Source organism: Humulus lupulus, chromosome 5 (assembly GCF_963169125.1).
Source record: "Humulus lupulus chromosome 5, drHumLupu1.1, whole genome shotgun sequence".
NCBI classification, from domain to species: domain Eukaryota; kingdom Viridiplantae; phylum Streptophyta; class Magnoliopsida; order Rosales; family Cannabaceae; genus Humulus; species Humulus lupulus.
This window is the reverse complement of record NC_084797.1, coordinates 216602211-216674299: the sequence shown is the minus strand read 5'-3', so window position 1 is coordinate 216674299 and position 72089 is coordinate 216602211. Positions and strand designations below refer to the sequence as shown.

Sequence of the window (72089 nt, the reverse complement as noted above, 5' to 3'; positions counted from 1 at the left end):
GGTCTTAACCTAAGCACCACTCTCAGGACCTCAAAACATGCCCACACGGTGAGTAGATTCGATCCCGGGCCTTAAGGATTGAAACCCCAAGTCAAAAACCCTTAAAAACACTCAAAACGGGGCTTAGAAGGAACAGGGTAGCGCTATAGCACTCAACCCCTAGCGCCCTAGCGCTATACTCAGAACCACCAATATGTCAAAAAGCCCCCTGAGGAGGAAGTGAACTCTTTACATGTTTGTAACTCTTTACAGCTTCTTGAATCGTGGGAGGAAGTGAACGAAGGTGGCTTAAAGCTTAGAGTTGGGAACGGAGCGTTCATTGCGGTCCAAGCTAGAGGAAGAGCTCGTCTGAAGTTCGGAAATAAATTTTTAATTTTAAAAGATGTATTTTTTATTCCGGATTTTAGTAGAAATTTAATTTTAGTTTCCATGTTGCAATTAGAACGATTTGTTATGACTTTCACAAGTTTTAATATATCTATTTCTATCAATGGATCACAATTGTGTATTGCATGTTTGGAAAACGGGCTTTATATTCTGCGACCTAACGAACCCCTCGCTCTTAACAATGATTTATTCAAAGTAGCTAAACCTAGGACCAATAAACGTCAAAAGACCGATAACAATAATATGACGTATTTATGGCACTTGAGACTAGGTCACATTGGCTATGATAGGATTCAAAGACTTACAAAGGACGGACCTTTGAGGGAACTCACCTTAGGTGAATTAACTGTCTGTGAATCTTGTCTAGAAGGCAAACTGACCAAGCGTCCATTCTCTGCAAAGGTTGATAGGGCCAAAGAACCACTTGGTCTTGTGCATTCAGATGTTTGTGGACCTTTGAATATACAAGCCAGGGGTGGTTTTGAGTATTTCGTCACTTTCATTGATGATTACTCTAGATACTCATGTCTTTACCTAATGCATAGGAAATCAGAAACATTTTCAAAGTTTCAGGAATTCTTAGCAATGGCTCAGAACCAATTAGGTAAAAGGTTAAAGATCTTGCGATCTGATAGGGGTGGAGAATATTTGGATATGCAGTTCCAAGATCATTTAACTGAACTTGGGATTTTATCACAACTTACTGCCCCAGGTACTCCGCAACAAAATGGTGTAGCAGAACGCCGAAACAGAACTTTATTGGAAATGGTTAGATGCATGCTTAGTTACTCAACTCTACCAACTTCGTTCTGGGGACATGCAATTGAAACTGCAAATGACATTCGCAATGTCGTGCCGTCAAAATCAATCCCCAAAACACCTTTAGAACGCTGGAATGGTCGTGAACCTAGTTTACGCCATTATAGAATCTGGGGGTGTCCCGCTCACGTCCTGAGGAAAAAGGAGGGAAAGCTAGAACCGCGAACTGAAGTTTGCATGTTTGTTGGCTATCCTAAAGGTACTCGGGATGGAATTTTCTACAGTCATTCAGAAAAGAAAGTGTTTACTTCTACAAATGCTACTTTTCTGGAAAATGACTATGTCCAGAACTTTAAACCTCGCAGCAAAGTATTTTTAGAGGAGATGGTTAAAGAATTGACTCCAGCCAATGTTCCATCGTCATCAACGTGTGTTGATGATGAAATTCCCACTCTTCATGTACAACCGACGTAAGTCAATTTAATTGAAGAAAGTACCACTGTTCCTGAGCAAACAGTCACGGACCCTCGTCGTAGTGGGAGGGTTTCTAGAAACCCAGTTCGCTATGGTTTGGATGGTGAAACCAATATGGTTGTTGGTGACACTAGTGATGATGATCCATTGTCTTTCAAACAGGAAATGGCTAGCCCTGAAAAGGAACTATGGCTCAAAGCCATGAAACAGGAAATGGAGTCTATGTACTCAAATTCCGTCTGGGATCTTATGGAAGCACCTAGTGACTTTAGGGCCATTGGGTGCAAGTGGATCTACAAGAAGAAACGAGGTGTTGATGGAAATATCGAGACTTATAAAGCTCGATTAGTGGCAAAAGGTTATACCCAAAGAGATGGCATGGACTATGAGGAAACTTTTAGTCCGGTAGCCATGCTCAAATCCATTCGCATCCTCCTATCCATAGCAGCCGCTCTCGACTATGAGAGTTGGCAAATGGACGTCAAGACATCTTTTCTTAATGGAAAGCTTGACGAGGTCATTTATATGGATCAATCAGAAGGATTTAAAGTATCTGGACAAGAAGGAAAAGTTTGTAAGTTAAATAGGTCCATCTATGGACTTAAGCAAGCTTCTTGTTCCTGGAATCTTAGGTTTGATGAAATAATCAAAACCTATGGCTTTGAACAAAATATTGATGAGCCCTGTGTTTACCAACTGAAGGCAAATCAAATAGTGGTATTCCTGGTTCTTTATGTAGATGATATCTTACTCATTGGAAACAATGTTAAGAAATTATCAGATGTGAAGAATTGGCTGAGCACTCAATTCCAGATGAAGGATTTGGGTGAAGCAAGTTAGGTTCTAGGTATCCAGATCATCAGGGATAGAAAGAACAAACTTTTAGCTCTATCTCAAGCAGCTTACATTGATAAAGTGCTTGAACGTTTCTCAATGACAAATTCCAAGAAAGGGCGTCTACCGTCCCGCCATGGAATTCATCTTTCAAAGAAGCAGTCGCCCCAAACTTCTGAAGAGGAAGATGCAATGAGAAAAGTTCCTTACGCATCTGTAGTTGGAAGTCTGATGTATGCCATGTTGTGTACTAGACCAGATATCTGCTATGCAGTGGGAGTAGTGAGCAGGTATCAGTCAAACCTAGGACCGGAACATTGGATAGCAGTTAAGCATATCCTGAAGTATTTGAGACGGACTAGGGATTATATGTTAGTCTACAAGGGTGGTGTTCTGAACCTTGTAGGCTACACCGATTCAGATTTTCAGACTGATGTCGATGACAGAAAGTCTACTTCTGGAATGGTGTTTACTCTTGGGGGTGGAGCTGTGATTTGGAGAAGCGTAAAGCAGTCTGGAATCTCAGATTCCACCATGGAGGCTGAGTACATAGCCGCGTCAGAAGCAGCTAAGGAAATAGTCTGGCTAAAGAAGTTCTATTCGGATCTTGGTGTTATTCCAGAAATGGAAAAACCGCTTGTGTTGTTTTGTGACAATACAGGAGCGATAGCCAACTCGAAAGAACCTCGAAGTCACAAGAGGATTAAGCATATAGAAAGGAAGTTTCACATTATTCGAGAATATGTGGCCAGGGGAGATGTGAAGGTTATGAAGATTGCAACTGAAGACAATCTTGCAGATCCGTTTACAAAGACACTGCCAGAAGCTACATTTGATAAGTATATCAAGGAGATGGGATTAGTAGAATTAAGGCATTAGTTTCAATTAGTGCAAGTGGGAGTTTGTTGGGGTTTTATGCCCTAATTAAAACCCAAATTCTTTGTAATCTCATTTTATTATCAATAAAAGAATAGAAATCATTTTTTGACTTGGTCAATCACTTTGCTCACATGTTTTATTTTCATGATTATTTGTTTAATATAAACTTCTATTAAATCCCGAGCATATAGCTAATCTTATTTATAGTGACGTAATCACAGTGGAATATAAATATGATTATATGTTCAAAATAAGTTAGTCCTAAGATTAGTTAGTGCACTGGATTTACACTGACTTGCCAATCTACGATATGATCTACTTACACATTACAATGTTATGTTCTTTCCAGAACATTAGCAAAGTAGATAAGATCGGATGTATTTGTTACATCAGACAGGACCGATATTGATAGTTGATAAGATAAGTAAACATACCGTTATTATCTATTCTAGTCATATCATATAGTTGACCATAGGTCAATTCAATCTCAATTCTGAGTGGTTAGTATTCTAACTGATTGTATTATTTGAGTTCTTTGACTTGTTCGTTACCAGCTTACCCTACGGACTAGCCCATACTTACATCTTGGGAACTCAGTAGTATAATTGAGTGGGAGTGTTAATCATAGATATGAACTTCTACAGCTTCTGATGAAGAAGTGAAACGATGGTTTCCTTTTAGTTTGGTCCAAGGTGTTAAATGATAGAGATCTCATTTCAGTAATTAAATTAGTTTACTGAAATATCATTTACAAGGAACTAAGTGTTTTAAGGATAAAATACAATGAGGGGTAAAATGGTATTTTAGTCCTATCTCATTGTAGACTGTCTATAGAGGATTGAGTGACAATTATGGTTGTAACAATGGATAATTAATAGCGTATCTATATTTGTTATAGAGTGTTCTATGAATTCAAGAGTGCAATTCCAAGTCTATAGTGGAGTCACGAGGAATTAATAAGTTAGTAAATTTATTTGTTAGATTTATGATAACTTATTGGAGCTTGATTTCATAGGCCCATGGTCCCCATTGTACCTTGGATAAAATCATCTAGATAGTCTCAATTAATTGATTTAATCATCAATTAGAATTATCAAAGTTGACCAGGTCAATTTTGGATAGTTTCACAGAGTTGTGTAATTTTGAGAAGAAAAGAGAAATTATGGCAGATTTATTAATTAAGATAAATTGGTATCTAAATTAATAAATAAGTTTAAATCAAGGTTCAAATTATAAATAATTAATTTGATAAAGGATTTAAATAATTATTTAATTAATTAAATCAATAGAAAATAATACAGGCCTTGATTTTAAGTCCAATGGGCTTATAATCAAATGGGAAATTTCACGGGCCTATAGCCCATGATAATTTCGACCTAGGGCTTCAAAATGGCTGTTATTTTATTGATTTTTTAATTAAATTAAATGGCCTAATTGAGTCTATAAAAGGAGTGCTTAGAGAGAAGATTTTAGAGACGACAGATAAGGCACAAGTCAGATTTTCTGATAGTTTTATATTCTCTCTAAACACAAGTCATTTTCTAAGCCACTTTGTTATTTTCTCTTCTTCTCTCTATATCTATCTCATGTGTTGAGAATTGCCCACACTAGTCTAGGTGGTTCTAAGGATACATTGGAAGATTGTGAAGAAAGTAGAAGATCGGTTCAGTTTCTTGATAATACTCAGCGACAGAAAGGATACAAGAGTTAGAGAAACTGAAGGAAGAAATCTTAATTCCGCTGCGTATACTGTAAGTATTATATTATTTGTTTCTCTTTGAATTCAATTTTAGAAACATGTTTTAGGCTATCTCGTATTAATTTGTTTAATATTAGATATACATGAAAATAAATAAAGATCCTGTATAAGCTTTTTCCAACAAAAACTCCCAACAAAACCAAGTATTCACTCTAGAAATCTCAGCTGCAAAACAAAGCTAAAACAGGGTAAACCAGAGAATTCTATGGTTAGAAACTTACCCAAAGCTCAACTTATGATGCTCTTCAATGGGGGATCACACTCCCAAACTCCAAAGGTTTGCTTCCCAAGCTTGAATCCTCAAGAATGGTTCAGAAATCACAAAGAAAGGTGAAGAGAAGAAGGTACGGGAGAACTCAAAAACTTACTCTGTTTTTACTTCCTTCTTTCAGCCAACACTAAATGTATCTATCCTAGGGGTGAAATGTCCATTTTACCCCTAGGTCAATTAATAGTTTCTAAAGGCTCCCAAGGGAATATTTGGTACTTTCCTCCTATCTCGTTAATCATAATTAACACTCTCCAATTCCCGCTATTCTCAACAATCTCAAACACCAATAATTCATATCCCGTTACCCTTTAATTCCCGGTAACACTCTAATCATTAAAATCACCCTGAGACTCAACCCGAGCCCCGCACTTAAACCTGTTGTGACCAGACCGCTAATCAATAATCCAAGATCGTCTCATGCCCAATAGCTCGAACAAACCCACATTATAATGTGGTCTCAACACATATCATCGACATGCATACAATTATACCCTCAACGGGCCAAACTACCATCACACCTTTGTAATTAAAATGTGGACCCACATGCATGCATTTAACATCATATTATAATATAATTCACATATACATGCATAATATCATTTAATGGCTTAATTAAACAAGTATGGAACCCATGAGCCAAGATCCTGTTATATGTATTTCCTACTACTGGCCTCAGAGCCATAAGTTGCTAGTTTATTTTCTTGATTGAATATGTATGAAATTGATTGATATGTTCGGGTGTTAATTGGATGTTACATGTAATTTGATGTATGTTTGCGGTTTTATGTAATTTTAGCAATTATTTGGTTGTATTTGGCTTGAGATTGAAAAACTAGGGAAAACTTTTAAACTTTCTTTTTTTTTTGTGGACTAATATGGCGGTGTGTGTGCCATGTGCGTACAAAAGCTGCCGGGGGGCTCGGGTTGTAAGGTCGGCGCAATATTGAGAAAAAAAAAATTAAATTTAAGTTTTGTTTTTCATTTTTTGATTTTTTTTAAAATAGATATTTTGATCTTTTGGTTGACTTTTTTTTAAATCGATATTTTAGGCATTTAGATTCAAAATTTTTAAAATTGATTATCTTATTATTCTAGATATTTTAACTATTAAATATATTTTGAATTGGTTATCTCATAATTCAAGATATTTTAAGATTTTTTATTTTGTTATCAGTGAAATATTAAAATTGGTTATTTGATTATTCAAGATATTTTTATTATTTAAATATTTAGAATTGATTATTTGATAATTATGATATTTTAAGATATTTTGGTTAAAAGATATTTTAAAATTGGTTAAAATATTTAAAAAAAAAAAAACTTTTCATTCCTAACAACTTAACAACCTAGTTTAAATTAAATTTTGTTTAATAAATTCTATTTTAATTAGTTTAATATTTTAAAATTGTTTATTTAATTATGTTGAATTTTGTTTGATGAATTCTATGATAATTAATTATGGTATTTTTGCAAAATTATTTATTATTGTAGTGTATTTTCATAAATTAATAATACATGCTCATATAGTAGCATGTTAGGCTCATCCATTATTAGCATATCTTGCATCATTATAAATGACATATTTGCAATTGGGCTTAGATACATATAGTGAATTAGAGATGGCCCATATGTTTTGGTAATATATGGTATTTTTGCAAAATAAAATCGTAATCTTATAGGTTTTATTTGGGCCCATTAGAAAATAAAAATTTTAAATTCCTCTATTATGGGTGATTCCATTCCACTTGTGAATGTCCATTTGCTTTGGATGATTATAATGAATCTCATCAATTAATAACAATTAATAAGATGAAGTTTTAAATTCATATCTTTTGGACCTTGCATGGAAGTTAGGGGGTCTTAGAAATGGGAACGACATACTGGACCCAGACCTGCTCCATGCAAGCCCAAATGTTAAGGCTCATGTTCCTGAGTTGGACTTAATTGTCTTAGGTTTATTATATTAGTTGAACATAATAATTGATTAGCAACACATTAATTCTGAATTATTGAATAGGTTTTCAATGGGTATTTTCTAGAATTAATGGGAAAAGTAAAACTATGGAAAATAATTTCTTTTGTAATTTGGAAAACCAAAGTTAGTAATTTTCAAAATAAAATTACTAAACATTTTTTCTTAAAATAATGGGCTTAGAATCATCCCCTACATGTAATGACCCAACTAATTCTAAGACTTTGGACCATTAAAACTACAATACATTGACACTATTCTTAAGAAAACATACATACAACAATTCATAACTTTATTAAAAAAAAATCTATGATAAATGTTGAAATACATAAACTCGAGGTATGGGATCCCATTATTTGAAAAACAAAACATAACTTTAACTTAATTAAAATTGTTTACTAAACCAAGTGCGAAAAACACATAGAAACATAATTAAAAAGACTGAAAATAATGTTGTCCTCAAATCGTTCACACAGTCCAACATATTCATTCTTCCTCAATACACAACCCCAAGCTGCCATGAATCATTCCGCCGCCATAACTATTTTCCTGCATACATAAAAAATAAAGGAATAAGCTTAATGCCCAGCAAGAAAAATCTACTAAAAAACATAAAACATACACATAAACTATATCATGAACATATACTACAAACATATGTCATATACTACTACAATGGCCATTATACTACTTGGGGCTTGTTAACTAAACAAGTCATATGCCTAATAGATTTGTGGGGCTTGCTAGCTAAGCAAGACATACGTCCATAAATTTTTGGGGCTTGTTAGCTATACAAGTCATATGTCCAAGGTCTATCAACATACTTAATATAATAACATAACATAGCATAAGATAACATATAAACATATAAAATTCTATCATATTTTCCTTACCAATACCGGGATGTTCGAACAAGGATGGGATTTGGAACACTCCAAAAACCAACAATAAAAATGTGAGTATTTCTAATGAAAGAGATGATCAAGAAATGAACTAAACCACCAAGATGAAACTTACCGAAAAAAAACCTTAAGTTCAAAGAACTTAAACACCTAACCAACAGTGGAAAACATCGACTTAGGATTTGAGTAAAGAAAACTAATGGAAACTAAAGAGTCATACATAAATGAGCATAAGATTAGGAATACCTTTGGATGTACTAGAACCGAACTACACCTCGATATAGAAAAACACACTCTTTATCTTACTTCCTAAGTGTTTATAAAGCTTAAATTGATAAAGCTTATAACCCAACCCAGGTGTTTATAACTCAATAGTAAACCTAACAGCTTGAAGGCTCTAAACACAGCTTGAAGAATGAGAGAACTGGCTGGGTACTAGTTCTTATTTATAGAGTTCAAGGAGTGAAAAGATCTTCATTTAGCTTGAATATAAATAATAAACATTACCTGAAAAACATTTGAATATTCGTTCAGCAGAGGCTTAAGACTCGGTCAAAAAGTTTAGAGGCTTGCTAAGAGGTTAAGGAATAAAATGAGCGCAATTTCAAAAACGTTTGAAAAACTTGCCCTAGGGTCGATATATCGCCTTGGCTTATGCCCCGAGTTTTTGTCGATGCGTTTGTGCAAAGTTCATGTGTTTTTGTATTCCCCGTGTGGCGATATATCAACCCTAAAGCTGCAATATATCAGCATACGCTATAATATTATACACGTAATTGCACTTTTTAAGCATAATTTGAATTGGGTAAACAACTTTGACTGAGTCATATAATGTTTTTAAAGCTACTGGCAGGTTCTAAGGTTTTTAAATATTTCTGTTATAAAACTTATGGATGCTCAATATTCCATGCTTTTAAAAGATCTAACGCAACAATGTCTGGAACCCTTTTTATCCCTCGAAAGGATGCCCGAACCAACCGTGCTCCAAATGACCACCTCGCCTTAGGCACCCACGAGCGCCCCAGACATCTTGAAGTCATGCCTCTCGCGAGACGCCTCGCGAGTGTGCTCCCAGCTGCATCACACCTGCGCGGAGTTACAGTACAAGCCTCGCGAGACCCCCTGTCTCGCGCATGCTCACCCAGCTGCGTCGCACTTCGCTTCGCGCCTCAGCGAGGCCGTCTCGCCCCCATGCCTCCGTGAGGCCACCTTTCCTCATACCTCAGCGAGGTTATATCACTGTGTGCCATCACCTCACCCCTCGCCTCGCCCGCGTACCAGCCGCGCCAAGGGCCTCGTGAGACCGTCGCCTCGCCCGCACACCAGCCACGCCAAGGGCCTCGTGAGACCGTCTCCTCGCTCGCGCACCAACCGGGCCAAGGGCCTCGCGAGACCGTCGCCTCGCCAACACACCAGCCGCGCCTGGGGCCTCGTGAGACCGACGCCTCGCCCACACACCGGCCGCACCAGAGGTCTCTCAAGAGACGCCCTCACCTCATCACGTCATATCCGTGCCACTAGGGGTTGCCTACATAGTGGGCCTCGTTGGAGGGGCCTAGTCTCTCCCCTTAAGATAGGTGTTGATGATGGGACACCACTCTTACTGTGGCTCTAACATGAGGTAAGATCAAGGAGTCAGAGTACGGACATAATATTCGTGCCAGAAAGGTAGTGGTCGTACAAATGAGGTACCTGTAGTGATCCTCACCAGCCCATCTCTGACACTAGTACAAGGCAAGTAGTGGAGGCATAATCGAGTACAAAAGCTGAGGTGTTCCCACAAGCTCTGACCATGTACTAGAGCCAAGACCACTACATCTGATACCACTCTCCTGATAGTGTACTTGTGTGCAATCTGGTCCCTGGACCACAATGTATCAAGAGCCATAAGAGCCCCCTATAAAGGGAACCCCTCTTCAACATTGAAGGGGGTTGGAAAAATTACTGTAGCATTGCACCATAATCAATACAAACTAATTTCACCATTTTCCTTCTGCAATTATTCTTGGAGTTCCTACATAGATTTCTAAAGATTTTCTTTTGATAATATCTACGTTGCGATTTTTCTAACTTAACTTAGTTAACGAGTTCTCACCGTTAACAAAACTATTCATCAAAAATTGCTTAATTTCTCCATAAACATGCACACGAAAAGTGTCAAGATCTTATTAGTTCTATCTAAACCTTATAGTATAATAAATAACATCTTTATAATCAGCTATATTAATCAAACTTTATGTTATAATTAATATTCTTAAACTATAGGTTAAACTTATAAAATCTATAAGTGTTGCTACGAGTGTTCAACTAAGTCCCAGCTTGAACCAAAATCCACAGTAATAAACATACTATAACTGCTACTAGCTATTACTACTAATACTATTATCTAACTAGCTAAGTAAAGTTCCGGGACTCTACAATTCTCCCCTACTAAAAAGAATTTTGTCCCCAAAATTTACTTACCAAACAATTCTGAATACCGAGCTTGCATGTCCTCCTCCAACTCCCACGTCACCTCTCATTTAAAACTATTGCTCCGTAGGACTTTGACTATAGGAATACTTTTGGACCATAACTGCGTCATCCCTCTATCTAGGATGCTAATCGGTCGTTCCTCATAACTCAAGTCTTTTGGGAGTGCTATCATATCGTACTTGAGGACGTGAAATGGGTCTGACATATATCTACGCAGAATCGTGATGTGGAACACATTGTGGGTATTTGCTAGAGCTAGCGGTAGGGCTAATCTATATGCAACTGCTCCCACTTTGTCCAATATCTCAAAAGGACCTATAATATTGGGGCTAAGCTTGCCTTTCTTCCCAAACTGCTTCACACATTTCATAGGAGATATCTTTAGGAAGACTTGATCTCTGACTTTCAATTCCACATCCCGCCGCTTGACATCCACATAACTTTTCTGACAGCTTTGAGCAGTGAGTATATGCTTTCTAATCAGCGCTACTACTTCCTGAGCTTTTCTAACAGCTTCAGAACCAACAAGTTGCCTTTCTCCTACCTCGCCCAATATAACGACGATCGGCACCTTCTTACATAAAGCAACTCATAAGGTGACATCCCGATCGTTGACTGGTAGCTATTGTTGTAGGAGAATTCGATCAGCGGTAAGTACTTATTCCATGATCCTCTGAAATCAAGTACACAAGCGTGCAACATATCTTCTAAAATTTGTATGGTATGCTCGGACTAACTGTCTGTCTAAGGATGAAAAGTTGTACTAAGACTTAACTTAGTACCCATGGCTTGCTGTAAGCTTCCCCAAAATCTCGATGTAAACACCGACCCTCTATCGGGCACTATTGTCTTGGGGATTCCATGCAACCGTACTATTTCTTACACATAGATGTTTGTGTATTGATCCACTGTGTATGAAGTCTTAACAGGCAGGAAATGAGCGGACTTGGTTACTCTATCTATTACTACCTAAGCTGAATCATGCTGCTTATTCGTTCGTGGCAAACCCGTCACGAAAGCCATGGCTATATCATCCCATTTCCATTCTGGAATGCTAAGTGGTTGCAATAAGCCTGCACGCCGCTGATGTTCTGCTTTCACTTGCTGGCATACTAAACATTTAGACACATACTCCGCTATATCCTTCTTCATTCCTAGCCACCAATATTTCCTTGATGTCGTGAGTCATCTTGGTCGACCTCGGGTGAATTGAGAATGGGGTACTGTGCGCTTTTTCTACGACCGTCCTCCTAATCCTTTGTTCATTTGGCATGCATACTCAATCCTTATATCTCAATAACCCTTGACCTGATATTGAGAAATCTGTGGCCTTCCCCTTTCTAACTGCATCAATATTTACTACTAATGTGTCATCATGCTCTTGCCCAATCCGTATATCTTCTAACAGACTTGACTGAATTGACAAGTTAGCTAGCTTACCGATGACTACTTTTATTCTAGCACTAATCAGCTTCTGCTGTAGCGGCTTTTCTATTCCAGCTAGTGCTGCTAAACTTCCATAACTCTTCCTACTTAGCGCATCAGCAAATACGTTTGCCTTTCCCAGGTGGTATAGGATTTTGCAGTCATAATCCTTCACTAGTTCTAACCACCTGCGCTGCTTCATGTTGAGCTCCTTCTGAGTGAAGAAGTACTTTAAGCTTTTGTGGTCCGTATAAATCTCACACCGTTCTCCATAAAGATAATGGCGCAAGATTTTTCACGCAAATACCACCACTGCCAACTCCATATCGTGAGTTGGATAGCGTTGCTCATACTCCTTCAGCTGCCTTGAGGAGTAGGCTATCACCTTGTCATTCTGCATCAGCACGCAACCCAATCCTTGCTTCGACGCATCACAGTAGACTACAAACTTGTCGTTAGTTGTTGGTACACAGAGTACTAGTGCTGAGCATAGCTTATCCTTAAGCAACTGGAAGCGCTCTTCACACTTATTAGTCCAATTGAACCTTTGCTGTTTTCGAGTCAGGTTGGTGAGCGGAGTGGCTATCTTAGAAAATCCCTCTACAAACCTCCGATAATAACCTGCTAATCCCAGAAAGCTCCTTACCTCTGATGCATTCTTTGGTCTTAGCAAATCCTTCACAGCCTCTACCATAGATGGGTCTACTACAACTCCGTCCTTGGATACAATGTGCCCGAGGAATACTACTTTCGTAAGCAAAAATTCGCACTTCTTGAACTTGGCGTAAAGTTGATGCTCCTATAGTCATAACAAGACCAACCTTAAATGCTCCTCGTGCTCGTATGTGTCCTTTGAGTACACCAAGATATCGTCGATGAACACTACAACAAATTTATCCAAGTAGTCCTTAAAGACCCTATTCATTAAATCCATAAATGCGACTGGAGTGTTGGTAAGACTGAAAGACATAACTAAAAACTCATAATGCCATAACAAGTTCTAAAGGCTGTCTTGGGAATATCCTCTTCCCGTACCTTGAGCTGATGATACCCAGACTGTAAATCGATCTTTGAGAACATGATCGCTCCTCGGAGTTGATCAAAGAAGTCATCAATCCAGGGTAGTGGGTACTTATTTTTAATCATTTCCTTATTCAGCTCGCGGTAATCTATGCACATCCTCATGCTTCTGTCTTTTTTCTTCACAAATAGCACCGGTGCTCCCCATGGCCAATGGCTCGATGTAATGAAACCCAAGTCTAGGAGTTCTTGTAGCTGCGTCTTTAACTCCTTGAGTTCGGTAGGTGCCATTCGGTATGGTGCCTTGGAGATAGGCTTGGTGCCCGATACTAATTCAATAGTGAAGTTAATTTCCCGAGTCGGCGGCAACCTTGGTAAGTCATCAGGAAATACTTCTGGAAATTCCTTTACAATGTGGACGTCTCCACCCTTTAGTGGCTAAGAATGCTTGACACCCTTTTTCTATCATTCTTTTATCTTTGAGAGATGATACTAATGGTGTGCGTAGTCCTGAAACTTGTCCCATAAAGCACAGTCTCTAGCCATCAGGAGTCTCGAACATCACCTTCTTGCGTTTGTAATCGATGGTTGCGCCATGCCTTTCTAGCCACTCCATTCCTAGTACCACGTCGAAGTCTTTGATCTCTGCTTCTATCAGGCCTCCTTCTAGTTCTATGTCCTCAATTTGATTGGTACGCCTCGTACTATCTGTGATGATAGAACTACTTTGCTTTAAGGCAACTCTGTTACAAACCTAGTTCTAAATCTTTCACAAGGTTTGTCTAGTTTTTCTATCATTCCTAAAAAGATATACGAATGAGTGGCTCCCGAATCAAATAATACAGAACATATATTATTGAGGAGAGAAACCTGACCTGTGACCACTTTATTGCTAGCATCAGCTTCTCCTTGGGTTAAGGCAAATACCCTGGCAGGAACCATCTTGTCTTCCTTTTTCCCATCTGGCCTGAGCTGGGGACAATATCTCTTCTGGTGTCCTTCCTGACCACAGTTGTAGCATCACTTGGTGTTTGCTTGGCATTCACCAAGATGTTTCTTCTGGCATTTAGCACATTGCGACTATTCTACATTACCTGACCTATTAATTCCATTATTCGTCTGTGCCCTTTTATCGCTACCAGACTGCTTATTGTCATGATGCCTTCCTTTCTTACTGTTATTGTTGTTGGACTGATTGCTGTTGTTGTTCTGGTGGTTGTTCCGACCATTCTGAGGTTGACTTGACTGTTTAGGATCAGGCTTACTGGCCTCCTCTTTACTAACATTCTCTTATAGCCTTTTTACTTCTATTGTTGTTTCTAGAACATCGGCATAGGTAGTATTTCATGGGTTTGCTAGAAAAATGAACCATCTTTATTATTTTCTAAGTCTGTTTCTAATCATCCTATATGACTAAATTCTCAGGCTCGAAACTCATCATTGTTCCAAAGTTAACCATATTGAGGGAGGGCTGGGATCAGTAAAATCTTTCCCACTACTATGGTCCCCTAACACTCAATATGGAACCTGGTCCATTGATTTGTATCCACCCACACCGAACTTAGTCATTATTTATTAATTTATTATTTATTATGATTGCAAAAGAAAATCAAACTCATACATGTCATCAAAATAATAATGATATTAATTTGGAAAAAAAAAGTTTTTCACTATGTACAATCATAAAAGAAAACAAATAATAAATTAAAATGAACAAGGAAACTAATATATTCTAAAAATCGGGATCTTCTACATCTGATCCTTCATCTAACATATCATCATCTATCTCTTCATAATCATTATTCTCTTGAGCCTCAAAATGCCCTCGAGGAAGACTCGTAAAAATTCTATGTTTTTTCTCATTGGTGAATTGAAATTCCATTTTAGAAGTGAACCTAAGTATGAGAAAATAATATCTCATAGCTACCAGTAACTCATCTTCATCATCTATCGTCTCCCATATATCTAAAGCTGCAATCACAGTTGGATAATCTTTGAAGAGTCTAATTACTAAAACCTATTGCTCCATTGATCTCATCATGATTTGCTTAGTTTCTTGGAGGTGACCTATCTCCCTGTGGAATAAAAGTGGTCTCCGAGTGATTCTATCTAGCACTCCAACGGTGTTTCTTGGTTCTCTAATTCTTTTTAAGGCCTTAATGGCTCGGATATCCTCATAAGCTAATGCTCCATTCATTCTTAACTGAACACATAAAGGCGAAAATGTTAGCTATACATATAAACATAATAATGATAACTTAAATACGTACTTGGCAGTTAGATTCAGAGCTTGAGCGTGTGTATCAAGGAGAACTTCATGCGAATGAACCTGGCTTTGATACCAACTGTAATGACCCAACTAATTCTAAGACTTTGGACCATTAAAACTACTATACATTGACACTATTCTTAAGAAAACATACATACAACACATTCATAACTTTATTAAAACAAAACTCTATGATAAATGTTGAAATACATAAACTCGGGGTATGGGATCCCATTATTTGAAAAACAAAACATTACTTTAACTTAATTAAAATTGTTTACAAAACCATGAATCCTTCCGCCGCCATAACTATTTTCCTGCATACATAAAAAATAAAGGAATGAGCCTAATGCGCAGTAAGGAAAATCTACTAAAAACCATAAAACATACACATAAACTATATCATGAACATATACTACAAACATATGTCATATACTACTACAATGGCCATTATACTACTTGGGGCTTGTTAAACAAGTCATATGCCCAATAGATTTGTGGGGCTTGCTAGCTAAGCAAGCCATATGCCCATAGATTATTGGCGCTTGTTCGCTATACAAGTCATATGCCCAACGTCTATCAACATACATAATATAACATTACATAACATAACATATAAACATATCATATAAACATATAAAATTCTATCATATTTTCCATACCAATAACAGGATGTGAGAACAAGGATGGGATTTGGAACACTCCTAAAACCAACAATAAAAATGTGATTATTTCTAATGAAAGAGATGATCAAGAAATGAACTAAACCACCAAGATGAAACTTACCGAAAAGAAACCTTAAGTTCAAAGAACTTAAATACCTAAGCAAGAGTGGAAAACATTGACTTAGGATTTGAGTAAAGAAAACTAATGGAAACGAAAGAGTCATATAGAAATGAACATAAGATTAGGAATACCTTTGGATGTACTAGAACCGAACTACACCTCGATATAGAAAAACACACTATTTATCTTACTTCCCAAGTGTTTATAAAGCTTAAATTGATAAAGCTTATAACCCAACCCAAGTGTTTATAACTCAATAGTAAACCTAACAGATTGAAGGCTCTAAACACAGCTTGAAGAATGAGAGAAATGGCTGGGTACTAGTTCTTATTTATAGAGTTCAAGGAGTGAAAAGATCTTCATTTAGCTTGAATAAAAATAATGAATATTACTTGAAAAACATTTGAATATTCTTTAAGCAGAGGCCTAAGACTCGGTCAAAACATTCAGAGGCTTGCTAAGAGGTTAAGGAATAAAATGAGCTCGATTTCAAAAACGTTTGAAAAACTTTCCGTAGGGCTGATATATCACCCATTGTAGGCGATATATCACCTGGGCTTATGCCCCGAGTGTTCGTCAATGCATTTGTGCGAAGTTCACGTGCTTTCGTATTCCCCGTGTGGCGATACATCGCCCCTAAAGCTGCGATATATCGGCATATGCTAGAATATTGTACACGTAATTGCACTTTTTCAGCTTAATTTGAATTGGGTAAACAGCTTTGACTGAGTCATATAACGTTTTTAAAGCTGCTGGTAGGTTTTAGGGTTTTTAAATATTTCTTTTATAAAACTATTCATCAAAAATTGCTTAATTTCTCAATAAACATGCACACGACAAGTGTCACGATCTTATTAGTTCTATCTAAACCTTATAGTATAATAAATAACATCTTTATAATTAGCTATATTAATCAAACCTTATGTTATAATTAATATTCTTATATTATAGGTTAAACTTATGAAATCTATAAGTGTTGCTACGAGTGTTCAACTAAGTCCCAGCTTGAACCAAATTCCACAGTAATAAACATACTATAACTACTACTAGTTATTACTACTATTACTATTATCTAACTAGCTAAGTAAAGTTATTGGACTCTACACTTCAGATGGTGTTCATTAAGCATTTAACATGGTGAAATTTTGTTAGATAGATAATTATAGATCAAATTCAATTGGACTCATCCCTACGGTGACTACTAGGACTAAATCCATATTATCGATATCGTGGGGCAAGCTCATAAAGTAAGAGAAAATTGAATTTTTTACTTTGATCGAATAGGAAGGTTGTTAATAATGGTCTAAGACAATTATTAATTAAGTTTTCACTCTATTTAACTAACGATGTTTTGTGACTCTTTCCTACTAGGACACAAGTGTCATGGACTAGTTAAATACCTTAGAAATAGAGATATGTTTTATTGAGTATTTTTCCCATATCATACATATTTTTATATGTTCACTATTTCTTAAAACTTAGTGATTAGATGTTTATTGAGCAATGTGTTCATTTCTATTTATTGATAAAAATGTAGTTATATATGGCTTCCAACCCCATCCTCTCTCTACTCTCCAAAAAGCTTCTCACTGGAGAAAATTTCATGAAATGGAAGTCAAACAACAACATCGTATTGATCGGTGACAAATCTAAGTTTTTGATGACAAATGAATCCCCTGGAGTTCACGTTGAAGGAGCACCCAAGTCTATTTGTGACAAGTATGAGCGTTGGCAGACAACTAACAACAATACTAAGGCGTGCATGTGGACTAGCATGTCAAACACGCTTAGGACAAAGCTGGAAGAAGTCAAAGCTACATATGATATCATGGAACAACTTCAAGAGATGTTTGGACACAAATCTGGGCACCGACCATGCATGTTTGTGATCATTTCATAATGATGACAAACTATTTTTAGGAGGCTGAGTTGCATGGAGCTACCATGGACGAGGAGACTCATGTGGAACTCATTCTGAATAACCTTGCTCCTACTTTTCCAAGGTTCACCACAAACTAATTCTTGAACAAGCTGAAGTACGGGATGACTCAATTGTTGAATGAACTCTAGATGTACGAAGCAATTAATGGTGGATCGAGCAAAGGATGAGAGAAGAAAGGTTCTACTACTGCAGTTGCTACCGAGGGTTCCCAGGCCAAAGATAACCTAGCTTTCGATCCAAAGGGCAAGAAGAGAAAGGATGGATAGACCAACAACCCTAAACTTTTCAAGGCTGCAAAACCAGAAGGTGTTGTAAAGCCCACAACGGGTAAGAAGAAAGGCAAGAAATGTAAAGATGCATGTTTCCACTTCAACGAGAAATAGCATTGGAAGAAGGATTTCCCAAACCTCCTAACAGTTAGAAATCAAAGTAATGATAGTTTTTCATTTGTCTTAGACACATGTGTTTTGGAAGATGATAAATATGTTTGGATTGTTGATTTAGGATCCACGTACCATGTATGCACTTCTTTACAACTACTTAGCCAATTGGAGGAGGTGAAAGATGGCAAGCTAAAGCTGAGAGTCGTTAATGGAGCGTATGTCGAAGTGAAGTCTAAACTTTGGAACTAAATTTTTGTTTTTAGACAATGTTTATTTTATTCCGAACTTTATTCATAATTTCATTTCATTTTATTTGTTACATGAACAATAGTTCGTTGTAACTTTTACGGGTGTTAATATATCTATTTCTTTAAATTAATGTGAATTGCGTATTGCATGTATGGAAAACAGACTTTATATTCTGCGAATAAATGAAAGTCCATTTTAATAAATCTTTGAGAGATCAAAAAAAGTACGTATACTTTATTGGAACCCTAGAAAGAGGCTTGCCCAACTTAAATGGGATATGATAGCTTCTTTATGGTCTAACATTCTTTCCAATACATTACCCTACATGCTATATAACGAATCATTTAAAGTAGCAAAACCTAGGACCGTTAAACAACAAAAGATCGAAAACGATAAAATGATGTATTTATGGCACTTACGTCTTGGTCACATTAGCTTTGATAAGATTCAAAAACTTACAAAGGACGGGCCTTTGAGGGAACTCACCATTGGTGAATCACCTGTCTGTGAGTCTTGTCTGGAGGGCAAAATAATCAAGCGTCCATTCTCTGGAAAGGGGGACAAGGCCAAAGAATCGTTCGGGCTAGAGCATTCAGGTGTTTATGGACCTCTAAATGTACAAGTGAAGGGTTGTTTTGAGTACTTCGTCACTTTCATTGACGATTACTCTAGATACTCATCTATTTACCAAATGCATAGAAAATCATAAACTTTTATAAAGTTTAAGGAATTCCTTGCAATGGCTCAGAACTAATTAGGTAAAAGATAAAGATTTTTCAATCAGATAGGGATGGAGAATATTTGGATATGCCATTCCAAGATCATTTAACAGAACTAAGAGTTATATCTCAACTTACTGTCCCAGGTACTCCACACACAAAATTATAATGTCCGCCTTTGCATTTGATGGGTATTTTAGTAATTTTTTCTGTGAAGGCAATTTGGTAATTTATCTTGATGAATATGTGAATTGTTTTGTTTTTTAAATTCCACGATAATATGTGATTTGTCTCATGATTATGACATGTATATGTAGGACATAACACAATTCCTTCAAGTATCAGGACTTAAGTGCAAAAGATATTTGGTGGTGTATAAGGGGTTGTTGAGGCTTTGACAATAAGATCCAGTAAGATCTCTAATTCTTTTTAGTAATATGTTAGGTTTCTTTGGAGTTTTAATTGTGTTTTACAATAGAATGCAATGTAGGTTGTTTAAATGGGTTATACATGCATAATATGTTTTATTTAGTCTCCAATTGATGTGGAACTAAGTTAGGAAGGTTGAGGATGAAGTTAGGATCAATTTGGGGTCAGAAGTCACGATGATGGTTTGACTTGGTCGACCGGCCTACACAAGCGGATCGACTGACTTGCGATAAGAAATTTCAGCAAATAGGTTTTTGTGTTTCATTCATAACTTTTTTCTTGGGTATCGAAATTGGACTTTCTTTCTACGGTTGAAAAGCTTATTGGAAGTCCTAAAATGTTATGGTATAGCCCAACTATTGTTTGCAAACCTTAAATGCTAAAAGTCTGAGATTAAGTTGTCTTGTTGAGTTATGGGAAAGGGATAGTAAGGAGTTATAGTAGATGGGATTCATATTGAATGGTTTACGACCTTTGTAATTGAGGGTTTTTGGACTTTCTAAAGGCTTTAAGGAGTCCTAGAAAGTCTAAGAGAGATTTCATGAAGTCTAAGATGATCTATGGTCTGTAAGTTAAAGCTTGTATGTTGTTTGGCTTAGGACTTACTAAATGATACTTGAATGGAACAAGGAATGTGTCTTGGAGCGCTACTAGACTTGAGGTAAGAAGAATGGACATCTGCACGCAAGGTGTACGCTTGACGTACTTAAGTGTGGTAACTTTGTATGTTATATTATAACTTATGTTATAAGCTATGCGATGAATTATATTATGAATTAAGTTAGGAATTATGTTGCGAACTATGCTATGAATTCTGCTAAGAACTATGATATGAATTATGTTGTGATTTACATTATGAATTATGTTATTAGTTATGTTAGGAGTGGTGTTATGAGTGATACATGTTGTATGTGACTGAGATATGTGTGAATATGTTTTATGTTTATGTAGCATGGTTGCGTTATTAAAATGCATGCTTACATTAATTCCTGCTTGGTTGCACAATTGGCTGAAATGACAACGGTAATATATGTTATGGATTGAATATGTTACACTAGTATAGGTTATGTTAGGCTATGTTTATGGTACGCTATGGTTAGGTTAGTATGGATTATATTATGCTATGACTATGTTACTATAACGCCCTGGTTACTCCAAGACCGTTATTGTGGACTTTAAACAATGCTTAACTTGATAAACGAGTTATTTGGTTATAAATGTGCATCTAGGTGTTATTAATAGGCCAGGTGAAAAATCTCAGTCAAAAGGAATGAATATATTTTATTTAAAACATTAAACTATACATGGGCCCATAAAAGTGTTTACAAAGTTATTTACAATCCAAAATGGTCATTACAGTGTAAAAAAATTACAACCTGCCGACCTAAGCGGCAAAAATAGGGTTAACCCCTAGTTCCTCTGAGAAACACCTTGGTCGTGGTGGTCAAGTGGCCGCATATGTACACATCGCCACCTAAGCTCTCCACTCAGGGCTGGGTGAGATTTTCTTTCCCTTTACATGCACCATATAGCACCCGTGAGCCAAGGCTTAGCAAGAAAACTTATTACTACATGTATGTAATACCAATAAATGATTATGGTAATCATTCTAGGGCTTGTACCCCTAATCAGATAGTGAGTCACACTCTGGGGCTCCGTACCCTAATCAGAAGGGTGACTAATGAGTCACAGTCTGGGGCTTCACACCTTAATCAGATAAGTGACTAATGAGTCACACTTTGAATAGATGACTAATAAGTCTATCTCTGGGGATGCACTCCCTAAGCCATGTGACATTTCACTCACGTGAGCCTTTGAGCCCAGGCTCTACGTAACTAGCCTTTAGACTAGACAATAGCTTTTAGTTTTCTTTGACCTTGGTGGTCGATCAAGCATTTTATGCTCATGCTGATTATATCTAATCATTTCAGCTTGTGTTAAACACATTAATGTCGTTATTGACTCTTAAGCCAATACCATACGACCAGTGCTCAGTGTCACCGCTGAACTTGACTGATAAGTCACAGCTTCACGATCAATACTAAACACCATTTCCGTTCTCTGACTAATAAGTCAGAGCCATACACAGATTTGCAAAGCTGCTACGCAATTACAATGCAATCAATGTCCATATATAGAGCACTCAACATGCCTCATCAATAACTATGCATATCACGTACTGGGTGCAGTTTTCTTACCTCTAGTTCGAGCGTGAATTAATAAAACAACGACCCTTGATAATAATTGATCCTTAAGTCCCTTATCGTTCACCTTGTCATAACCAAATATGAAATCCCATCAATAAAAATAAATAATAAAATGGTTCATGGTCTAAACCCCGCTCCCGAGGGCTCGAATCGTACTAAAATAGTTAGTAGAATCTACTAACTGTTTCAGTACGATTCGATCATGAGCCTTAGAAAATGAAAACCCGTGCATAAACCTCATGAAAAACCCCTTCTGACACAAAAGGAAGGGGTGGGCCATGACTTGACCTAGTGGGTTGCGGCACGCGCCCAAGACAAAGAGCATCTGTCTGGTGTACCGGGGGCGGGCCGCGACTTGGCCTAATGGGTCGCGATGCGCCTGCTAAATAGAGCCCAAGGGAGGCTCTGGCTAGGGTCTAGGTCGCGACTTGCATGAACTTGGTCGCGACTTGACCTAGAAAACCCAACTCCCCTGCCCATTTCTCAAATCAAACCAGCCCAAACCCTCATCAATTAAATCCCAAAATCACACCCAAGCGTTAACACAATATATACACCTATTTAACAATAAATTCTAAGCTTTAAGCCACCCAAAAAAACAACACATATCCAAATCAATGACCAAAACCTCAAGCAAAAGAGCTAACCTTAAAAAGTGCAAAACCAAAAACTATACCTGGAATCTTACCTTAAACACAGGTTTGAATCCCCTTCAATGGTTGAACTCTACCCTAAACCCTCAAGCTTTAATTCCCTAGCTTGAATCCTTAATCTTTCTTCAAAATTCCAACCGAGAAGAAGAAGAAATATGATCGTGGAAGAGGAAGAGAGCTACTCTATTTTGGCTTTCTAAACCCTCTATAACCAGCCATCTAAGTTTAAACATATCCCATGGTCAAAAGACCAAAATGCCCCTAAGCCCAATTAATTCCTATACAGCCACCCAAAAGCAAAACAGTCATTTCCCATTTATCCCGCTAATCATAATTAACGTCATCCAATTCCCATTATTCCCAATATTCTCAAATAATAATTACATCATATTACATTACCCATTCATTCCTATTAATGTACTAAGCATCAAATTACCGCAAGCCTTACCCTGAGCCGTGAAATTAATCCCGTTATGACCAAAACGCTAACTTGCAACCTAAGATCGTCTCATGCCGAATAGCTCGACCATATCCACATTATAATGTGGTCTCATCCATAAATCATAAACATGCACATAAATATACAAATATGCAATTATCATCATATCATCATATAATCATGCATTTAATCACATAACTTCATAATAAATCAATTATGGACCTCCTGGCCCCCTAATCTAGTTATTAAACCACATTTGGGAATTTGGGACATTACAACTATCCCCTCTTTACATAAATTTTGTCCTTGAAATTTACCTGAACAACTCGGGATACTGACTCTGCATTTCTGACTCTAGCTCCCAGGTCACTTCCTCGACCTTTATGTTCCTCCATAATACATTAACCAAAGGCATAGTTTTATTCCTCGGGACCTTGTCCTTTCTGTCTAGTATCTGGAATGGATGTTTCTCGTAGGAGAGATCTGCCTCAAGCTCCAGATCCTCGTAACTCAAAACATGAGTCACATCTGCTACATACCTCCGAAGAGTTGAAACATGAAATATGTTATGCACAGCCGACAATGCCGGTGGTAAGGCCAACCTTTAAGCCACCTAACCAATACTCTTTGGGATCTCAAATGGACCTACAAATCTAGGGCTTAGCTTGTCCTTCTTCCCAAATCTTCTCACCCCTTTCCATGGCGAGACTCTAAGGAAGACATAATCTCCCACTAGGAACTCCATGTTCCTCCATTTGGGATCTGCATAACTTTTCTGTCTACTTTGAGAAGCAAGCATCCAAGCGTTAATCTTCTCAATTGTATCATTGGTCCTTTGAACTGCCTCAGGACCCAAGTATCTGCGTATTGGTCAACTATAAAAGTACTCCTCACTTGTAGAAAGTGAGCTGACTTGGTATATCGATCAACAATAACCCATATTGAATCATGTTGACCTACATTCTTGGGTAATCCCACCACAAAATCCATTATAATGTCCTCCCATTTCCACTCTGGGATATCTAGAGGCTGCAATGGTCCTGCCGGCCTTTGTTGCTCAGCCTTGACCTGTTGACATGTCAAGCACTTACCCACATACTCTACTACATCCCTCTTCATCCCAAGCCACCAATACAGCGATCTTACATCCTCATACATCTTCTTGCCGCCTGGATGCAAAGAGTAAGGAGTATTATGAGATTCATCCAAAATCTCTCGCCTCAAAGCAGTGTCTAACGGAACATATACCCAACCCTTATATCTCAACAAGCCCATGTCTGACACTGAATAATCTCTGGAAACTCGATCTAAAACATCCTCCCTGGTCTTGATCAGATGTGGATCACCCAATTGACCTTCCTTGCTTTTCTGCAACAGCGTAGACTATAGCATAATGTTGGCCAACTGGCCCACCAGTAACTCTATACCAGCTCTGGTCATATCCTCTGCTAATTCTCTGGATATTAGTCTCGCACTAAAAATCTATCCCAGACCCTTCCGTCTTAAAGCATCTGCTACCACGTTGCCATTTCCTCGATGATACAAAATCTAACAATTATAATATTTTACTAACTCCAGCCAACGCCTTTGTTTCATGTTCAGGTCTTTCTGTGTGAAGAAGTAATTCAGGCTCTTGTGGTCAATATAAATCTCACACTTCTCCCCATAAAGGTAATGTCTCCATACCTTTAATGCAAAGACCACAGCCGCCAACTCTAAATCATGAGTGGGATATCTCTATTCATACTCCTTCAGGTGACGTGAGGCATAAGCATTCACCTTCCCTGACTGCATTAGAACATAACCCAAACCTTGATATAAGACATCATAGTATATCACAAACTTCTCCCGATCTATAGGAAGACACAGAACTAGAGCTGTAATCAACCTCTGCTTCAGCTCCTAGAAGCTGTTCTCACATCTGTCTGACCATACAAACATTTGATTCTTGCGTGTTAGCTTAGTCAATGGAGTGGCAATCTTTGAGAACCCTTCCATGAAACGTCTATAATAGCCTATCAATCCAAGGAAACTTCTAACTTCTGAAGCATTCTTTGGCCTTGGCCAATCTTGGCTAGATCCACTTTAATCCCCTCCGTACTGACAATGTGCCCCAGGAAAGTTACCTGAGATAACCAAAAGCCACACTTCTTAAATTTTGCAAACAATATGTGTTTCCTCAATCTTTATAGAACCAACCTCAGATGTTGCTCATGTTCTGACTCTGGCTGAGAATAAACCAGAATATCATCAATGAAGACGATCACAAACTGGTCCAAATAATCCTTGAACACTCTGTTCATCAAATCCAGAAAAGCAGTTGCGGCATTAGTCAATCCAAAGGACATGACTAAGAAGTCATAATGCCCATATCGAGGGCGAAAAGTAGTCTTTGGTATATCTCCTTCCTTGACCCTCAACAGATGATAACCAGATCGAAGGTCTATTTTTTAGAATTCCCTTTTACCTTGCAACTGATCAAATAGATCATCTATCCTTGGCGGAGGATACTTGTTCTTGATTGTTAACTTATTCAGTTCTCTGTATTCAATACACAGCCTCAGAGAACCATCTTTCTTCTTCACAAATAGAACTGGTGCGCCCCACGCTGAGAAGCTAGGTCTGATAAAACCCAAATCTAACAGATTTGTAGTTGTACTTTCAGTTCTTTTAATTCTGCTGGGGCCATTCTATAAGGTGCTTTAGACACTAGCTCCATCCCTGGTGCCAATTCTGTCACAAATTCAATCTCTCTATGTGGTAGCAACCGTGGTAGATCTTCTGGAAACACATCCAAAAGCTCACAGACTAGTCTGGTTTCCTCTAGTCCCACTGGGATTATCTGAGTGGTGTCAACCACACTAGCTAAGAATCCTATGCAACCTCCTTGCAATAAATCTCAAGCCCTCTAATAGATTTCATAGGTATACGAGGTCCATGCACATTACCAACAAATACAAAAGGATCCTCACCTTTAGGCTCAAATGTCACCATCTTCCTTCTGCAATCTATGGTTGCCCCATACTTCACTAACCAATCCATACCCAGAATCATATCAAAGTCAGTCATCACCAACTATATCAAATCACTGACAATTCTCTACCCTCTATTGTCATTGGCAATGATTTGACCCTTCTCATGGATACTACGAACTCCCCAGTGGGTAACAAGTTTCCAAACCCCACAACATAATAATCACATGGTCTACACAGTCTATCAATAATTCTATTAGCAAAAAAATAATGTGTAGCACCAGAATCAATCAAAACAGTATAAGGGGTTCCAGCACTAAAAAGTTGACCTATCACTACTGAGCATGAAGCCTCAGCTTCTGCCTGAGTCAATGGGAACACTCAAGCTGGGGCCAAGCTGTCCGCCTTTCTAGGTTCTTCCTTTCTTGCTTTTGGGTAATCTTTCTTGAAATATCCCACTACCCCACATAAGAAGCAATTCTCTGCCCTACACTCCCCCAAATGGCATCTCTTGCACCTAGGGCACTCTGGATAAGTTCTCCAGGCCTTGCTACCACCCTGGCAGCCCATTGAAATACCACGTGGTCGTCTGTCAAGACCTGGAGCTGGGAAGGTATCAAGCTCTTCTAATCACTAGGCCTCCGCCCCTACCTGAACCTACAAATGGATGCTCTGTCCTCCTCAACTCTCTTCTGGTTGCATTGTCCCGCCAGATATTATTCTCTGCGCACTCAGATGTGAGCAAATTCTCAACCACCTTCGCACAAGTAGTAACTCCAGCCACGGTTGTCATACGAACATCCCGGGCTTTCTAGGCTGCAGCCCCTGGAGAAACCTTACCCTTGTGGTCCCATCAGTGAGCACCAGTTCCATGGCAAACTTTGACAATCTGTCAAACTTCAAAGCATATTCAGTCACTGACAAACTCCCTTGAAGTAATTTTTTGAACTCTTCAGCCTTTGCAGCCCTGATGGCATCGTTGTAGTACTTCTCATTGAACAGAGTCTAAAACTCTTCCCAACTCAGGGCATTGACATTTCTAGTCTGGAATATCACTTCCCACCAAATTTGGGCATCCTTCGAAAACATATATGTGGCATAAGCCACTCTCTAATTACTAGACACCCTCATAAAGTCAAGGATGGTAGTACCCATGCTCATCCATTGCTCAGCCTTAGCTGGATCTGCATTGTCCTAAAAAACTGGAGGTTGTTATTTTCTGAACCTTTCATAAAGAGGTTCCCATATACTTGCAGCCTCTAGTTGCTGCTGAACTGTTGGCACTATTACGGTTGGTGCCTCTGGTAGAATGTTCCCTGCAGGAACCTGTTGTTGTCTTAGGAGGTAGATTTCTTCTTCCTGCCTCATAACTCTTGCTTGTAAATCAACAAATAGCTCCTGCCAGTTATCAGGAGCTGGCTAAGGAATCTGACTCTAGTCATTCTCCTGACCCCGTCTGTCATTCTTGCCCTGCTCTTCCTAGCCAGTTGATGAATCTATTTGCCTTGGAAGCATATTATCTACTTAAACCTTGTTGCAATAATCAATGCAGCCAGTTAGTTAGTGATAACTAAACCTCTTGCCGCCTCACAGTCCAAGATCAAGCAGATATTTATCTATGTTCCACAATCATACAAATAAACGCATTGATTAATGATTATAACATGTATCATTTAGCATTTAGCAATTAACAATGCAAATAAGCATGTTCTAGCAATATCAGTACTAATAAGCACGCTCTTGCTTATCACGCAGCAGTCAAGGCCCAACCTTATTATTGTATCTCATGTAGACAGGTAAATCATTTATATTCTATTTAAGCAGTTAAACACATAACCACATAAATAGTTACCAAACCATGAGTCGAGCTTGTCTTCAGTGGCGAGTGTACATGCCCAGCCAGTCTACATGAACCTTAAACCTTGGCACGCTCTGATACCAAGTTGTAACGCCATGGTTACTCCAAGACCATTATTGTTGACTTTAAACAGTGCTTAACTTGCTAAATGAGTCAGAGTCATTTGGTTACAAACATGCATCTAGGTGTTATTAATAGGCCAAGTGAAAAATCTCACTCAAAAGGAATGGATATATTTTATTTAAAACATTAAACTATAAATGGGCCCATCAAAGTGTTTACAAAGTTATTTACAATCCAAAATGGTCATTACAGTGTAAAAAAATTACAACCCGCTGACCTAAGTGGAAGAAATAGGGTTAACCTCTAGTTCCTCTGAGAAACACCTTGACCGTGGTGGTCAAGCGGTCGCATATGTACACATCACCACCTAAGTTCTCCACTCAGAGCTGGGTGAGATTTTGTTTCCCTTTACCTGCACCATATATGTAACGACCCGGATTTGCTAATCGGGCTTAGGGCCTTGATTAGTGTGCTTGGAGGGCAATAAATGATTTAATATGCTTTAATATGTTAATGGGTGAATTAATGTGAATATATGATAGTGATGCATGTTTAGTGAGTTAAATGTGCATGTGGGACCCGTCTGGATATTAGGGGCACGAATGTGATATATGTTATATATATATGTAAAATGTATGTGCAACACGATCCGAGACAGTCCTGGGAAGCGCTTAGCCAGAGAGTCACAACGGGGTTGAGATTCGGACTCGGGGTGAGTTGAGGGGTAATTTGGATACTAGGTGTTATTGGATTATTGGGACATGAAAATAAATATTTGGAGATATATTTGAGGATAGAATGTCTAGGCGGGAATATTGGGGAAATTTACCATTTTGCCCTCAGGGACGTTTTGGTACCCCGAGCCTTGAGGTAACCCTTTAGACTTAAGTCAAATAAAACAAAATAGAGGAATAGTTTAGAAACTTTAGAAACCGACTCACCTCCTTCCAACTGAAGATAAACCTTATCTCTTCTTTACTTTCACTCCCTAAGACAAAACTCAAGGAAACTTTGGTGGAAACTAGCTTAAGCAAGGAATTGGCTGGGATTTAGGGAGCTTGGAGCATAAGGGGGCTGGTTCTAAGGCTCAATTCAGCAAGAGGTAAGCTTTGATTATGGTGGATAAGTCTAGAGTTGCAGCTGGTTATTAGAGTATGCATGTTAGCAAGTTTGAATTGTTCTTGTGTGGTCTAGTTAAGCTTTGGGGTGGATTCTAATGGGTTTTGATGTTGTTACAGAGTTATTATTGAGCTGGAGTATATGTGTTAAATATCTGGGTTAGATAGGTGAGTTTTGGTGAGGATTGTCTTGAAGAAAAGGTAGAAAACTGATGAAGAATTCTGGGTTCGGTGATGAGAGCCACGGCCCTAGGAGGGGTGCGCCGCGGCCCGTGTGGGGGTCAGGGAGGTGCTAGCCTCTGTTTCTAGGCTAGCCGCAACTCTTATAGGTGGGGCCGCGGCCCTTTGTGTCAGTTTGAATTTTAAGGGTATTTTCGGCTTAGGAACTCAAGGGGTAAGGCTCGGGATGGATTTTATCACCCGGATTAATAGAATTCAAGGACCCGGAGGTTAGGGTTATGGATCTAAGTTATTTATTGGATTATAATTTGATGGATGGACATTGTTAATGTGTTGTGACTAGGGTCTCGGCGAGGCTCTCGTTGGAGGATTGTGCTCGGGGCATCGGTGCTTAGAAAGCTCGGAACTCAGGTAAGAGAACCCTTGTTCCCATAGAGCTTGTGTGCAGGGCTGAGCCCAACGTGTTTGAATAGAATTGATATACAGGGCCGAGCCCGATATGTTAGAACTGCAGGGTGTAGCTCTTTATCTGATTATGCTAGAATTCTATACTTTCTTGTTATGCTATTTATACTATGATGTGAATGGCCGGCTAGAGTCGGGAACGATGTAGACCAAGAACGGCAAAGGGCCGGGAATAGCGTTGGGCACGTTGAGTGCTAGGCCGAGAACGACAAGGGGTCGGGAGCAGCGTTGAGTACGTGGAGTGCGAGTTGCCAGGGCGATTCCCTAGATGGATACCTGGGATATCCTCACGACGTGGTCCACGAACCCAGGGCTTGGTAAACGCTTGGGACAGCTAGGCCGTATGTGTTTAGCCAATGGTGGGCTCTTTATATGCTTGATATATGTTTTGCATATGTTATCTGTTTGTGGGTTCTGTTGCTGGGCTTCGGCTCACAGATGCTCTGTGGTGCAGGTAATGGTAGAGAGAGAGAAGATCAACCAACCATGAGTACAGTAGGCGTGAGGCGGCGTGTACATGTTTGGCCAGCCTAGCTGCCACAGCCAGAGGATTTTGGGAGATGCTTGTAAATAAACTTAGATTTTGTCGTCTAGCCGACTTGGTTCAGTTTATGTGTTGTAAATATTTCTAAACTATATTTGGGGATCCCAAATGTAAAACTTTTATAATTTTCTATGGAAATTACTATTTCGCATATAATTAGACTGGAGAAATTCATTTTGTGGTATGTTGAATGGGGTATTGGGAATACTCGACTAAAATTGCTTTCTAAAAGCTTTGAGAAGAATTCTGCCATTCAATAATATTGACTCGTGGTGTAGGCAGATTTTAATTACTCAACCACGTAAAATATCGTGTGTTTTTATTGATTTTCCTAATTCTGTGTTAAGTGCTCTTTTATTCTTTGTTGATGAAAAATGGCATCAACACATGTAAAAGATGGTATATTTTAAATAACGAGATCTCGAATTGAATGTTTTTTAAAAGATATTTAAATCATGTTTGTTTTCAAATGAGTTTTGATAAATGTTTTTTTTTTCTGAAAGAAGATTATGAATATATTAATTTAATTGAATATAGATTATTTAGTAAACTAATTAGCTTATGTCGAATCGTTACATTTGGTATCAGAGCAATGGTTTAACGTTCCTGTAGACCCTCACGATATGCACATGAAGACTGACAAGACTCAACTCATTGCACTATAAGTTTTAGTTCTTAAGTTTGTTGTTTTTCTTTAGTTTTCTACGCTTTGCTACTGTATGTCAAAACAGATTTAGTAAGGGTATACTCAATATGTTTTTTGTTTTATGATGGTTCGGGGTAGTGTGATTAGAAGCCATGAGAAATATTGGGTATTGTGATTATAAAATAGGTTTGAGTGGCATTGCATTTAACGCGTCGCTCTACGTTTAATGTGTCACGCTACGTTTAATGCATCACGCTACGTTTAATGCGTTGCACTACATTTAATGCTTCGCGCTACATTTAAAGCATCGAGTTACGTTCAATGCTCCGCGCTATGTCTTATTTTTTTAGGCATGATCATGGTAGTTTGATGGTTTATTAGAGATAGGTCATATTAGTTAGTTAGATAATAAGCCATGTTCTATAATTGGGATGTTATAGTTAAGCCAAAATTGAAAACAATATAATTATATCAGTATAGTGTCAAAATGACGTGTTGTCATGATATGGTTATGGGTAGCAAGTGTATGTGAGTGGTTAGACTTTTTGAGATTGTTCTAAAGGATGAGGATTTGGCTTATTATGGGATTAAGTGTTATTATTTACATGAGAAATGACAAGAAAAGTACTAGGCAACTAGTTTTGTCATTATTGAGTGAATGGCCTAAGGCGATTCAATATGGTAGACTGGGGATACACAATAAGAAAAGACTTGTTATAGTAACTCATTGTCTTTGGCTTGGAAGTTAGTAAGAGCCGACTTGTAAGTATTTAATGGATAAAAATATGTTAGGTGACATTAATGGGAAGCTAGGCATGTGTATTTGTGTGGTGAGGCCACAAGGTCTCCCGTTGACCAAAATACTTTGAGGATGGATGTAATCCTTTATCACCCTACACTTATGTGCTTTATTATGTGTGTTGTATGTGTTATATAAGGTTTGCATGTATGTTTATCATTGTTGTGCTGCTAGCTTTTATGTAGCTAATTGGTAGATTCTTTTGTATGTTTGATTGTTGGTTGTCAACAATTTATGAAGTCAATGTTGTGTTTGGTTCATCATCTCTTGCTTAAAAGGAGTTAGCCAAAGTAGATAGAGAAGGTGATCAGTTAGCTCTTCCTGAGGAGGAAGGGGTGTTGTTTCGGTGTTAACGAACTATTAGGGCACCGGATGAAAGGTGGAATCATCTAAGGTGAGCCACTCCTCAGGCAAAGGTAGAGTGTGATTGGAACATTCTTGATATTATCCTAGCCATATGGACCATTGAATGCCACTCGTTATGGTTTTATATTCAGTGATCTCCAATGATCGAGAAGGAGTTGAGTTGCTAGAAGATGAGGGATTGGTTGGAGAGATGAAACCATGAACTAGTGACACAAGGACTAGCTGATAGGAGAAGGAAATCCTAATCGCACATATGATAGACACGGAGGTTTTATCTATAAAGGAGCTGGTTCACGCTTTGATGCGGCACGAAAATCAGATGGGAAGCCAACAAGTCATGGTATAAGTATTTTCATGTGGAGTTTAAGACATTATTTAGCAAGCTCGGAATTTTAGTTGGAAGTTTTTCAAGAGTAATTTGGATAAATACATCGAGTATGAATGCCAGAGCCGATTGACTCAAGACAGGCAGCGAGCCAAGAATCGTAAAGGATTTGGTGATGATAAAGACAAAGTTGTTGATTAAGTTCAGCTCTGCAGAAGTAGTTGAAAACTAGGATGTGGATGAAAGGATGGAATGGAAATATATTTCACTTTTAAAGGAATATTACACGATTTTATGAGAACAAAGATGACCCAAAAGTTCATTGGAGATCAAGCAAGAATCGAATGTGATGGGAGGCAATGGAAAGAATCTCATAACGATGGTAATATTTTATATTAAAGAAGCTCGAGTGGTGAAAAGAGAGACGACCAACCAATGAATAATGACATTAGGTATGGAAGAGGATTGGACACGTATGTTTTAAAAAGGATATAAGAGCAAGGGAGAAGTTGAAACCTATAAAGAATGATGGAAATAGAGTTAGATTGATAGAGATTGTACTTGGAGAGTACACCAGCGAAAGTTTACCTACTATAAGCCTTATGAGGTTTTATATGGAAATTGTAAATATTGTATCTTGAAAAGATGGTAAGAATGACCAAAAAGTGCGAAACACTCATTACAAATGAGACGCCAAACACCACATGTGAATGAAGCAGACTAGACAAGGACACCAAAAAATTGACATAGGAGGAGATATCACTATGTAAAGTATAACACAGGTGCTTACTAGATGCTAGATGACATGATTGGTACGACCAAATGAAGGATGCTCAAGAAATGGAGGTGTCACTTTTTCACATGCCATGACGGAGGAGCACATAAACAGAAGGACCAAACAAGAATAGAGGAGCATACGGCATGGACGCAAGAGAAATGGACAAAGAGTTTTAGAGAGACCAGTTACGAATTAAGACTTTAGTGATTACAACTGTTTTGGAGGAATATGAGGCAATAAGAATATGCCCAAACTATGATAATGTAACGCCCCAAATTTGCTAATAAGGCTTAAGGGCCTTGATTAGTGCGTCGGGAGGGCATAATTGGATTATAGGTGAATTAAGTGATTAAAAGCATGTTATATGATTATTTGAATAACAGTGATGCATGACTATGTGTATTATTATGCATGTAGGCCCTGATTAGGTTAGAAGAGCATAATCGTAATTTTGGCCCGTTGAGGGCATAACTGTATATATATGTGATAAATTTTCGAGACCACATTATTATGTGGATATATTTGTAATCTGTGACTCGAGACGATCCTAGTGAGTTGTTCAGCGAAAAAGTCATGGCGGGGATTTATACCCGGCTCGGGGCGAGCCTGGTGATTAGTTAGGTTTCGGGAAGTAAGCGGTAAATATTATAGATATTCAGGGAATTAGCAGGAATTAGGTGAAATGATCAAAATTCCCCTAGGTTGATTTAAAGGCTTAGGGATAAAGGGAGAGCAAATTGGTCATTTGGCATATAAAGGATAAGTGATATTATCAGGCTTAACACTTTAGTGGAATATGTTGAAGGTTTTAGAAGTTTGAAGGAAAAAGAAAGAAAAGAAAAGGAAAAAAAAAAGGGAACTAGGAGTCTATCTTTCTCTCTCTCGGTTGGAGGTCTCTTCTCCATTTCTTGAGGTTACTTGGAGCTAAAACTCAGGAAGGGTTTGGGCAAGAGCTTGAGGCTAGGATCCCTAGTTTGGCTTGAGGAATTGCCAGGGGATACTCATCATTTGAGGTAAGGTTCAAGGTAGTTTTTCAGCATCTGGTTCTTAGTATAAATATGGATTTTGAGCTGAGTTCTGATAGGGAATTCTAGGGAGTTGAGGCTGAAGCTTTGAGGAGGTGAAGGCCAAGCTAGTTTGGAGGATAAACTAGGTTGAGCTCATCCATCAAAGGTAAGAAACTATGGCTCAAGTTATGTGGTTTCAGCTGTTGTTCTTATTGAGTTTCTGAGCTTTAGGTTCAGCCATGGTGAATTTTGTGTTTTGGGGTGCATATGATTGAATTTCTTGTGGTTAGGACTTATGGGATGAGTTGAGGATGTTGGGAGGCTTGTTTTGAAGTTTGGTTGAATTTCGATTGAGTTTTGGAAAGATTTGGCTCGGGAAAATTTGAAGGGGAAAATCTGTGCTGGGCTATGCTATGACTAGCTATAGCGCTAGTCACTCGACACTATAGCGCTAGGCCCTGAAATTCCTGAGCCTTTTGGCTCTATTTGTAACGCTATAGCGCTCTCCTTAGGGTTCTGTAGCGCTACCCTATTTCCAGAAAAGGGTTTTTGGGTTATTTTCAAGGCTTTTTGCCCCGGGGTTCGGGGTTTGATTCCACCACACCGTTTGGTGGAATTAGGGCTTCCCGAGGCTAGGTTTTGGATTTGAGGTTTGGTGATGATTTTGATCTATGACTGTGATTAAGTGTACGCTAGGGCTCAGGAGGGATCGTTCTTGATGGTCAAATTGAACAAAGCTAGTGAATCTAAAGGTAAGAAAAATGCACCCGGTTTTGTGTTTATGATGGGGCTAAGAGCTCCATATATCTGTATAATGTCATAGATGGTATTATGACATGGGACATGTGATATACGGCCTAAGGGTGCTGTAAATAATACTTGCGCACAGGGCGTGGCTCGGCAACTGGTAGCTGAGGATAACTTAATATTCACTGAGCTCGGTTTAAGCGAGCCAGAGTCAGTGGGATAAATAGAGGGTGCGGCCTAAGGGCGCTAACCCTAGTTATCATATGTGAATTGATTACTGATATGAAATGATATACTTGGTATGCTGAATACTTGATTAACATGAATGCTTAGACTGTTGAGTACATGCTTATGCGGTATGAGTTATCTGATCGTCTGTTGAATGATTATGCCCTGTTACTATGTTTTCTTGCTGGGCCTTGGCTCATGGGTGCTACGTGGTGCAGGTAAAGGCAAAGGCAAGTTGGACCAATCATGAGATGGAGAGCTGCGGGGCTGAATGTACATAGTCAGCTGATTGGCCGCCACGGTCGAGGAGTGGAACAGGACGAGAAATGCTTAACTATCTGTTTTTCCTTAGAGTGGCTAATCATTGTCCTTTTATCCTAAAATTTTGTACACAGTCTTAAACTTATTACTTTTGGGATCTCATGTAAAAAGAAAATGTTTATTTATAAGAAATGAAGCTTTTGAGACCAAAATCTTTTAACCCTAGTTCAACTATAGTAACACGTTTCTAATTAAATGACTTGATTAGTAAGTCTTGCACCATTATAAACACACAGTGTAACGGTCTTGGCTATCTGGGGCGTTACAGATAAGGTGAAAGGAACTACGATTACGAGAACGGAAACATAATATACTTGGATAGTATGGACTTTTAAGATGGACTAATTGGACATAGATGCCAGTAATTTATGGATATGATGGAAAGTATTTTCAAGGCAATTAAGATATCTTAGATCACATTAATGGATGGAAACCCACTGTGGGGGGAAACTTGATTATGAGTAACATGTAGAAATGTTACAACTCATGAATGTATTAGAAAAAAATCAAGATGAAGGTGGTGTAATGATTTTCCAAAGGATTCAATGAAACAAGATTCGTTAGTAATAAGAATTGATTGACTTATGGAATAACGTGGGTAATTTTTGTAAAAGACGATTGTTGACGCGGTTTTCCGCGAACAATGGATTAAGAAATCTGATTGAACAATTGGAAGATATCACAAACACTCACACTTTTACGTGGTTCGGTGGTTAAAATCAACCTAGTCCATGAGACAATCTTATTAATCTCTTTAGGGCTCTGGGTGAAATTGTTCCTGACAATTTCAGTAGAGTTTTTGTATACCAAGAATTGGTCCATTTTTCTACCCATTCCCCTGGTATTTATAGATGCTTTTCCTGGACAGCTTTGGGTAACCTTGTACATAAATATGGTAAATAATAAATTCAGATAACTTCCCATTTACATAGGGATATGATTGCCTATGGAATTTACACCTGTTATCTTAGGTAATAAATGTGTAATAAAATCTGGGCATTAATGAGTGCATAAGGATCTCCAAGTCGTATCTGCAACATCAGTCACCACTCCAGCGGACTAAACATGGGCCTGGCTAGTTCGTGTGATAGCAGATCGCGCCTCCTCCAGATTTATCCATTCTTGAGCCCGAGCCAGGAATTCATCTACTCTCTTTACTCATTTCCCTAGAGTTCTTGCCATAAATCACCTCCTACTGTGATCCTTTTCCTCATTGCCATGAGCTTAGAGATATCATCAACCTTCCTTGCTCATGCTGCTGCATTGGTGAACCAATTCAGATATGCCTTCAAGGAATCACCAGGTTGTTGTTTAATGTTAACCAGCAAATTGGCCTCACGCAAGCTTCCTATGAAGCTCGAAACTGTCTCTTAAATTCAGAAGAAAATTTCTTCCACGAGGTGACTGAATGTTTTTTGTTATTGTTAAACCACAATCTGGCTGGTCTGGTCAGAGTTGCGAGGAACAAGATACATCTTAAGTCAAACCCGACGTTGTGGGCCATCATTAATGTGTTGAACATCCCGAGGAGGTTGGACGGGTCAGAGTTTCTGTCATATGCGAGCATGGTCGTCATCCTAAAGCCAAAAGGATACAAAGCTACCGCGATGTTTGGGTAAACGGCTTGAGCTCCTCATCCGAATCACAATCATCGACTCATTTTCTAGATAGGAGTCTATTCATCTGTTCTTCCATTAAGTTCAGTCGCTTAAGAGTTGGATCCTTGGCATCTAGGTTATTTGGGAGTTGATTATCAGCCCCCATCCTATTGTATGCATTGGATGGGTTGTTTTCTCTCTGAGCTTGAGCTCGATTAGGTGGGACATTCCCATTGTCGCGTGATAGATGAATCTCCCCTATGTTGAGTATAACCCAAGCTTTAGAATAGTTAGAAATCCTACTTCCTCCATCAACAACACAGAACTCCCTAAACACATCAGAATTTCATAATCACCTAAATTTCAAAAGAAACTATCAAGAACCATGAGAAAATGAGAATTTACCTCTACTAAGCATTAAATTATGAAATTCCTCAAGTTATGGATGATCTTTAGCAGCCGTAATCTCCACTTGGAAGCTTGAATTGTCCTTAAATTCTATCAAACCCAAGTGCTTAGGCTTGGATTTTGGTGGTTTTGCCTTTGGTAACTTAGAGATGCAAGGGAAAGGTAAAGAGTAGCCTAGAACATGAGTGGGAAGGAAGTGCTCAGTACTTAGTTATTTCTCCTATCAAGTGGGTCAAATAACCATTTTTCCCATAGCTCAAATTACCCTTCAATTAGTCCCCCAAGGGCATTTTGGTCATTGAGCCTAATTTCCCACTAAACCTTAAATTACACCACCAATTTCCAAATTAACCAACAAATAATCAAATACATTTTAATTCCTGAAATGTGTAAAATTACCAAAATACCCCTTGGCTCACCCCGAGCCGGGTATTAATCCCTGTTGTGAATTTTCTGCTAAATTGCTCAAATGGATCAACTCTTGCCTAATATCACAAATATATCCACAAAATAATGTGGTCTCAAGCACATAGCATATAAAATTACAATTATACCCTCAACGGGTCAAAATTACGAAAAATTCCTTTTATTTTTTACGAAAGCAAGCCTTTAAGCATATTTAATACACATAAACATGCAAAAGCAGACATATCATAATATAACTCACATAATCCACACAATCACATATATATTCGATTAAAATCACATAATTTCCAATTATGCCCTCCAGGCATACTAATCAACATATTATCCCTTATTAAGACTTTTGGGACACTACAACCCTCGATTCAGATAAGATATTTAGGGGTACTCAGGGTGGCTGCCATGGCAAAGGTGAGAACTAGAGAAGTTATCTAGAGTGCGCTCGATGCAGGAGACCCCACTTGGGAGAATGTCGTGCCAAGGCATGTTTCATGTGTGGTGTGGTTAGACATCTCAAAAAGGACTGCCCACAGTCGAAGAAGGAGGAACCAAAGAGGGGTGACAACTTGCACTACACCAAATACCCATTTCCATAACACATGAATATAATACTAATAAAAAAGTGTTATGCTAGAGTATTATATTGGGCATGAAAAAAGGGCAGTAATATACACCATCCCGCCACTTAGCCTTTTTTTTTTCATTACTGAGAACAGAAAATTTGTGAGACCCGCCCCTTAGCCTTTTTTTTATTCCTGAGACCAGAAAATTTGTGAGACCCGAGAGACCCTTTGGCCAAATCCTAATTTCCTTTTGCTTCTCCCGGTTGTCGAGCCTGATCGACTCGACTCTTTTCCCTGCCCCCCAGCCTCTCACTTCGTTTCGTTCTTCTTCTGTATCGTCACTTGAATGAAGACACCCGATCGGCCCGACTTTCCCAAATGTCCACCACCGGCCCTTCTCCTTTCCGGGTCTGGATTTTTCGTGGTCGACGGGGAAGAAAGAAATGAATGAATGTTCTTTTTGGAAAATGTAGAATAATACATCTACCGAGACGAAAGCCAAAGGTGAGTCACCCGAGAGACCTGAAAATTCCTTTCATTCAATTCCTTCAACATTTCTGAGACCCGAGACCTTCAAAGGCCAGGTTTTTCTTCTTTTCCTCTTCATTTGTTTATAATGGTTTTCATTTTATTTTCTGTTCAGTATATGGGATTTTAAATCTTTTTCGTTTTGTTTTTTAAATTGGTAAATAGAGTTCTGGTAAATCTTCGGTGTTGGAAAGCGTGGTGGGCAGAGATTTCTTGCCTCGTGGATCTGGTACTTCTTTCTGGGTTTCGTTTTTTTGGATGATTTGTCAATAAAGATTTGTGTTTGGTTACTTAGAAAGTGAAGGAATTGTAAAATGTGTCGAGGGTTTTTTGTTAGTTTATTTTGGCTAGCAAAATATTGGGAGCTTATCTAATTGAGCATACACTTGTATGGAACTCGTTTGAAAAAAGCTTTGCTATTTTAAGCATCCCAACTGACACAAATTGTGGGAATTTCTTTCAAGTTTTCCCAATCTTTCTGAGCAGCTAAGCAGAGTGTTTTAATTGTTATATTCAGCCTGATTGGTGTCATGAATTGTGTATCTGATCTCATAATCAGAAGATGTGTAGTCAACTCATAAGAGTTAAAATCATTTAGAATTTTGTATCCAATATCTCGAACAGTTCTTTAGTTTGTCTAACTAAAGGTCCCTGATTTCTAGGTATTGTTACGAGGAGGCCACTGGTGTTGCAACTTCATAAGACAAAAGATGGTCAGACTGAGTATGCGGAGTTTCTTCATGCTCCTAGAAAGAAGTATACTGATTTTGGTGAGTTAATTTTCTTATCTGGGAATTTCTTCTCGATTAAGACATTTATCATTTATTGAGGGTTTTTATTCTATTTGTTTAAAGATAATCTTTCTATTGTATTTTTTTCTTTTCTGCAGCTGCTGTGCGTAAGGAGATCCAAGATGAGACAGATCGTATTACTGGGAAATCTAAGCAAATATCTAACATTCCAATTCATCTAAGCATATATTCTCCAAATGGTTTGTACTTTCATTTCATATGGAAGTGCTTTAAGTGAGTTAATAATATAGAAATATTAATCGTTTTATAAATTTGTGTAATCAATATGTGGAAATAAAAAAAATATATCATCAGTAATTTCTCAAACTTCATATCCTTTCTTAATTTTTAATCTTTCCTTTATATTGCAACTTCTTGGTGGTGATTGTCCTTTATACCCCCTAATTGTCTATTAACCAAGATGTGTGCTGATGAATCTCTTTGTCTGAAGAACTATTGAACTTTTCTTTTTATAATATTTGGACAAGAAAAAAACATGTATTAATTATGAAGAAAAGAGTACAAGTTAAGCATAGATAAGTTATCCATACTGTAAAATTGCAACAGAAAGCTCCAATATCTTAGAAGATCAGAAAAGTAATACATCCTTAAAATCTATTACACCAAACAACTATGGGGCAACCCACTTTCAGCATCTCTACCATGTCATTGAAAATTCTGTTATACTTGTCATACTTATATTTTTTATTTTGCGATGGTAACCTTGTTTTGCTGGCGACTCCTTGATGGATCTGCTGTGAAATTTATAATTTCTTTAGTCCATCTACAATGATCGGTAATTCAATCCACTAGCAAACTGTAAATTCTTATGGAAAGCATACTCTGTTGTCTGTTATATACACTTAAACTCTTCTCGTAAATTGTTACAAGCATGCTTTATTTGTGCAAATGAAATTGGAGATCACTGTTAGCTTTTCATACAAGTGTTCATCTTGAGCTTTATTTGTTTTCCTGGATTCTATGGATAATTATTCATATTACATTGCCTTGTTGATGAAACACTTCTATTCTACGCTAGTTTTAATTGTATAATCTATAATGACTAAAATCACGTTTCCTCTGGTAGTTGTAAACTTGACAGTCATAGATCTTCCTGGGTTGACAAAGGTTGCTGTAGGTAATAATTTTCTCTAATCTATATAATTCAGTCAAAGAAAATGGCACTTCCTTTCTTTATTTGGTAAATATAATGAATATATAATATCAAGTAACAAATTTTGGTTGTTGCAGAGGGACAACTGGAAACCATTGTTGAAGATATTGAAAATATGGTCCGCTCTTATGTTGAGAAGGTGAGTACATGAAATATTTCTTTTTTATTTCTCTCTGTTCTTTTTTTATATTTTTATTTTTGATTCGAAAGAAATGGTGGCAGTTTTCCTAGCTCATGTAGTCACTTGATAAACCAAACACAGAAATAAACGGTGATACTGTAAATCTAGAAAAGTAAATAGATGTTCATTGCCTATTGTAGATTCTTATAAAAGGAAAAAAAAGTGTCTTCTTGTTTTTAAGAGATGGAGGTGTGAGCCGTGAAAATGTATTTCATATGGCTTCTCAAGAAATTGTTGGTATTTTTTTACCCATCATCTCTAAAAACATCTGCCAAATCCAGTATCACCACCATCAAAATATTAGATACTGCAAGAGTATTTACCAAGTCATGAGCTCCAAATTAATTATATATTGATGCAAAAAGATTCATTTTTTTTCTTCTTTTTTCTGGGAAACTAATTAATATTATTATTATTTTTATTCCTCCCCTCTTAAGTTGCAAACTGTTTGGGCCAGTGCAATTATTATTATTTTTTTTTAATTTCATCATCTAAGAAACCAATTTATTAAATGAAGCAATGGAATTTCACATTTTAGGATGAAAATATTCATGTTCTTTCTTCTAGAACTCAATTTTGTGAATAGGGCAATCATCTATCTGGGTTTTGGATTAAATTGCTACTTTCTTACATGCCATTGCTTCATTGGTTGAAAAGCTTTCATCAAGAAGGGCCAACAGTCAGTTTTATCTAGTATTTTTATATTCACCAATATGCGTTTGTGTCTTAAAAAAATGCAATGCAGTTGTTCCTATCAATTTCTTAGATTGTAAAAATTATGGAGTTCTACCCCTATGTCAGTTGCAATTTCTACCTCAAGGGGAAGGATATCATTTACCTTATACAACTGTCTTTCTAAGTTCTAACTAAATATGCCTTACCAAGCTATTAACAGAAGAATCTAACTGCTTTTTCTCTTTAGTGTTTATAATAGTTTTTGTAGGACGTTGGGATTGTACTTTTTAAAATATTTGAAACTGTATAATGGAAGACAGAATATCTCTTGTGCTTATTGGTCTGCGTAAAGAGTGGGTAATAAGGGATTGATTCTCTCTTTGGGCCAAACAAATAAAACTATACTGATATGTTCTTTTCCCAAATCAGTGATCTGTGTCATGTTTTTGGTGTTACATTATATAGAAGGATATGCATTAACCATGTATATCTATGTATATCTATTATCTGAAGAAAACAAAATTACAATTTGTTGTTCATATATATAGAAAAATTGAGAAAGTTGTTTTCATAATCATAACTTCAAGATTAGTCTTTTGTTCTTCCTCATGCTTAGTGATACATTTCTCTATTTTGTAGCCTAACTCTATCATATTGGCTATATCTCCTGCAAATCAAGATATTGCCACATCAAATGCAATCAAACTTGCAAGAGAAGTTGATCCTTCAGGTAATCTTATAACTCTCTTCTCTCTCTTCTTTTACATTCATCAGTTTTTCTTGTAGAGGCTAAGAAATAATTTTTCTTCATTGTAATTTGATATTTCAGGTGAAAGAACATTTGGGGTGCTAACAAAACTTGATTTAATGGACAAAGGGACCAATGCAGTTGATGTAAGTATTAACATCTTGATTGCAGTGATTAATCAGACAAGCTACTTCAACTTTCAGAAAATGGTAAGAGTTATGTGGGTTTTACAGTTTTATTTTTGTATGATACTTCGAGCACTGATCTGTAGACTTATCTCAGTTTTTGGTTCAAAGTTTCGATTTTGAATTTTTCTTCTTTGAATTAAATCTGGTATTAAATCTGTAGATTAATTAGGCTCTTGGGCTTTCATTAAAATTTTCAACCTTTATTTTTAATACTTGTGCTATGTAATTGTAAATTTTCTATATATAGGGAGCTTTGGAAAACGAACTATCTGTAGGGAGCTTTACTAACATCTGAACACTTTTATTTACATTTCTGTTTGGAAATTGTATTTTAAGAAGGGGAAAGAAAAAAAATAGAATTTCAAGGGATTTCATTTTCTCTTGTTTATTTATTTTTTACATACAAAAAATGACCTTATACACTAAAGAATATTTGTGCTTGTCATTTTTTCCCCAGATTTTCAAACATCTTACTACCTTGAGGTGCATACACGGATTCTTGTATTGCTATATGAATTGAGGGCAACTTAATTTTCTTATTGGTATAGCACTTTACAATATCTTTTTCTTAGTTGTAAATCTGATTTTTTAAACATACTGCTGCTTGAAGTATATTTTAAGGAATATTTTATTCATTATTGCAGCAGTTTCTCTCACTCTTTTTCTTGTTGCGCTTGTTCATAGTTGTTATGAATGAATGGTTTAAAATATTGATTATACTTACAACTGCATGAAAGCCTTAACGTACATGGTGGGGCTGTATCATTGGGACACCCATTAGGATGCAATGGAGCTCGTATCTTGGTCACATTGTTAGGGGTAATCTATAAGCTTCCCTTCTCTTGCAATGCATTCCTAGTTTGACATTCTAATATCATTTATATAGTTCTCTAGTTTTGTTTACATGTTTTCTTAATGATCTAAAGTCATAGTTCGTGGTCATATCTAAGCTTATGCTTTCTACATATACTCATGTGAAGTGATCTCGTGTTTGTCATTTATTCTTTTAAATTTCTTTCATATGGGTTCATCACTATCTTTTTTTTTCTCCCCCTATTTTTTTTTGGTTGTTGGGTTGGGAAAAATAGACCATTCTTAAAACCTTATAAATTAAGCTCATTTTAACAGGTTGGTAGGCTTTGATAATGATACCGCTTGTAATTTTTTCTATTTAGATTTTTTTAAATGCATGTAATGAAATATGAATATAATTTAGTAATGCATTTGAACTATCTAACATTTTCTTTGCTTGAATTTTTTTAGTGTAAAAGTTGAATTTGTCAGATTAGTCTTAGTGTCCAGTCTTTAAAGTTTAATTGGAGAGCTGATTATTGAAATATAAACTGAACTTCAATTTGTTGGATTCAAAACTTGCACAGTGTATTATACTAAACTATTCGTTCCTTATCATTACAAAAGGATTTGCTGTTGTCTATCCTTGTGCAGATCTCTACAAATTTTTATTCTCCAAATATGAATGTTGTCAATGAAAACTTCCTCCCTCTGCTCAAATGCCTTGATGACTACATAGCGTAAGGGGATGCTATTTACATCATATATATTTATGTATCTATTTTTGCTGCTTTAGTTGCATTCATTAAATATTACTTGTGTCGTACCATTAATTTATATGTTGCTTTAGGGAATTACTAGCATATTTTGTTGAGACATTTATTTTCTCAATCACCTTGATGACCTTAAACATTATCTACTTTATATTAGGTATGTAGAAAATAATCCACAGTATGCTGAATCCGGCGTTTACTTACTCAAATTTCGACAACTACAGGTACAAACAAATTTGTGCAGATAGCTTATTAGATAACGTTACATTTTTGCACATTCTTCCACTAAAATTTGTTTCCATTTCCAATAATTGAGTAATTTTTTTGTTATGACAGTCTCGAGCATTGGGTATGATTCGCTCTCATGTACTTTCTGTACTCAAAAGTGCGTCTTCTCAGGTAAAATAATGTAGGGGTTGAATTAATGCGCTCCATTGTTTTGTGCTATTTTGTTGGGTTGGTAGACCTCTGTTTCTGTCTCCTTTTGGTCTTAAATCAAGTGCTCTGTTTGTTACCTATAAAAGAAAATGTTCTCGTTCTATATGGTTATTGTTTCTTCATCAGGTTTAGTCAGCAATCCGGAGCAATAGTAGCAGCAAGGCATCTCTTGCTGAGGGTGTAAAGCCATCTGTTATATATGTTCGTTTCAAGGCAGCGGCAAGTGAGGTACTGTTTCTTTCTTAGCGATTCTTTTTTATTAAGACTCCTGTTTGGTCAGTAATGATATGTAATTAAACAATTACACAGTATGCTAAGAGAGATAAATACTTGAAGTACTTTGTATTTGGAATCTTGGATTTACTATTTGTATGCCTGTGTGGATGTATCAGGTATTCAATGGTGGAATTAGCTATTTTTTGCTATAGATATTATATAATTATGAATACATTTTCCTGTTAGAATTGTAGTTATTTATCTCGTGTGAAGTGAAGGCATGAGTGTGTATTAGGGTATGCGTTTTTGTTAGTTAGTTATACAGTTTATGTCCCAACTGACTGTTTTGAGTCATCAGACTCATCACGCTAGAGAAACTCTCTACTGATTCTCTCTTATTTTATTGTTCATCTGAAAATTCCCTAGCTCTTTCTTGATAGCTCTCTTGATTTATTTAACTAAAACAGATAAGTATTTATCTTAGTTTTCCATTTTCTTCTTTTGATGTTTTCAATGTATCATTTAAGAAAAGACTGTAAGTTTGTTGTTGTGGTGGCAAGAACTTTTGTTCTTAATAATAAAAGGACTTTTTTTTTACAATGTGCAGCTATATTGAGATGATTTCTTTGGAGCAATTCTTGACAACATTTGTAGTTGAGGCCTTTAGAATGGAAGAATGTATTTCACTAATTTTTGTATACATTTGTTGTTTTTTATTTAGTGATAAAGGAATCTGAATTGGGCATAAATTATGTTGTAATATGATTTCTTAAGCCTAGACTAGTAGACTAAATATTGTAATTACATTTGAGTAATTAATAAAAATCTATTTATGTTACCTTATTTGGCTTCAACTTTCATATTTGTTTTCCTAGTTTTGTGTAAGTAAAAAAAGATTATGTTTTTCTAAGCTAATATAACACATGTGTTATACTAAAGTGTAGTATAACACAAAAAATGTGTTATACTAAAGTGTAGTATAACACAAAAAAAGTGTTATACTAAAGTGTAGTATAACACAAAAAAAGTGTTATATAATCGACTATAAATAACATAATTAAACACTTATCTATATATTAAAATAACACACAAATTGTGTTATCGTTGACAGTACAATAACACATCTGTATAACACTGATAAAGTGTTATGTAAAGTACCCTGACCTACGATAACATAGTCGGTCTTAACACATCAGAAAGTGTTATCGTATGTTTTGATAACACATTTTCGGTGTTATTAAAAGCATTTTTTCTTGTAGTGTTGGTTCTAGCTCGAGTGTTCACATTGACATAGTCAGAGGCCGAGGCTAGTCCCTCATTAGTGACATGTCAAATTTCTATATTTTGGATCCTCTTAGATTGTATTGATTCACTCTGGTGCAACACATTCTTTTGTATTCAGTAGGATAACAGACAGACTTTGTAGACCTTGTGATTTGTATGCTTTGGGGTTTAGGACTTTGCTGCGTACTAGGAAATTGGTAGTCTGTAAGAAAAGGGTCAGATTACTAATGGTAGAGGTAGATAGTAAGGAGTTTTTCGTAGACTTGATTGAGTTAACGATTGTAACATCCTAAATTTGTTAATAAGGTATAACGTCTTGATTATTGTGCCAAGAGGGTATAAGTAGATGTTTATGTGTTAATATATTTAATTGAGATTATAATTGTGAAATATATGAGTTATATTATGATATGACTGTTTATGCATGTTTAAGTGTATTAAATGTGCTTATAGGCTTGTTTCTGTCAAAAAGGGCATTTTCATAATTTTGACCTGCTGAGGGTATATCTGTAATTATATATGCTTTATGAGTGGGACCACATTATTATGTGGATATATTTGAGATATTCGGCACAAGGTGATCCTAGTGAGTAATTTGGTGAAAAAGTCACAACGGGGATTAATACTCGGCTCGGGGTGAGTCTAGGGGTATTTTGGTAATTCGGTGAATTACCAGAAATTATTGGGGGTATGAGTCATAATAGAGGGGGGGAGGGGAATATTTGTATTTGGGGGATTAGTGGATTTAATTGGGATTTTAAGTATAATTTGAGGTTTAGTGGGAATTGGTGTCAAATGACCTTTTTGCCCTTGGTGGACTTTGGATGGAGACTTAATAGGTGGAGGCAATTAGGTTTTTTCCCATTAGGCAACTAACACTTAGCTGAGACTCAAGCCTTCCACAATATTCACATTTTCAACATATAGTTCTCTCTCTCTCTCTCTCTCTCTCTCTCTCTCTCTCTCTCTCTCTCTCTCTCTCCCTCCCTCCCTCCCTCTTCCACCTCTAATTTCTCTCAAGCTCAAGCTTGCCCAAGACTTGAAGAAGTAAGGATTTAAGGGTTTTTGAGCAGCAAGGAGAAGGATTAGGGAGCAACTAAGGCTAGAGACTTAGTTGAGGATTGAAATTCCAAGATTTAAGTCCCGATTCTTGAAGTTTTTGAAGAGTTCTTGGAGTGTTTTGTCAATTTTTTGCTATTGGGGATTTGTTAGGTTTTGATGTATTTTAATGTTGTTTTATTATGCTTATGGGTGGTATCACTAATCTGTGGTTGGGTTTAGGCTCGTAAGTGGTTGAAAATTTTTTTAGGTCAGTTTGCGATTTCTAGAATCGCATAATTTCTGGGTTTGCAGGGTCGTGTCGTGACCTGCATGAACTCAGCAGGCAGAAGGTGCCTCGAACCAACTTAGTGCTGCGGCACTTTATGGGTTTCATCGCAACGCATGTGCAGGGATTTTGGGTGTGGGGCTCTCTGCCTAGTTGGGCATCGCGACCCTTTTAGGGGTGAGTCGCGGCTCAAATAGGGGAATAGTGGGAAATTGTGTTTTCGATTGCAGGAACCCAAACCTGAGGGCTCGGCAACAATTCTACTCCTTATTTTTGTAGAGTTTAAGGTCCTAGAGACTAGGACTTTTTTCGAAAGCCTTTGTTGGGTTGTTTCTTGATAGTTATTCCTTGTTATGTTGTGACTGGGGAGTACCGCAAGGCTCAGGAGGAAAGGATCATGCTCACAAACACTTTACGTTATTGCTCAGGACTTGAGGTAAGAAAATTGATACTTGTACCGAGTGTAGGGCATGTTCCACAATTGTAGGAAATGAGGATGACCATGTCATGAATCTGTTTAAGTTAATGTCTAATTTTCATGAACTTATATTGGTATAACTGCTTGTACTGATTGGTTGTGATCATGGTCGATCATCCCTTGATTATCGAACACGAGTATGACGTGTTGTGAATCTGTTTAAAGTAAATGTTTGCTCTATACCAGCATCTGTTGTTATAAACGTTTGTAATGCTTCGTTTAGGCTGGTTATTGGTGAGTTGGGAGGTCGTTATCGGCCTTGAGGTTTTTATCGGAACTACATGCGTAATGGTGGGGCCATTACTGGGGATGCGATGTTCGCCGTAGTGGCGAGGCCATTAAAGGGGTGGGATATGCATCTACTCAGCATGAGTGCTTATACTGGTTGGAAAATTATTGTGAGGTTGTTTAATGCTTGTATGTTTGAAATGAATGCATTTATTATTTGTGTAGCATTTTGTTTATTACTTATGATTATTTGGATATTCGTTATGTCATGTGGGGTTTTCTTGCTGAGCCTCGGCTCACGGGTACTATGTGGTGCAGGTAAGGGTAAGGTGAATGATTGTCAACCATTAGTTGGAGGGCTTTAGAGTGGTGCATACATGTTTGGCCTACTCTTCTGCCACAGCCGAGATTTATTAAGGGACTCAATGTAAAAGTCTGATTTTTTTCGCTTAGGTCTATTGTTTGTAAAACTACAATTGTAATTATGCTTTTAATCAATTTTTTGGCATCCCATGTAAACTCTTTTACAGACTTAATGAAAAGTTAAATCTTTTTATCCAAAAAATTTACTGCCTGGACCTTTATGTTATCTAAATTAAACTTTTGAGTTTAAACAACTCGCTTAACGAGTTAAGCACAATTTTAAACACAAAGTGTAACGACCCTGTATTAGTAGGGCGTTACAACGATGGAGTATTTTCATATGATTCTGGGTATTGATTAGTTGGCTAAGTACAGGGCAACCATAGATTGCGAAAGGAGGATGGTTATTTTTGAGCCTGAGGGAGAGGACCTGTTTGTGTTTGTAGGTGTTGTGAATGTGCCTCGCATTCCTATGATCTCAACATTGAGGGCTAGAGATCTATTGTAAGGAGCTTGCTTAGGATTCTGCGCTAGTGTGGTGGATACCATGAAGGGTGTACCAGTCAAATAAGAGGAGACTAGATTTGTTTGTGAGTTTCTAGATGTGTTCCCAGAAGATCTACCTGGGCTAACATCGCATCAGGAAATTGAGTTTGTTATAAAGTTGGCACCAGGAGTAGATCCGGTGTCTAAAGCGTCATACAGTATGGCACCAACAAAATTAAAAGAATTGAAGGTTCAGTTGCAGGAGTTACTTGACTTGGGATTCATTAGACCTAGCTTCTCATTGTGGGGTGAACTGGTGTTGTTTGTGAAGAAGAAACATGGGTCGTTAAGGAAGTGTATTGACTACCGAGAACTAAATGGGCTGGCCATCAAGAGCAAGTATCCGCTGCCTAGGATTGATGACTTGTTAGACTAGTTTCAGGGTAAGGTAGTTTTTTTCAAAGATTGAACTTCGATTTGGTTATCACCAGCTGAGGATTGAAGAGGAGGATATTGTAAAGACATCCTTTCGCACGAGGTACGAGCATTATGATTTTTTGGTTTTGTCCTTTGGACTGGCCAATGCCCCGGCAACATTCATGGATATGATGAACAAAGTGTTCAAGGACTATCTAAATAGGTTTTTGATTGTGTTCATCGATGACATTCGGATCTACTCTCAATTAGAGACAGAACACGAGTAGCATCTTCGTTTGGTATTACAGAGATTGAAGGAACACAGTTATATGTCAAGTTCAAGAAGTATGAGTTCTGATTACCTCAAGTGATGTTTCTTGGTCATATTGTCAGTAAAGACGGGATTATGGTGGATCCGACAAAGAAAGAGGCGGTGAGAGATTGGCCAAGGCCAAGGAATGCTTCAGAGATTATAATTTTTCTGGAGTTGGCAGGGTACTATCGACATTTTGTTGAAAGGTTCTCCAGAATCGCAACACCTTTGACTGAATTGACACCTAAGAATTTGAATTTTGTTGGGTCTGAAAAATGTGCGAACAACTTTTAGGAGTTGAAGTCGTGATTGATTATCGCACCATTGCTTAGTCTTGCTTTAGATTAGGAGAAGTTTGTAGTTTATTGTGATGCTTCGAGACAGGGGTTAGGTTGTGTTCGAATGCAGGCTGGTAAGGTGATTTCCTATGCCTCAAGACAGATAAAGGAATATGAGCAGTAGTACCCTACTCATGACCTAGAGTTGGCTGCAGTGGTATTCGCACTGTAGGTGTGGCAGCATTATCTATATGGGGAGAAGTGTAAAATATATACTAATCATAAAAGTTTGAAGTACTTTTTCACACAGAAGGATCTGAATATGAGACAGATTCATTGCTTAGAACTGGTAAAAGAGTATGACTATTAAATTCTTTACCATCCAGAGAAGGCCAATGTGGTGGTAAATGCTTTGAGCCAGAGAGGTCCAGTACAGTTGTTTGGTTCGAAGAAAATATCAGTGAAGTTGGCAGAGGACATGACCAAAGTAGGTATAGAGCTTATGGTGTGCTAGTTGGCCAACATTACTCCACAGTCTAGAATTCTTGAGAGGATAAAAGAGGCTCATGGGAGTGATTCTCAATTAGTGAAGCATCAGGAGGATGTCCTAACTAGAGTGGCTAAGGGCTTTACTATTGCTGAGACGGGTATACTAAGGTACAAGAATCAGATATGTGTTTCGGTTGATGATGGTATCGGGTGAGATTCTGGATGAATCTCATACCACCCTTTATTTATTGCATCCTGGCACCAAGAACATGTATCAAGATTTGAAATCTTTATATCGGTGTCCACGGATGAAGAAATTTGTGGTTGAGTATATGGCTAAGTGCCTAACTTGTCAGCATGTAAAGGTGGAACATCAGAGGCCAGTGGGGTTACTGTAGCCTTTGAGTATCCCTGAATGGAAGTGTAACATCCCAAATTCCCTAATATGGCTTAGTGCCTGGATCAAGGGACCAAGAGGCAATAATTGTTTTAATTGTGTGCTAATGTATTGTGAGCATGTCATAACGTGAATTATATTATAATATAATTATGCTTGTATGTTTAGAAATATTAAATATGCATATGGGCCCATTTCTTATAAGAAGGGAATTTTAGTAATATTGACCCGTTGAGGGTATAATTGTAAATATGCATGTGTATGATTGAGACCACATTATTATGTGGATATATTTTGCGTTACTCGACGTGAGGCGATCGTGGTGAGCAAGTTAGCGAAAAAGTCACAACGGGGTTATATACCCAGCTCGGGGTGAGCCCATGGGTGTTTTGGTAATTTAGTACATTACTGGGGTTTATCGGGTAATGGAAGATTAAATGGTTATTATTTTGAGATAGTTGGGGATTTAGAGGAACACTCGAGCATTTAGGGGAAGTGGCAATTGACGGAATTTCCCTTGAGGTCACTAGAGGATTTAAGTTAGTTATAAGGCATTTTGGACTTTTTGGCATAAATGTTAATTTGAGTCTTAGTTGAGACTTTAGAAACACTCAGAAGGAAGTAGAAGACTTCAACTCTCCCTCTCTATCTCACAATTCTCTCTCCTTCTTCTTGAAGCTTGGAAGTTGTTGAATTCTAGGGAAATTCTAGGCCAAAGAATTGTAGAGTTAGACTTGTTGAACTTGGGGATTAGCTCAAGGGTGAAAATATCATAGAGGTAAGGATCTGTACTTGAATTTCTTTATGGCAATTATGTTGTTACTGTAGGAATTTTAGAGTTTGCATGTGAGAGGGTTTGAAGATTGAATTTTGGATTTTGATGAGTTTTCAATCAAGTTTTGAGTTAGGTTTTATTGCTGGAGAGGTGTTAAATTTGTTATGGGAAATGAATTGAGGTTTTAGGATTGTTTTGGCTAAAGAAAACCCAAGAATTTTTTGTTCGAAGGGGTCGAGCCGCAACCCTGTTCTTGGGGTGTCGCGGCCCTCTTGAACCCAGGGAGCCAAGGAAGGCTCTGTCGCAAGGGCGCGGCGAGGCATCTGTTAGGCAGCGCCGCAACATGTGTTTAGTAAAATGGGAGGCTGAGCCTCTGACTTGGGGTGGGCCATGACGCAAGGGCATGGAGTCGTGGCGCTTAAGCGGTTTTGAACCCCAAGAGGGTTTTTTAGTGCGGGAACTCAACCCTAAGGGCTCAGGATCGATCCTACAACAATTTAGTGGAATTTGATGTCCCGGTGGCTAGGACTAGGTCTGAAAGCCTTTATTCATTCGTTTTGACAGGATTCTTTATCATGGTTGTGACTAGGTCATCGCTAAGGGCTCGGATCAAGGATCGTACTCAAGGGTCATTTGTTGGCAGCTTGCACTTGGACCAAAGGTAAGAAAACTGCACCGAGAAAATGATGTACACGATTAGGGCTTGGCCCGAATGCTGTACACAGTCTTGATCTGGGCGTTGGCCCTGTAAATGTGCATGATTATAATTATGCCTGTGTATACATGTTTTAATGTATTACAATGTGTTGTATTAGTATGTGTGATAAACATGTTATGTGATTGTCTGCTATGGCTATGCAGCTTGGTTTATAAGTCGAGGACCTATTGTTGTATTTGGCTAAAGATTGACTTACTAGTCGAGGGAATACATGATTTAAGAGGCTCGACTTATAATTCAAGGGTCTTTGAGGCTCGATTTATAATTCAAGGATCTGCAAGACTCGACTTATGAGCACTTGACTGGCTCGGATGCCATAAGAATAAAAAGGGAGTGCAACACGCACTTGTACAAACCTATGGTTGCTGATCTGAATAGTGTTTATGCTTAGTTCCAGTTATTACTACTAAGCCTACTGTATTATTCCGTGAATTGTTTGAATATGTTTTCTTCCTGAGTCTTTTGGCTCACAGATGCTTTGTGGAGCAGCTAAGGGTAAGAAGAAGCTTGGCTATCCATGAGTTGGAGAGCGATAGCAGTGACGTGTACATATGCAGTTTGCATGACCGCCACGACTGAGAAATTTCAAGGAAGCTAGGGTTGGACCCAGTTTTGCTGCCTAGGTCGACTTATTTTGTAACTTTTGAATTATAACCGACTTTTAAACTTGTATTTTTGGCAATCCCATGTAAAGACCAAAGTTTTTGTTTAATGAAAATGTTTATGACTTGACCAAAATCTTAAATACCTATACCCTTAGTGGCTTAATCACATGTTTAGTCCAAATGACTCATTTAGTCAGTCCAGCACTAATATTAAACACAAATGGTAACGAACCCTAATTAGTAGGGCATTACAACTTGGTATCAGAGCCTCCAAGGTTTAAGGGTTCTTGATGATGGACTAGGCATGTACACTCACTGCTAAAAAAAACCTCGACTCAGGGTTGGCTAACTATTAATATAATTATGTGTGTACTTGTTTAAATAAACCATATAATGCCTTACCTGCTAGCTTAAATAAGAAGCATGAGCTATTCTAATAGGGCCTGGCCCTTGACTGCTGTATGTAGGTCGAAGATGTGCTTATTAGCAAGATAGGCGCTTGTAAATGTTGTAAGATTGCTTATAAGCATCATTATTGCTTTAGAATGTCAGAAACGCTTATTAGCTCTGTTGTATGTGCATGCATTAGAAGGGATGCTTATTAGCATCGTTACATGTTAAAAAGGAATGCTTATTAGCATCGCTAATTGTCTATGCATGCTAGGAAATGCTTATTAGCATTCTTCTTGCCCTTGAGTATTGGAAATGTTTAATAGCATTATGTTATGTGTATGCATGCCAAGAATGTGCTTATCAACATCTTGTCCAAGTATGATTATGAATTTCTCTACTTATTAGCATGATTGTTTATGTGTGAATTACTGGGATACTTATTAGCATTGTCAATGCATGTGGATGCTTATTCGATTGGTTTTGAACCATGGGTCTGTATGAGATATTGTGATTACTGCGTGATAAGTCAAGTCATTGATTGCAAATATACTTGGAAGTATGCTTCCAGGGCAATCTAATGAGCCAGCCGGTGCTGAGAATCAGGTTGGAAGTAATGACTACAGTCAGAGCCCTCCACCAGTCCCTGAGAACTGGCAACAGATGCTTGCTAACATGCAAGCTAGGTTGCAGAGACATGATGAAGAAATTCACCAAATCATGCAACAACTGGTTCTAGCAGGGAACGCTGCATCAGAGGCCCCATCTGCTGCCTCAGTAATGGCCCTGCAGCAGCAGACAAAATTAGAGAACCATTGGGAGTTAGTGTATGAATTGTTCAGGAAATAACACCCTCCGGTTTTCGAGGGTAGTGTAGATCCACTTAAGGCAAAATAGTGGATGGCAATGATTACATCCATCCTAGATTTTATGAGGGTGGTAGGCAATGAGAGAGTGGCCTGTGCCACATACATGTTTCGGGAGGATGCCCGAATCTGGTTGGAGGTGGTGTCCCAGATTAGGGATATAACCACAATGAACTGGGAAGAGTTTAGAACCCTCTTCAATGAGAATTATTATAATGTGGATATAAAAGCTGCAAAGGCCAAGGAATTTAGTAGACTGTTAGGGAACATGTCGGTGACCGAATATGCCCCGAAATTCGGCAGATTAGCCAAGTTCACAGCAGACTTAGAGCCCACTGATGGGACAAGGAAGGAAATATTCCTTCAGGGCCTACAACCTATGATAGGCCAGGATGTCAGAATTACCACAGTACCTTGAATGACGACATACACTCAGGTAGTAGAGAGAACCCTTACTACAAAGGGTGCTGAGAGCAAGATCTAGTGCGAGAACGCAGCCAGAAGGGATATGAGGAGGATGGGACCTCCCTTTACAGGTTCAGGTAGGAGTGGAGGCCTCAATGACCAGAACAGGAAGATCCTGGATACTTTTTAGGCTCCCAGACCTGATAGGAGGCCACAAGTTGTACAGATTGGCTGCCAGGGCGGTAATCAGAACTATAAGACATATTCGGAATGTGCCAGAAGTAGAAGATGTCTTTTTCAAGAGTGTCAGGCAAAGGCCTTCTTTTTATGTGGGATTGTGGGGCATCTCAAGAAGGACTGCCAAGAATGAAGAAAGAGGAACCAAAGAAGGCAGACAGCTCAACTTCAGCTCGAGTGTTTGTATTGACACAAGCTGAGGCTGAGGCTAGGACCTCAGTGGAAATAGGTCAGCTTTCTAGTGGTGGCATTTCTTATACTGTGTTGATTGATACTGGTGCTACACATTCTTATATTTCTAGTAGGATTGTTGATAGACTGTGTAGGCCCTATGATTATTATGATGTGGGATTTGGTATGTTACTACCCACCAGGGAGTTGGTGGTTTCCAGGAGATCGCTCAGATCATTGCTAGTGATGGTGGACGGCAGGAAGTTTTTGGTTGACTTAATAGAGTTGGTTATGACTGACTTTGATATGATTTTGGGAATGGAGTGGTAAACTAGATATGGGGCGACAATTGATTGTAAGAAGAAGATGGTAACCTTTGAACTAGAGGGTGAGGAACCCTTTGTGTTCATTGGCTCTGTACATGGACCCCGAGTGCCTATAATTTCAGCATTGAGGGCTAGAGATTTACTGCAAGGAGGTTGCATAGGATTTATAGCCAGTGTGGTGGATACCACTCAGGTCGTACCAGTGGAACCAGAAGAGACTAGGTTTGTTTATGAGTTCTTAGATGTGTTCCCAAAGGAATTACCAGGGTTGTCGCCACACATGGAGATCAAGCTTGTTATGGAGCTAGCACCAGGGATAGAGCCAGTATCTAGGGCACCTTACCGAATGGCCTCAGCAGAGTTGAGGGAACTCAAGGTTCAGTTACAGGAGTTGTTGGATCTAGGTTTTATTAGACCCAGTTTCTCGCCGTGGGGTGCGCCAGTTTTATTTGTGAAGAAGAAGGACGGTTCTCTGAGTATGTGTATAGACTTAGGAGGAATACATACCAAAGACAGCCTTCCGTACTAGATATGGGTAGTACGAATTCCTCGTTATGTCGTTTGGCTTGACTAACGCCCCGGCAGCTTTCATGGACTTAATGAATAGAGTGTTCAAGGAATATCTGGACCGATTCATGATCGTCTTCATGGACAATATCTTGGTTTATTAACTCAGAGGAAGAGCATGGACAATCATGATCGTCTTCATGATTGGTCTTGCAGAGACTAAGGGAACACAAGTTATTTGTGAAGTTCAAGAAATGTGAGTTCTGGTTACCTTAGGTGACTTTCTTGGGGCTGTCAGGAATTGGCCAAGGCAAAGGGATGCCTCTGAGATTAGAAGCTTCCTTGGATTGGAAGGCTATTATAAGAAGTTTGTGGAAGGGTTCTTATGGATAGCTATCCCACTGAAAGAACTGACACGTAAGAATCAGAATTTTACGTGGTCAGACAAATGCAGGAAAAGCTTTCAGGAGTTAAAGCGGCGCCCGATTACATCCCCAGTCCTGAGTCTTCCAATAGATCAGGAGAAGTTAATGGTTTATTGTGCTGATTTGAGGCAAGGGTTAGATTGTGTCCTTATGCAGGCATAGAAGGTAATTGCTTATGCATCACGCCAGTTGAAAGATTATGAGCAGAGATATCCAACCTATAATCTGGAGGTGGCAGCGGTGGTCTTTGCATTAAAGGTATGGAGGCATTACCTTAATGGAGAGAAGTGTGAGATATATACAGACCATAAGAGCCTCAAGTACTTCTTTACACATAAGGATTTGAATGAGGCAAAGGCGTTGGTTGGAACTTGTGAAGGATTATGATTATGATATCATTTATCATCCAGGGAAAGCCAACGTGGTGGTAGATGGCGTAAGTTGGAGAGGTCCAGGGCAGTTCTACATTTCAAGGCAGATATCCAAGGAGCTGGCAGAGGATATGACTAGAGCAGTGATTAAGTTAGTAGTTGGCCAGTTAGCCAACATTACCTTATAGTCTACTCTTCTAGAAAGGATAAAGGAGAGTCAATTACAAGAGCTACAGTTAGTGAAGATTAGGGAGGATGTCCTAGCTGGAGTGGCTAAGGACTATACAATATCAGATATGGGTTTGCTAAGATATAAAGGTCGGAAATGTGTTTCGATAGATGTTGTTATTAGATAGGAGAATCTGGATGAATCTCATACCACTCTGAATTCTTTGCGTCCTGGCACCACAAAGAAGTAACAGGATATGGGAACTTTGTATTGGTGGCCGAGGATGAAGGGTGATGTAACTGAGTATGTTACCAAGTGGCTGACATGTCAGCAGATCAAAGATGAGCATCAGAGACCAGCAGGGCTGCTACAGCCCTTGGACATTCCAAAGTGGAAATGGGAAGACATCGCAATGGACTTTGTGGTGGGATTTCCCAAGACGGTGGGTCAGCACGATTCGGTGTGGGTGATTGTAGACAGATATACCAAATTGGCTCACTTTCTACAGTGAAAATGACTTATACCATTGACCAGTATGTAGATCTCTATGTAAAAGAGATAGTACATCTTCATGGAGCTTTGAGTTCGATCATGTCGGATCGAGACCCCACATTCACTTCCAAGTTTTGGGGAAGTTTGTAGAAGGCAATGGGCACGCAGATGAAGTTCAGTACATCCTATCATCCTCAGACCGATGCTCAGTCTGAGAGGACTATCCAAATACTAGAGGACATGTTGAGAGCATGTTTACAGGTCTTTGAGGGGTCCTGGAGTAAATATTTACCCCTGATAGAGTTTTCCTACAACAACAGCTACCAGGCAACCATAGGAGTGGCTCCTTACGAGATGTTGTATGGTAGGAAGTGCATATCACCTATTCACTAGGATGAGATGGTTAAGTGTAGATACTCTGTGATGCGAGCATCACAGAGTAGACAGAAAAGCTACGTGAATATGAAGCGCAGGAACATGGAGTTCCAGGTGGGAGACTATATCTTCCTTAGAGTCTCACCACTCAAGGGGGTGAGGAGGTTTGAGAAGAAGGGCAAGTTGAACCCTAGGTTTATAGGACCTTTTGAGATCCTGGAAAGGATCAGTCAGGTGACCTATAGGTTGGCGTTACATACAGCATTGTCAGCCATGCACAATGTGGTCCATATGATTGAGTATGCATGATTATGTGTACTGAATAATTTTAAAGACTTACTTTTGTTAAAAATGGGCATTTTGGTAATTTTGACACGTTGAGGGTATATTCATAATTTTATGTGTTATATGCATGAGACCACATTATTATGTGGATATATTTGTGATATTTGGCTTGCGTGGGTCCTTTCAAGCAATTTTAGCAGAAAATGTCACAACGGGGATAAATGCCCAGCTCGAGTCAAGACTATGGGTATTTTAGGAATTTTTTAATATTTTGGGACATATTTGTAAATGGAATTAATTGGGGAAAATCTTTGGTATTAGTGGGTTTATGGATTAAAATGGGAATTAGTGGTAAAATTTGAGATTTAGTGGGAATTAAGTTAAATGACCAAAATTCCCTTGAGCTTAGTTTTGAGGTTAAGTTAAAGTTAGGGGCAAAATGGTCTTTTGACCATTTAATTAAACAAAATTTGGACCAAATTTTGAGCACTTCCCTTACACGTTCACCCTACTCTCTCTCTTTCTCTCTCTCTCTCTCTCTCTCTCTCTCTCTCTCTCTCTCTCTCTCTCTCTCTCTCCTTCTCTCTCTTAATTCCCTCCTTCAAAGAGTTTTCAAGACAAAACACTTATGCTTAGAACCAATTCTTGAATTTGGTGGGAATTGTGGTAGAAGTTGGAGCTTTCAAGGGGGATTAACAGCTGTAATCATCCTCAAGCAAGCTAGAGATTTTGTTTACAGAGAGATAAGTTACTTTTTGCTCTGATTTTTCTTCAATCTCTTGGTGTTCTTCATGTTCTTGAAGGGGTTTGTTTAATTTTTGTAGCTTTGGATCCTAGGTTATTTAGATAGCTTATTTGGGTGTAGAAGCATGTTAAGATGATGAATTAGGAATGGAATTTTAATTGAGAAACCATAATTTGGTTGAGATTAAGCTTGGAATTCTGATTTTATGGACAAAATTAGAGTTTAGAACTCTAAGATGATAAGTTAGGAGTTCGGTGTCTATTTGGTGTTTTGATGATGCATTAGTGTTTTATATGGGTTGTTTTAACTATATGGAGGTTCGATTTTTTATAAAACTGACTGTGAATTATGTTTTAGATTGAGTTTGGGGCTGAGAAATCGCAGGGGAAACGCAAATTTTTGGGTTTATCGCGGTGGCGACAGCACAAATGCATTTCCTTGAGGGTAGGGTTTTCTCTCTAACTTCTGTGGCGTTGCTACCCTTTAGGAGGGCATCGCAGCGTTAAAGATTTTCAGGGTACAATTTTTATGGGTTTTGAGAATTTGGCTTGGGGGACGATTCCATTAACCGGTTGGATGGAACTTGAGATCCTAAGACCTAGGGCTTAGTCTTGGAGCCTGTTATCAAATATAATTCCTCATAAATGTTCCAATTATGTATGACTAGGGTTTCTGCAAGGCTCCAAAAAGGATCGCACTCGAGGTCATTCCATTTTGTACACAAGACTCGAGGTAAGAAAACTTGCACATGCATCGTGAATAAGGAAATGGCCCCTACTGTTGAACATGGATATAACCGTGTGTTGATTCTGATTAGAATTATATATTCCTATTATTGTGATTCCATATGTGGTATATGTTGTCATATATTTGTTTTTGAGTGATCGGCAATAGGGCCATAATCGACGATAATCATGCAGAATGTAGGTCATTATGGCAGGGCCACTACGGGGGTGCAGTATGCACCTATTTGGCATATATCGTATAAGTTGTTATAAAGTCAATATGAGATTATTTATAATCTGTGAAGCATTTATTTGATGTTGATGCTTAATTAAATACTTGTTTTGCCTAGTTGAGTTTTCTTGATGGGCCTAGGCTAACAAGTGATTTTTTGTGCATGTAAGGGCAAAGGAAAATTGGACCAGCCATGAGTTGGGGGGCTTTAGGGTGGTGTGTACATGCTCAGCCAGCTCGGCTATCACGATCGAGATATATTTTGAGGGACTTAGGGTTTAAGTCCAATTTTTCCGCTTAGGTCGAATATTTTTGTAACCTTTGTTATATTTGTATTTTGTTTTAAAAAATTGGGATCCCTTGTTTATGTTTAACATTTTCAATAAAAAGTCTAATTCCTTTTACCAAAAAATTTCGTACCCAAACCACTGTTTAATATTAATTACATTTTTGAGTCTAAATGACTCACTTAACAAGTTAAGCACTATTTTAAACACACAGTGTAACATGCTTGAATTAGTTGAGCGTTACATAAGCACCCGATTCGTTGGACCATTCAAGATCTTGGAGAAAGTTGGACAAGTGGCTTATAGGTTGATTATGCAACCAAGGTTGGCAGGAGTGCACAATGTTTCTCATGTGTCCATGTTAGGCAAGTATGTCTTAGTCCCATCTCACATTCTTAGTTATGAGACGTTGAATATGCAACAAGATCTCTCTTACAAAGATTAACCAATAAGGATTCTGCATAAGAAGGAAAAGGTGTTATGGAATAGGACAATTGGTTTAGTCAAGGATTTTTGGAAGAACAAATCTTTTGAAGAGGCGACGTGGGGGTTGGAATCAGATATGATGGAACAATACCCACAATTGTTTAGGTAAATTTCAAGGAAGAAATTTCTTTTTAGGAAGAGATAGTTGTAATATCTGCTTTCTTTAGTAAGGGTATTTTGTTATCTGGCTTGGGTCAAGGTACTATGGTAATTTGTGTTCTTTTGTGTGTTTAATTATATGAACTATGATATGCATGAGTTATGATGTATGTTTTATTTTATGAAATTTCTAGTCATTCAACACATATGTTTCTTCAAGTGTTAAGGACCAATGGGTAATAATAGTTGTGATATGGGGATCAAGGTAGAGATATAATTTTTTGTTGTAGAAAGTGTAAATAAAGAAAAGCAAAACTATTAGCTTAAGTAAAGAACAATTATGGGCTTGGGAAAGCACATTAGAAAATTAAAGGTTTGGGTATATTATTGTAAATAGGCTTTATACGATTATTATCATAATTTTAAATAAAGAAAAAATAGGTTAAGATATCGTACTAATTATCAGACTTCTCTATTGCGATATAAAAAAGAGTAACAGACAAAGAACAATTCTCTCGTTCTTGATTTGAGTCTTCAAAGCTTAAGGAATTGGAGGAGAACATTGATCAAAGTCTTGGCGTGTTAGGAATTATCATTAAGACACAAAGATTGGGAATAGTGGCCAAGGATATTGATCGGTAAGTTTTCAAACAATATTGTTTAAGTCAAATGTCAGATCATGGGTTTGGTGATGTTAATGATTGATTAATGGTGTTATAAGGGGAATTTAGGTTATTTTCATGTTTAGATTCGATTTATTATGATTTATTAAGGTTAGAAACATATTAGGTTTGATTTGGTAGGGGTTCAAGGTCAAAAAATTTCGATTTGGGCGTTTCATAGATGAATTGGTGGACCGACTGGTAGGGATCAATCGATCGACCTGTGATATCTTGCAAGTTTAAAATTGCTTAACTGGTCGACTGGTTACTATAGATCGGTCGACCGGCCTGCTTTTCTAGGGTTTAATTTTTGTGAGTAACCAGCCGACTGGTTACTATGGACCGGTCACGCAGCCTGTTACATAGAAGAGTGCTTGATGTAAAAAATGTGGGGTTTTGGTCCAAATGTTTTGGGGATCCTAATGTAAGGTCTTATGACTTCTACAAAGTTGTTTTTAAGATCATTTATGTCCTAGGACAATGAGGAGTGAATTTTGGTGAATGTTAAGTTGTTAATACGAGTTATGATGTTGTATGATTAGGGGCTCACTAAGGATACTTGAAGGAACGTGTTAGGGTGTGGATTGTTGCTACTATCAATGTAAGAAGAGTGGACACTTGCACACCAGGTGTACACTTGATGTACTAAGAATGGTAGAATTTTATGGTTTACATACTTATAGTGGATGTATGATTATACAAGTAAATGTTATATGTTTTAAGTAGTTTACATTAAATGTTACTTATGTTTGTACATGTATGTGTGATATTTTGCTTGACATGCTTATGTTCTTAAATGCATGTAACGCCTTGGATGGCCAAGACCGCTACACTGTGTACTTATAAAGGTGCAGGACTTACTAATCAAGCCATTTAATTAAAAACGTGTCACTAACCATGAATGTCCTAGGGTTAAAAATGGGTTTCGGTCTCAAAAGATACACTTTATATAAATAAACAGTTTTACACATGGGATCCCAAAAAAACAGTGTTTAAAAGTTGTTTTACAGAATCTCCAAATTACAGGCAACCATCAGCCATTTTAAAGCAAAACAGACATTTCTAGTTCTCTTGTTCTCGCTTTCCTCTGCTAATTCGTATAGAGCCATCAAACTGACCCAACCAGCAACCAGAGCTGTATGCATTATATGGACAGAACTCAAACGGTCGTGATCATTCAATACGACCGTATGAACACGATACTCAACCATGGCGGCTGAGCAGCTGGTCATGTACATCCAGCTACCAGAGCTCTCCAAGTCAGGGCTAATCAAGTTTTCCCTTGCCTTTACCTGTACCACGTAGCACCCGTGAGCCAAGGCCCAGCAAGAAAACATAATATACTTCTCAAACAACCATAGCAGATAATTAGTCCTTTAAGCATGATCAAACACTCATATTAATCATATATCATGTACTCAGAATCAAGGATGCAATTATACATTAATAACAATCAAGTTTCATGAATATCAGGGCCGACAACTTAGGCTGCACCCTTTGTTTACCCCACTTACTCCAGGCCGCTTAAACCGAGCTCAGTGCATAATAAGCTGTCCTCGGCTACCAGTGGTGGAGCCGCGCCCTGTGCGCTAGTGTAAGCTTGGCACTCTTAGGCCAATGGTTTACTGTTTACATGGCGTAATAACATCCTTTCAAGGCATACATATTAGGGAACCCTTAGTCCTATTACAATTACACAACCGGGTGCAGTTTTCTTACCTTTAGTTTCCACGTTCACTGACTACAAGCGACGTCCCTCGAGCACGATCCATTTCCCGAGCCCTAACTTAATACCTAGTTACAACCAAGGTAATAGATACCATTAATATTCAAATAAAGGTTTCCGGGTACAATGCTAGCTTCCGGGACATCGAATTCCACCAAGCACGGTGGTGAAATTGATCCCGAGCATCCTAGGTTAGATTCCCGCACGTAAAATCCCCAAAAGATCAAGAATGCACCTAAGGGCTGAGGCCCTTGAAACCTAGCCACGGCCTGCCCCTAAAACAGAGCCCAAGCCCCCCAGTAGGTAGACACGCGCCGTGGTCCTGCCCTCTGGCGCCGCGGCGCCCTCCTTTGGCCGAGCCTCCCTGGCTTTCTTGCTTCGTAGGGCCGCAGCATTCTAGAACAGAGTCTCGGCCCACCCCTTCGTGCCCAGAAAATTCACCATTTCTAGCATCCTAACCTCCTTCAAAACCACCCCAAAGCACACTAATTCAAAACCCATTATTCAAAAAACTTTTAACATGATTCTAACAACATAATCCAACAGAAATCCAGCTTAAAAACCTACTAAAATTCCATTTTGATTCCTGAAACCCAACTCAAAACACCAAAAACCAGTCATGCAAACTTAGATTTTAACCTCTAAATTACGAATTGAAGCTTACCTTCTTTGCTGAACCACTTCCTTAACAAATTCCTGAGCTAAAATCCATGCTTCTCAGCTTTAATTCAACCCTTAAACATCAAAACTATAAACACCCATAATACCCAGCCAAAACTCAAAATTCTATTGCTCAGATATATAATTCAGCCCTTACCTTAATCTTGGTTCAGTTTCCTTAGCTGAGCACCAGATTCAACCTTCAAGATTCCAGCCCATACCACTAAATTCCCAGCTGATTTCCCTTGAATTCTATTGTTTTCTTGAAAGAGAGAAGAGAAGGAAGAGAAGAGCTTAATAAGTTAGATTGTGTTTTATTCTACTGCTTTCCATTAACTTAGTCTAATCTTAGCCAGTTAAGTCAATCCCGAGGCTCGGGGTACCGGAAACGTCCCCGAGGGCAAAACGGTAAAATTCCCCAATATTCCCGCCTAAGCTTCCTATCCTCAAATATATCTCCATATATTTATTTCCATAACCCGATAACCCAAATAATCATCTAGTACCCGAATTACCCCTTGACTTGCCCCAAGTCAGGTATTAAGCCCCGTTGTGACTTCTCGCTAACTGGCTCCCTAGGATCGCCTCAAGTTGCACGCTGCAAATTTATCCACATAATAATGTGGTTCTCACAGATATAGCATTTAACCACATTTACATTCATATAGCCATACAAGCATGCTTATCGTATAATCATGCATTAAATCAATAAATTCACACATAAACCAATTATGCCTTCCCGACGCACTAATCAAGGCTCTTAAGCCAAATTAGTGATTTTGGGTCGTTACAATGCATGTCTACTTCATAAATTAGCATGCCTATGATATGTTGGAAATGCATGTTTATGTTATTACGTGTTTTAATGCACTATGTTTATTAGACTTTGGACTAAACCTACTATTTAACGTTAATATTTATGATTTAATTGTTTATCGTTGTATTTTATTGAATCATGATCTTAGTAAATGTAATTTATATAATTAAGATTATATATGAACTTACCATTTGCAATAAAGATTATTTCATATCTAAAATGATAATCATTTGTAGATCGTTCTAAATTCTGAGTAGTCAAGAACTCTTGTTCATTCGTTAAGGTCTCTTAATATAATGAGGCTAGTGACTTTTTTTTTTGGAGATTCAATAAGCCGTATGGCTGGAAACATGATTTTACAGTAATAAAATCCAAGCTTTCCTAACGGATCGAATATTGGTTCCCTTAAAGGTTAATTTTGGAATTGAATAGTTATTGAGCTCAAATATATAATATGATTATGGATAATTATTTACAAGTGAATTAATGGTGCTTAAGGAACAAGAGGTAATTAGAAGTGTAAAATGGTAAACTTTGACCAGCTCTAATTGACGAACAAATAATTGGAGGATAGAACTACATGTATTGATTATATCAATGGACTACAAGAAATAACTTTGTAAATATAATTCTACAATTACTAAGAGTGCAATTCCATATTTACAGTGTAGTAATAATAGAATTAATAAATAAGATTGTTTAATTAAAGAGTTTAATCAATAGTCTGGTTGATTGAAGCTTAGTATTATAAGTGTGTGGTCTCTAAGTCGCCTCTATACTATACTCTTCAGGGTAAAGGTGTCATAGGAAAGATTAAAGGAGAAAATGACTAAATTGCAAATGAATTAATTTTTCAGGGCAAAGTGATAATTATGAGTTAAATATGTGTAACTAAATAGTTGTAAATTCATTTATTTATTTGACTAAGTAGTTGAGATAAAATTCTAAAATCCTAATGAAGTAGAAATATTTTGAGCTTATCACAAGAGGGGAAAGCATATCGAGAGGAAATACCACTTGATCAAGGATATTGTTCATAAAGGAGATGTAGCAGTTATGGAGATGGCTTTAGAACATAACATTGTCAATCCTTTTACTAAGACTTTGTTTACCAAGTCTTTTAATGATCATGTTAGCAATATGGGTTTGAGGGAGGTGCCTTACATTTGCTTTAGGGCAAGTGGGAGATTTTTGGGATTAGTGTCATTTTAAACATATGCATTGACAATGGTTTATGAAATATATTGATTGTTTATTATTAATGATAGAATAATATTATATGAAATAAATTAGTGTCATTATAATTGAAATGAATTTCTTAGCATATATTGATTGTTTATTACTATTGACAGAATAATGTTATATGAATATCATAAAATTCTCAAATTCGTTATTGTGACTACAATCTTGTATTGGTACGAGCGGATTAAGATTGTAGGGAACGAATTTAAATAGTTCGATGTAAAACTAAGTTATGTAGAATCTTTGAATTAAATACTGTAAGTACGGTTCACTAGTATTATGAATACATGTAATCTAGATCCGGATTACTGATGTAGTAGGACATCTTAGTGGATGTACTTTGTTTAAAGTAGTTATACATGAACATATTAATAAGATGATTATATACATATTGATCTTAATCTTGAAGTTATTATGAACTCATGTTTTATGTTGTAGCGTCTGGGAAGTTATTATGAACTAGTAGTAGTAGTAGTTGTAAAGTTAAAATTAGAAATATTAATTTTAACATAAGGTTTGATTAATATAGCTGGTCCTAGAAATATTATTTATTATAACCTAAGGTTTAGATAGAATAATTAAGAACATGACACTTGTCACATGTATGATTATTAAGGATTTAAGCATTTTGGATGAATAAATTGATAAAGGATAGATTTAGAAGGTCTAGAACCTTCCCTCATCTGGAAGGATCACGTTTTACTCAGTCAAAGTGGTTTAAAAAAATTCAAGTATGCTGAAAGTGTGCAAAAACGTGTTTAAAATATCAGTGTATGCCGATATATCGCACCTATAGGGGTCGATATATCGCCTATGATTGATACGGAAAACATGTCGACTTCGCACGAACGAAACCACGGAAGCTTAAGGCATAGGTAGGGACGATATATCGCCTAGGGTAGGCTATATATCAGCTCTTGGAGCCATTTTTGAAACTTAGTGGATTTATTACTATAAACAGCCGTCAACAACTTTGACTCGCTCCTGAACGTCTTTGACCGAGTTCTAGGATCCTGTTGAATAGATAATTCAAATTTATTAAATTTTTAATCATTTATTTATTCATTTTAAAAGGAGCTAGTTTCACTCCTTGAACTCTATAAATAGAACCCTTCACTCAGCCATTTTTATTCATCATTCAAGCACAGTTCAAAGCCTACAAGCTACTAAGTTCGTTCTAGAGAGAAACACTAGGGTTTTGTGGTTAAAGCTTTCAAATCTAAAGATTTTCTAAACACTTGGGAAGTAAGCTTTTGTGTGATTTCGGTGTTTGAGGTATAGATTGAAGCTTTAATCTATCTAAGGTACCGTTAATCTTCGGGTTTAGTCCATTTCCATTCATCTTATTCTTTTCTTTTCTTCAAATCCTAACTTGTTATTATGGCTTTTGGTTAGGTTTTTGAGTTTCTTAAAACTTAAGGTCTTCGGTATGTTGCTATCTTGGTGGTTTAGATTTTCTATTCATCTTCTTTCTCTAGAGGACTTATGGTTTCTTTATGTTTTGTTTTAGGAGTTTCCAATCCCGCTCTTGTCTCAAATATTCTGATTTTTGGTAAGGAAAATTAGGTAGTTTAGTTTATAATCTAGTTTATGTTTTGTATGACCTAACATTTCAGGTACAATAAAGGGGTAAGTGTGTCTGGACCTAAGGTGTCTAATGATGTATGACGAACTTATGTTTGGTAGGCTCGGTTGCCAAAACTGTATGACGGACCTAAGTTGATGTCCGGGGCTTAATTGCCACCCCTGTATTAGCACTTATCTCTTTATTATATCTGACTTATTATTATGACCTATAGTTTTTATTATGATCTATGACCTATAGTTACGATTATGACTTATGACCTATGATTTCTGACTATGATTATGACTTAGACTATGATTTATGATTATGACTTAGGCTACAATATGATCTAGGGTTTTATGATGTTGTATGGTTAGTATAAATAAGTTTTTGTTATGACTTGTTGAAATTTATGATATGATTATATGACTAACTCTTGTTTGTATTTTCCTTACTAGGCTTAGAAGCTCACTCCTTATGATATTGTTGTGCAAAAAGATGATGATAGAAAGGTCGGTGGCGAGTGGGACCCAGGAGCTTCGTGATGTATTTGTGGGGACCATATAGTCGAGGAAGATCAAGCAGGCCTATTTATTTTTTATTAAATCATGTTATGTTTATTTTAAATTTTTATTTAAATGTTGCTCATTTTTATGTTAAAGACAATTCTTTTAATTTTTTAAAACCATGTATCCATGTAATTATTTTCAAGTTTTTATTCAATAAAAGAGCAATATTTATGATTATGATCCAACGCTGTGTTCTCGGTAATTTATGAGAAATTAGGGCGTTACAGGTGGTATCAAAGCCCACAGCTATATTGGTCCTGAACGTTGCCACAAATACACACGACAACTACAAAGGACCAACTCGCTACCAAGTAATTATACACATTATTTTCGAAATATGTTTGTAATGTCTTTCTTGTGTTATTTCATAAATTAGCTCAATGGACTCAAGTGTGAATTTGGAAGGCTGAAGCTATAAGAAGAATACCAGACCTTGAGTATGATAATATATCCAATGTGGAGGAGTATATGTAAATAAGAATACGTCATTAAATTTTATTTATGTTGTTTTAGAAATTTTTCACTAGTTTGTAATTAATTGCTTATTTTAATAAAACATGTTATTTGCTTTTGTTATTATTTCGTTGTTTAGTAAGTGTTAAGAGTTTTGGATTCAATTGAAAGTGTGAAGTTTAAATTTCTCTCTTATAGGTTATGCCATTTGTGATGGCCCATTTTCTTTGCATTGTTAGATTGGATCTAATTAAAATGAATAACAATTAATAAAGCAAGGGTTTAAATTCCTTTCTTTTGGGTCCAAGTGAAAGTTATGGGGCCTTAGTAGTGGGTATGATATACTGAACCCAGCCCTCCTCCATGGAAGATTCAATTGTTAAAGCCCATTTAACCAAGTTGTACTTAATTGTAATAGGGTAGTTTTGATATATAGATGGACCTAATCGACAGTAGTACGATAGGCTAAGTTGTAACGTCTACTTGCTTTGTTTGTCTTAGTTTTTTTTTTCAAACTTTTTTCTTATAAGGAAAACAGAAAAGACACATGGAGCAAGAACCAAGAAGATATGAAAGACTAATTGGCCAAGGTAAAGGCCGAGGCAGAGTCCGAGGAAGAGGAGTAGCCACCACAACAACAACAAGTGGCACAGCAAGTCATTCCTCTAGCACAATTACTACAGTTGAGAGAACCTCATTACAAGGCAGTGTATGAACGTTTTAGAAAGCAGCACCCGCCAAACTTTGACGACGAATCTGACCCAATAGAAGCAGAATAATGGCTTCGATCGGTGGAGTCCATATTAGGACACATGCAGCTGGGAAACGAAGATTGAGTCTCATGCGCTTCAAGCTTGCTAAAGAAAGACGTCCGCATCTAGTGGGATATAGTGAAGCAGAATAGAGATGTGAATGTTATCACATGGGATGAGTTTATCCAAGTGTTCAATAAGAAGTATTATATCTAGCCAAAAGTGTGGACAAATTCATTGCGCTTACTCAAGGGAATTCGACTATGATAGAGTATGCCAGGAAGTTTGATAGGATGGCTAAGTTCGCGATGGACATGGTACCCACCGAGATGCTTAGAATTCAAAGATTCGTGAAGGGACTGAAACCTATGATAGCCCGTGGTGTAAAGTTTATTTGAGGAACAACCACTTATGCGGAAACATTAGAGGTAGCCTTGGAGGCTGAGCAGGCAGAATAAAGGATTTGGAAGGAAGGCGCGTCCAGAAGGGACGCCAAAAAGAATAACAATGAACAGAATGACCACAAAAAGAAACATGATGGTAGTCAAAATCCAAAAGCCGACAAGAAGAACAAGATTGTATCAGAAGGTAACGGGAATAAGAAGCCCTATGTGGAATATCCCCAGTGCCCTATCTACAAGAGGAAGCATTCAGGAAAATGCCGATATAAGATGAAAGGTTGTTTTAATTGTGGAGAAGAAGGACACATTAAAAAGGATTTCCCAAAGATGAAAGGCCAAAAGAAAGATGACAAGCTTGTGCCAGCCAGAGTTCTTGCTCTTACTAGAGGTGAAACAGAAACTAGTAATACAGTGGTAACAGGTCAGGTCACTATCCTTGGTAAACTATGCAATGTTTTATTCAATTCGAGAGCTACGCATTCTTTTGTCTCTATGAATATGATTGATAGCTTAGATGGACCATGCGAACTTTTTAGAGATAAGTTTGTCATAGAGTTATCCTCAGGGGAAAGAATGCTATGTAGAGGGGTGTGTAGCGTTGTAGTTGGAATCGAAGTGAAATAATTACAAGTAGATTTGATCGAGTTAGACCTTAAGGATTATGATGTAATTTTAGGCATGGATTAGTTAGCCAAACATGGGGCAACGATAGACTGTAAGGGTAAGATAATCAACTTTCAAACAGAAGGCGGAAAACAGTTCACCTTCAAAGGAGATGTTTCCTGAACTCGCATATCGATAGTCTCAAATCTCAAAGCTCAACGGTTAATCAATAGTGGTTTCCAAGCATATACAGCCAGTGTGGTGGACAAAACACGATAGACACAACTCGAACCAAAGGATGTACATATTGTATGCGAATTTCCTAAGGTGTTTCCAGAAGATATATCGGGATTACCTCCGAATAGGGAAATTGAGTTAGAAATAGAATTGGTGCCTGAGATGGCACCAATCTCGAAAGTTCCCTATAAAATGGTGCCTACTGAGTTAAACGAGTTAAAGATACAACTGCAGGAGCTTTTAGACAAGGGTTTCATCCGACCGAGCTATTCGCCTTGGGGGGCACCAATGCTTTTGTTAAAAAGAAGGATGAAAGTATGAGGATGTACATCGACTCTCCAGAACTAAATAAATTGGCGATCAAGAAAAAATACCCTTTGTCTCGAATAGACAATCTTATTGATCAACTACAAGGATCTACGGTATTCTTGAAGATAGATTTACGATCAGGGTATCATCAACTAAAAGTACAAGAAGAAGATATCCCAAAGATGGCTTTTCGAACTAGATATGGACACTACAAATTTCTGGTAATGTCTTTTGGATTAACAAATGCACCTGCTGCGTTCATGGATCTTATGAACAGAGTATTTAAGGACTACCTGGATAAGTTCATTGTGGTGTTCATAGATGACATATTGATTTACTCAAGGACGAAAGACGAGCATGAAGAGCACCTGCAACTAACATTGAGACGACTCAAAAGTCATCAATTATATGCTAAGTTTAAGAAATGCAAATTATGGCTAGAGAAGGTGGCATTACTAGGACACATTGTATCTAAAAATGGAGTAGAAGTAGATCCAACCAAGATCGAAGAAGTGAAGGACTGGCCCAAAACCAAGAGTGCCACAAAGGTGAGAAGTTTTCTGGGGTTGGCAGGATACTATAGACGATTTGTGGAAGGGTCTCCAGAATAGCTACACCCTTAACAAATTTGACACGGAAGCAATATAAATTTGTATGGACGGAGAAGTGCGAAGAAAGCTTCCAAACGGTAAAGGACAAGCTTATATTAGCCCCAGTTCTATGTGTCCCAAACGATAAGGGCAAGTTGTTCGTGTATTGTGATGCGTTGAAGCAGGGACTTGGATGCATTTCGATGCAAGACGAAAGAGTGGTCGCATATCCTTCAAGACAGCTAAAGGAGTATGAACAACGGCACCCAACCCATAACTTAGAATGAGCAGTACGCAGAGCTTTATGTGGCGGAGATAGTGAGATTACATGGAGCACCAAAGACGATAGTCTCCGATAGAGGATCGGTTTTTACATCAAAGTTCTGGGAAGGTCTACAGCGTGCAATGGGCACTAAGTTAAAACTAAGTACGACATTTCACCCTCAAACCAATGGCCAGTTAGAACACACCATACAAATATTAGAAGATATGCTGAGGGCATGTGCTTTAGTTTCTAAGGATCATGAACCAAGTATCTTCCATTAATATAATTCTCTCACAACAACAGTTATCAGGCAACGATAGGCATGGCACCTTATGAGATGCT

General features: G+C 37.8%; 2 long non-coding RNA genes across 2 annotated transcripts; both read left to right on the top strand.

Annotated features, from left to right (window-relative positions):
- Positions 1-38551: 38551 nt before the first annotated feature.
- LOC133833972 (uncharacterized) lies at positions 38552-40159 on the top strand. The gene is made up of 3 exons (XR_009893241.1): positions 38552-39399; positions 39833-39940; positions 40060-40159. It is a non-coding gene; the product is annotated as an uncharacterized LOC133833972 (long non-coding RNA).
- Positions 40160-41112: 953 nt separating this feature from the next.
- On the top strand, positions 41113-42873 carry LOC133833971 (uncharacterized). Its single transcript, XR_009893240.1, has 3 exons — positions 41113-41274; positions 42631-42721; positions 42821-42873. It is a non-coding gene; the product is annotated as an uncharacterized LOC133833971 (long non-coding RNA).
- Positions 42874-72089: the final 29216 nt, after the last annotated feature.